Below are 60,948 nucleotides of genomic sequence, written 5' to 3'. Positions count from 1 at the left end.
TGGGCTTTCCTGCCCAGGCTGGCTTTGAACTATGATCCTCAGATCTCAGCCTTCTTAGTGGCTACGATTATAAGCGTGAGCCACCAGCGCCCAGCTCTTTTTCTTTCTCTGTCTCCGCAGTATTAGGATTTGAACTCAGGACCATGCATTTGCTATGCAGGTATTCTACCACTTGAGTGATGCCCCAAGCCAATCACTTCCAGTTTAGATAGATGCATATGTGTGTGAATGTATAATATATTTTTCTTGAGGTAGGCTCTTATATTTCTCAAGCTGGATACAAACTACTAGACTCCACTCACCCTCTCAAATAGCTGAAAAATATTGTGATAGTTCTAGGGCTTGAACTCAAGTCCTCCGTGCTGTCCCTGAGCTGCTTTTTGCTCAAGGCTAATGCTCTTACACTTGAGCCACAGCACTTCTTCCAAGCTTTTTTGAAAAGCTTATTGAAATGATTGATTCTTTCTTTGCCCTCCCTCCCCTCCCCTCCCTCCCCTCCCTCCCCCTCCCCTTCCCCCCTCCCCTTCCTTCTTTCTCCTTATTTCTCTCTGTTTCTCTCTCTCTCTCTCTCTTCCTTCCTCCTTCCTTCCTTCCTTCCTTCCTTCCTTCCTTCCTTCCTTTCTTTCTTTCTTTCTTCCTTTCTTTCTTTCTTTCTTTCCTTCCTTTCTTCCCTTCCTTCCTTCATCGGTCATAGGCCTGAACTCTGGGCCTGGGCTCTGTCCCTCAGCTCTTCAGCTCAAGGCTAGCACTCTATCCCTAGAGCCACAGCGCCATTTCCTGCTTTTTCTGCTTATGTGGTGCTGAGGAATCAAAGCCAGGGCCTCATGTATTCAAGGCAAGCACTCTACCACTGAGTCACCTTCCCAGCCCCCACAGTTTTCTTAACTAAGCTTTTTTTTTTCTTCCAGAAACTTAAGCTCATTTTTAAGTTTGTCTAACAAAAAATTTTCAGAGCCTGGTGCCAGTGGCTCACACCTTAGCTAAGATCTGAGGATCCCAGTTAAAAGTCAGCTCGTGCAGGAAAGCCTGAGCCTGTTTATCTCGAATTAACCACCAGAAAACAGGAAGTGGTACTGTGGCTCAAGTGATAGAGTGCATGCCTTGAGATGAAGAGCTCAGTGACAGCACCTAAGCCCAGGGTTCAAGCCCCATGACCGGAAAACACAAAGTAGAGATGTGGCTCAAGTGGTAGAACACCAGCTTTGAGCAGGAAAAAAAAAAAAACAACCTAACAAACAAACCAAGAATGTGCTCTAGGGCCTAGTTCAATGTGGATCCTGTGTTCAATACACAGTGGGCATATACACACAAAAAATTCTCTTCAAGCCGGTATTGGTGGCTCATGCCTGTAATTCTAGCTACTTCAGGAGTCTGAGATATGACGATTATGGTTCAGAGCCAGCCCCAGCAGGAAAGCCCATGAGACTTCTATCTCCAATAAACCACCAGAAAATGGAAGTGGTGCTGTGGCTCAAATTGTTTGAGCATTAGCCTTAAGTGGAGAATAATACTTCAGTAATTAAGTGGTTAACTTTTTTCCCTTTAAATTTTAGATTTTGGATTTCTGGAGTTGAGCCAGTGTGCAAGAACAAAAATTACTCTTTGGGAAAAGAAAGTATCGTTGTGGCAACATACCCACAATATCTAGCACATAGTAAAAAAAATGGCTAGACTTGTGAAGAAACAGGGGAAAGCCACCTATATCCACCAAAAGCAGTTAGTAGGAACTGACAGGGAGATATCCCCAGTGCTAGATTCAAAATACAAAGCCACATCTGCAGCTGTTAGGAAAAAGTTTAAGGTCTTGGAAGAAATGAGAGATTTGATGATTGAAGACATAAGAAAAAGCCTTAAAAATGACCTAAGGGAAATGTTAGGTAATGAAGTACCTGATCACAAAAGTTCAAAGAATGCTACTAGCAGGACAGAGTATCAAGTAAAAGCTTTAACTTCACAGAAAAAAGAATTAGTGGAGGAAACAGAAGATGAAAACTCTGAAAGTGATGATGATACAGAAGACTTAACATTTCAAAGAAAGAAAGCTAATGTGTTGGACAGAGCTAAAAAGTACAATCGTGAACAAGGTGAGAAGCTATCACACCATCTCAAAGCCACTGAATGTGTGGAAGAAGTCTTATGTAGTAAGGATAAAGGGCATAGAAATCTCAGCATGTATACAGAAGTCACACCAGGAGGGAATAGGAAGAATGAAAAAGACAAAGTGGTCAAACAGTTGGAAGAAGACAAAAATCTTCAAAAGTTAGGGACTAAGGAGAAAGCGCTAATGGCCTCCGAAGAAGAAATGTTGACCCAGGAGGGCGCTGTGCTTACCCTGGCTGCTGACTTTTCATCTGCAACACTGGACATTAGTAAGCAATGGGCTCGCGTCTTTGACATCCTGAGAGAAAATGACTTTGAGCCCAAACTTGAGTGTAGGGTTGAACTGGCCTTTAAATGTGATGGTGAAATCCAGAGATTTTCAGACCTTCAGACCCTCAGGAAATTTGCCAGCCAGAATTTGTTCGTGAAGGGATTGCTGAAAGATGTACTGCCACAAAATCAAAAAGGGAAAAGAGAGGGGATTCAAGAAAAAATGGTAAGCTCATGAGTAAAATAGTTGGTATAGCTTAGTTTGAAGGTTAAATCTTTTTTTAAAATATTTGTGTATTTGTGATGATCCTGGGACTTGAACTATTTGTGATGATCCTGGGACTTGAACTCAAAGCCTAGGCACTATCCCTGGGCTTTTTAAAAATCAAGGCTGGTACTCTACCACTTGAGCCATGGGGTCCACTTCTGGCTTTGTTTGTGCTTAATTGGAGATAAGAGTTTCATGGACTTTCTTGCCTGGGCTAACCTCACATTGCAATCCTCAGGTCTTAGCCACCTGAATAACTTAGATTATATGCATGAGCCACCAATACCCAGCTAAGTCAATTTTTTAAAGTAAATAATCCTTAAAGTTATATATAACTTTATATATATATATAACTTAAAGTTATAACTCTTTTCTCCAATAACCACCAGAAAACCAGAAGTGGTGCTGTGGCTCAAGTGGTAGAGTACTAGCCTTGAGCTGAAGAGCTCAGGGACATGTCCAGGCCCAAGACCTTCCAAATAGAAATTTAATCCCTATGAGTGACAAAAGAAAAAAAAAGTAAACATGCCTTGTGTGTGCCCATAATCCCAGCTATGTAGGAGGCTTGGGTAGGAGGACTGCAGAATGAGTCTAGCCTAGGCAAAAGTAAGGTCCTACCAGAAAAAAGACCAATAGTAATAAAGGGCCAGGGGAGAGAGGGTTTAAGTATGGCAAGGTCCGAGTTCAAACCCAAAGGGGAATCAAGTAATTAATAATTTTCTAGAATTGACTGCATATTGTTAGATGTTAGCCACATTGAATTTATGAAGGGAAATGGAAGTTTTATTCATGTCAAAGATGAATGATTAAAATAATTTGCATAACAAATAATTTGAATAACTTTCAGGGTAAAACAGACTCAAAGCATGAGGCTGGAGGAACAGCAAGTGATGGCTTGAGCTTCCTGTTTGTCAAAGAGGTGAAAGTTGCTAGGTCAAAGGTGAAGAATGTAGGGACACAAAAGTCTTCACAAACCTCCAGGTTGGAGCAAGAGGAAGGAGAGGAAACCTCTGAGACAGAAGAGGAGGGAGAAGAGATTTCATGGACAGAGGAGGAGGAAGAATCCTCGGAGACAGAAGAGGAAGAAGCCTCAGAGATAGAGGAAGAAGAGTTCGGAGAAGAAACCTCAGGACAGGAGGAAAGAGAAGAGGCCTCAGAAATGGAGGAGGGGGAAGAGACAGAAGAGGCCTCTATATTAAGAGAGGAACAGGGTTCTACCTTTCAGAGTCTTTCTGTGGTAAACACAAAGCTTGGAACTGAGAAAATGGCCAGGGATGGCTTGGAGATTAGTCTTGTTGACTTGGTAATGGATCACCAGATGGAGGAGGAAGAGGAAGTAGGGAAAGTGAAAACTACCTCCTGGCCCAAGAAAAAAGAGAACTTTTATGGACTTAAAGAAATTGCTTTTAGTTATTTGGTTTGGGATGCAGAGAAGAAAAAGTTGGTGAAGTGCCGAGAGGTAAACAAAACCCAGGAAGGAGAGGAAAGAGCTACACCTTGCCTGACCTTATATCTGTCCCCTCCCCCACAGCCACTAGAAGTAAGTAGTGGTGATACTGAACAGCATTCACAGACAGACTTGAGTGCTGCACCAGGAATCCTTTCCTTTCCAAGGGAAACAAGGGAAGAGAGACACAAGACCTTCCAAATAGAACGCCTGGCATCTAGAGACGCCAACTTAATCCAGGAAACAGAAGAAAACTTCAGAAGAAGTGTCATCGGTATGTGTAGGGAGGTACAAGAGAAGGTTGAAAACATAAACAGTGGTCATCCAGATGTCTTGGAAATTAAAAACTCAATAGATGATCTCTATAACCTGTTCGGCTTGTTTGAAACTAAAATACACAATCTAGAAGATGAAGTGGAGGAGTTGTCCAAGAATGCAACGCAAATGGCTAAGCACATAATCAGCAAAGAAAGGGTAAGGGATAGAGAGGACAGATTCAGAAGTTCCAACATCCGGTTGATAGGAATCCCAGAAAAAGATACCCAGGAGAATGAAGCAGAAGACATAATAAAGGAAGTTATTGAAGAAAACTTTCCAGAAATGAAGGATTTCGGTCTTGAGATTGTCAGTGCTAACCGAGTACCGAGTTCAGTTGATGAAAGGAGACCTACTCCTAGGCACATCTTGGTGAAGCTGCAGAATTCCAATGATAAACATAGAATTATAAGGGCTTCCAGAGAGAGGAAAGAAGTAACCTATCGAGGAACAAGAATCCGGTTGACAGCAGACTTGTCTGTGGGTACCTTAGATGCTAGAAGTCAGTGGACCAATATCATTAAAGTTCTGCAAGAGGAAGGCTTTGAACCTAGAATTCGGTATCCAGCCAAATTGGTATTTGATTTTGAGGGTAAGACAAAAGTGTTTTTTGATACTGAAGAATTTAGGAGGTTTATTTCTTCTGTGCCCTCTTTGAAAGAATCATTGGAGGATATACTTTAGTCAATCTATGAGTCCTCTCCTCCCATCAAAACACATCCAAAAAAGTCAACAAATCTGGGAAATGAGACCTCAACATTGTGCCCAGAAGGATGGACAGCTAATAGCTTATTTTGGAGTAAGGGGAGGAAATGTTATTAGCTAGATGTTGGACAAGGTAAATGGTAAATGCTAGCCATTTATAAAATTTGATGGTAAAGATCCTAGCTTACACAGGGATAAGCTTTTCTGTTAAATAAAACTTTGTCATTATGTGACTATGAAAGCTGTTTTTGCTTGCTTATGCCTCATTTGCTTATATTAAAAGTTTCTTAACCTTTTCAAATTGCTTCTGTCATTGTTATTGCTTAGACACATCAAAGGATCAAAACTCTCCCCAAACATGTGACTTTTTATCATCAGTCTGTTAGGGCAAGAAATGGACTGAGTCATATAGCTTTTGCTATAAGGACAATTGATCTCTTCCCTGGCCAAATGTTTTTTTAAAAAGTCCTCTGTACATGGCTGAGGAGGTGGCTCAGTGGTAGAGCGCTTGCCTTGCATGCATGAGGCCCTGTGTTCGATTCCTCAGCACCACATAAGCAAAAAGAAAAAAGCCGGAAGTGGCGCTGTGGCTCAAGTGGTAGAGCGCTAGCCTTGAGCTGAAGAGCTGAGGGACAGCGCCCAGGCCCAGAGTTCAGGCCCCACAACCAACAAAAAAAAGTCCTTTGTCCAGTTTCTCCATCTGTCATTTCTGCTAACTCTGTCCTATCTTCCAATGAGCACCTGCCAAGTAATTACCTGCTTTGGCCTCAAAACACCTGGTTGTGAGTCCCAATTCTAGGCAAGTTCCCTATGTTCAGGTTCTGGTTCCTTAGCTTGCCAGTGTTTCTTTCCTGGTGGGCCTTTTTTTTTTTTTGGTCGGACTGGGTGCTGTCCCTAGGTTCTTCTGCTCAAGGCTAGTGCTCTACCACTTGAGAAACTGCCATTTATGGTTTTTGAGTGGTTAATTGGAAATTGGAGATAGTCGTCTTGTGGGTACTTTTCTGCCCTAGGCTGGCTGGCTTTGAACCTTGATCCTCAGATCTCAGTCTCCTGAGTAGCTAATGATTACGGGCTTGCAACAGCACCTGGCCTGGTGGGTTCTTCATGAAGACTGACAGCTGGTTTTTGCAGTATTAGAACAGTACTGGTGACCTATATGGTTTGAACTCAGGGCCTTTCACTGAACCGATAAGTCATTGAAGCTACACCTGAAGCCTGGCTTGAGTTACTTCGGGACTTGGTCAGACAGGCGCACCTGAAGCAAGTTCTACTTGTTATGCCAAGGTCGCAGGACCCCCACCAAGAAGAACACCCAGAGTCAGACTCTACAGCTGTTTTATTTAAACGGGCTGCAGCTCGGGCCTCGTCCTACACTCCGACACAGCGGAGCCTAGGAGGAGACCCCCGCCTAGGAGGAGAGCCCCGAGCTAAGGATTTGCAGGTCTTATATAGGCACACAATCAACCAGGTGTTTTGATTACCATGTGTTGCTTTGCTAGACAGAAACAAGCAACACGTGGTCACTGCCTTAAACTTTAACCTTTCACTACTCACTGTCAGGCTTTCTGCCATCACAGGCTTGGGTTATCCTATGAGAACCAGAGGTGGTCATGCTGTAGTGTGGGCTAAAATGCTCTTTGGGTCTTGTCCTGGCTGACCTTGAGCAAGCACCTTGAATTGGGGCTTAGTATCCCGCCTCAGCCTCTTAATTACTGGGATTATAGTCTTTTGCTGCCTCACCTAGCAACTTTTGCTTGGAGCTTGAACTCAGGGCCTGAGTGTTGTCCCTGACCTTATTGTTCTACCACTTGCCACAGATCCACTTCTGATTTTTGGTGGTTTATTGGAGATAGTTTCATGGGCTTTCCTGACAGGATAGACTTTGAACTGTGATCTTCAGATCTGTTTCTTGAGTAGCTAGGGTTACAGGCATGAACCACCAGCACCCTGTGCAGTTTTAAGCTAACTCTGAGGCTGGAACCCCGTCTGTTGGCTGTGAAGAATTATTGATGAGTTTATTGAGGTCAGGATATGCTGGTCACATGCCAGTAGCAGGGTGTGGGGTACAGTGGAGCGCAGGTACTTCCATGATAACAGGTTCTCAAGCTTAATGTACTGAAGTGGGGGGTTAGGAATGGAAATATTTACACCTTGAGGGTTCTAAGAAAAGGAAGGCTTAGCTAGTGCTCATGCCTGTAGTCAGCCTCTCAGGAGGCTAAGATCTGAGGATCATGGTTCAAAGCCAGCCCAGGCAGGATGCCCTGCAACTCTATTTCCAAAAAACCACCAGAGAAACAAGTGGCACTGTGGGCTCAAGTGTTAGAGCATTGGCCTTGAGCTGAAGAGCTCAGGGACAGGGTCCAGGCCCAGAGTTCAACCCCTACAGTTTACCAAAAAAATAGAAAGGAAGGCTATTAAAGGGGAGACAGACAGGCTTGGAGAGTGTGGGAGATTAGCAGGGCTGAGGGACAAAGCTGCACTAAGCTGGGAAGAAGGGCCAGTCAGAGGTATGTGGAGGAGGAGTCAGAGGTATGTGGAGGAGGAGAGAGGAACTGAACACTGAAGACCGCCTTCCAACACAAAATCACCACAGAAGCTGGGTGCTGGTGGCTCACACCTGTAATCCTAGCTACTCAGGAGGCTGAGATCTGAGGATCTCAGTTCAAAGCCAGTCCGGGCAGGAAAGTCTATGAAGTTCTTAGCTCCAATAAACCACCAGAAAATGGGAAGTGGTGCTGTAGCTCAAGTGGTAGAGTGCTAGCCTTGAGCTGAAGAGCTGAGGGACAGCGCTCAGGCCCAGAGTTCAGGCCCCATGACTGACCAAAAACAAACAAAATCACTAAGGATCTCTGTGCCAACCTTGAAAAATAAAGCTCAAGGAGTGACCAGGCCCTGAGTTGAATCCCCAGGACTGAGAGGAGGGGAAGGGAATGGGGAGGGGTAGGAGTGGCTTGTATCAGTAATCCTAACTATTCAAGCTGAGATCTAAAGGGTTAGTGTTCAAAGCCAGTATGTACATGTCCAATTAATCAGCAAAAAAGTGGACTAGCAGTGTACTTCAAATGGCAGAGGGCCTCAGTGTTACCAATCTGAAGGAATGCAAGTCATTTGTTCAAGCCCTAGTTTATGAATTTTTGTGTTTTTTTTGGTGGGGAAGGGAGAGAGTTGATATGCTGAACTTTTTCATGTAAAGTGCCTTTTAGACTCTTCAGACCACCTGCCTCCTCCCAATAGTTTACCTGGCAACTCAGCCCCTGCTTCCCAACAGAATTACCCTCCATATTGGAAATGCCATCAAGTTTTCTGACCTGGGCCAGACATGTCGGCACCTCTCCCAACTACAGGCTGTGTGTACCTGACCTTTCCAAGCACAGGGGCAATCCCTACCCCCCCCCCCCCCCCCCCCCGCTTAATCCTGCTCAGTTTTTATGCCTTAAGCATATCCCTAATTTTATTTGGATACATTATTATAATACAGTGTTAATATTTAACCACAAATGCTGTTAAACATCTTTCTTTTATACAATCTTCTTTGAGGGTAGATTTTCGTAGAGTTCATCATTCAATATTTATGGAGCACCTGTTACATAAGCCTGCTCATTTTCCAGATGTCTGCAGCAGGAAAACTGTCCTGTTGGGAGCTGTAGAGCAGGGTTCCTGTTTCCAGACTGTACATGGACCAGGAGAGGTACAGGAAAGGCCACCGCTGTCATCTGCTCTAGCACACCAGAAGTCCACCCCAGGTCATGGGCATTTCCCTCTGGCCCAGGTTGTAGTCAAGGCTGATGAAGGAGAGAAAAACAGCTTCCCATGTCATCAGTGATTAATAGTCAATGCCAAGGGCTAGAGGCTTGGCTCAAGTGATGGCCCATCAACTGTGAGCATGCAATTGGAGCTAGATCTCAAGGCTCTGAGTTCAAGTCCCAGAGAGCAGACAAACAGCTACACACGTTCAGAGCATATTCCCCAGAAATGCTGAATATGCAGGCATGCTGGCACCTTCAACTGTTCCGGTCTGTCCCCTCTGTCCTCAGTCTCCTGGATTTTCAGTCTTTCAAACTAAGCTAAATGAACCTGTTTTCCTTCATAAGTAGCCTTCCTCAGGTATTTTGGTATAGCAACAAGAAATGAACTAATACAGATGTGCGCTGCAAATTCCCGAGTCAAGAGCAGAGAAATGCAGACATTTCGATACAGAAGGTGAAGAGGCAGCGTTTTACTTTACAAATAATAAAGACAGGCCAGTGCCTTGCTAAAAAGAGAAGTGTGGTTGTGACCCAACTGCCTTCACCTCCTGGGGACTGGTCACAAGTACAGAACAGGCCTCATCCCAGACCTGACCTGCTGAATGCTGTGGAGACCCTAGGGCATTTGCACAAAGCACTGGGCTGGGACCTTCCTTAATGGAGGGTTTTGCTCGGGTGTGTTTTGAGGTTGAAAGTCCCTGGAAGCATTCTTTAGCTCATCATTTGCTCTTTTACCTCTGAGCAGCAGCAATGCATGTCAACGAGCCTGCTCCGGGACACTGGTTCTTTTAAATTCCAGTGGTGTAAAGACATTTGTTATGCCATTTCTCAAGACAGTCTTTATGCGTGGCAAACTGGATTTCCAAACTCCCATGGACAGTTTCTTGTGCAGCACCCCTGGGAGGTAGGTTGTGTGATCATTTCTGCTTTTAGAAACTATGAAGCTGACATCCAAGGTGTCTTTGTGACCTATCCAAGGGGAACCAGGCAGCGGGCATTGCAGCTCAAATAAGAACTGCTTTGTGTTTTCAGTGTGAGGCTTACCAACTTCCATGTCTTAACCTTTTAACACAAGGGGAATTTTATTCATTTTCATAAAAGACTTTCAAGAACACTTTCACACGCTGGGTGCTGGTGGCTCACACCTGTAATTTTACTTGAGGCTGGCATATCAGGTCCGCAATTTGAAGCCAGCCCAGGCAAGAAAAGTCTGTGAAACTCTTTGTTTCCAATTAGCCACCGAAAAGCTGGAAGTGGCTCAAGTGGTAGAACACCAGCCTTGAGCAAAAAAGGTAAGGGACAGCACCCAGCTTTAAGTGAGAGCCCCAATATCAGGAGAAAAAGGAGAGAAAAACCACATTTCTAGATTGCCATTAGCGAGTTATGAATATAAGCCATGCGTGTGTGAGCCTTAGCAACTATAGAATCTTACGAAAGAGTTGTCCAGTAGAGACATCTGTCAGCCTAGGAGGGCCTTGGCCAGCTCCAGTGCAGCCCAGCAGCTTGGAAGTCAGGAGCCTGGGACACATCAGAGTAGACACCTGCCCATACAGATACAGTACCATGGAGGGAAGGCAGAGGCTTCTTGAAGCCAAGAACTTTAGGAGAAAGCTCCCTCCAAATCATTTCGTTCACACGTGAAGAATAGCTGCAGTGATCAAATGCCGCCAAGATACATGTGCCGTTTGTCATGGGACTGGGTTTCCTGATCAATGCCAATACCCATGGAGTGAAGCAGAGCCAATGGATGGCTCAGAAGTGTTCAAGATTATGTCTGGCATTGACTTCAATACCTTCTTTCTACCGTGTCTGGATTGAAGATGTTTGTGTCAACTCCATCTAAACCAACTCCCCAAGAAGGACTTGGTCATTTCACCTGTCTTTGTGGTGTTTTATTTCCCTAGAGATTTCTTGACAATGATTGCCAGGGTGGCAACGTAAGTCCTCCCCGAATCCTCTCCAGACGTGCATATTCAATGGGACCTATGTGTATACTCTTGATTAAAAATAAAAAGACAGCGCACCTTAAAACTCCGTGTAAAAAGTATTGCTTATCTACTGTGCGCAGATGCGTGTGCTCCTTTCTGCCGGCTGGCTCCACAGCGCTGCAGGGGTAAGCGTCACGAAGAATTCCAGGCTGAGGATGTTTAGGAGTTTGGATGGCACCAGTGACCCAGTGCTCTCTCTCCTACCTTGGACCCTTTCCTGGAACCCATGTGGTTTGGGAACAAGGCCTAAGGCAACAACTACAAGCATCCTAAGGAGCAGAATTACATGACAGGAATGTATGTGCATATTTGACATAGTTTCTTCTGGTGAGGGGCTGCCCTGTGGTTATGACCCCTGCCCTCTCCAAGGCTGAAGGAGAGTCCAGAAAAGGAGACTTTTGTTTCTGGGTGCCAGTTCTTCTGTAGCTCCTACAGCCCCAGGGACCTGCCCCGTTCCGAGTGGGCCTGCAGAAGCTCAGCAATCTCCACATGGGCGGATGAGGTGGGTGATTTCATAGTGATGGACAAAGCTGTGTGGCCAGCCTGCAGAGGAGAAAGCAAAGGAGGAAGAAATCTCATTCTATGTGCCTTCTACCCCAAAGAGAAGAGAATGAGGGGGCATATCAGGGATAGGGGAGTATATTTCAAACATCTAGAGACCCCCAAGAACGGAGGTGATTAAAATGGCATCTGGATAATGAGATGAGGATCAGCTGGGTGCTGGTGGCTTACACCTGTAATTCTAGCTTCTCAGGAGGCTGAGATCTGAGGATGTGGTTTGAAACTAGCCTGGACAGAAAAGTCTGCAACAAGGACAGCTTCTAGGACCAGAGTTCAAGCCCCAGGACCAACAAAAAAAAAAAAAAAAAGAAGAAGAAGAAGAAAGAAGGAGGAGGAGTAGGAGGAGGAAGAGGAGGAAGAGAGGAGAAGGAGAAGGAGAGGAGAAGGAGGAGGAAAAGGAGAAGGAGAAGGAGAAGGAAATAGCACTCCTGGGTGTAGATAGGTGTGAATTCCATGTGGGTACCAGTCTCTTAGAGTGGGCAAATCCTGCATCTAGAATTGTGAAAGCTAAACACATTTCAAAACAAAACAAAACACTTTTTTTTGGTAATTTACTGGGACATAAAATCTGACCTGAGGCTACTTAAGATCATGACATGATTTCTTTTTATTTTTCGTTTAGCTGTATTTGTAGGAAGGGGTTTGCTGGGCAGGGAGGCACCTTGGCCCTACTGCTGCCCTCTACTCTATGTGTGCAGAATTACTTCCTGAAATGCGACATTTTCTTTTTTTTTGGGGGGGGGGGCGGGGGGTCCGGTCATGGGGCCTGATCTGGGCCTGGGCGCTGTCCCTCAGCTTTTCACCTCAAGGCTAGTGCTCTACCACTTGAGCCACAGAGCCACTTCCGGCTTTTTTCTTTTATCTTTTTTTTGTTTTTTTGTTTTTTTTGTCAGTTGTGGGGACTGAACTCTGGGCCTGGGCACTGTTCCTCAGCTCTTCAGCTCAAGGTTAGCACTCTACCACTTGAGCCACAGCGCCACTTCTGGCTTTTTCTGCTTATGTGGTGCTGAAGAATCAAACCCAGGGCCTCATGCATGCAAGGCAAGCACTGTACCACTAAGCCACCTTCCCAGCCCTGCGACAACATTTTCATAGGAGCAGGTAGGACATGTGAACCCCTAGCTTCAAACTCTTTCAGGCTTTTTCCTTGAAATCAGTGTAGAACCTCATTGTCATAGCTGCAGTACAGGGCAAAAAGCTGAGGAAGAGGAGGGGAGGATCAGGGAGGTCACTGGTAAGGGGAAAAAGGGACCAGAATTGGGGGACAGGAAGGAAGTAGAATTTCAGGGGGGACCCTGAAGATGGCACATGGGCTTCACTAAACATAAAGTTCCTTCTCGCTAAACTCCTCTGATTCTCTGGACCTTTCTTTTCTTTTTCTTTTCTCTCTTCTCCATTTTTTCAAAGGCAGGGTCTCACTGTATATTCCAAGCTGGCTTTGAATTACCTGTGTAGTCTTCCCTGGATCTTTCTCCTCCCACCCTTTCCACCTTGCAATTGGTGTGCTTATTGGATAGATTAAAGTCTCCCTCTCTCCCCCCACCCCCCCTCCTCCTCCCACACCTAGCCCCAGCCTGCTCAGGCTGCAGTTCAGATTCTGCGCCCAGGCCTCAGATTGCTCCACATTCAACCATCTATGTTGGAGAATGGGAACAATCGAATCCTAAAGAGAACTTCCCCAGACGGGTCAAGGGTTGCAACAAAGCAACCAGACATGCTGCTAGGCACCGTGTTGGGAGGAGGGGCTTGGACTATTTAAGCCTGTGTTCTTTGCCCTGTGATGGTCAGATGGGCCTTGTCAGCCTGGCGACTCTCCATAAACGCCATGTGCTTACTGTGAACATGAGAAAGAGCCTCAGGGCCAGTCCCAGAAGACATGCATACTCTCACAGAGTGCATCTGGAGATAACAGCCTCTATCTGCACACACAGGGAGCAGGAGAAGCAAGACCACCCAGGAAGGACAAGTGTCCCCCCTCAAATGCCTGTTAGGAAGGAGCCCATGCTGTGAGCAGCAGTGAACCAGGCATGGTAAACCTGCCCAGAAACGCTGTGGGCTAGAGCTGGACCTGAAGAGGTGGAATGAGAGGTTGGCGTGTGTGTGTGTGTGTGTGTGTGTGTGTGTGTGCATATGTACGTACACACACACACACACACACACACACACACACACACACACACACACACACACACACACACACACACACACACACACTGGGATGTAGGTGTCTTTCCATTTGATAAGAATTCATCACAAACCCACTATAGATCAGGCAGAGGTGAGCTAGGCATAATCTGCCTTCTGAAGTTTCCAATTTGAAGATGCTTTGAAGCAGCTGTCCAGAATGCCCTTTTCCCAGGCAAAATCTCAAGGCCAATTTTCAGGCCTCAGTGACATCCCTGTCTCTGTCCCATTGCAGGTCCCCAAAGATAGGGTAATGATTTTTCTGAATCGTCTTTGAAACCTAGCCAAAGGACCTGGAGTTTATGTTGAACTTAAATGGAAAGAGGAAGCAATTTTTGGACATGAACTCTGTTGCAGTCATCCAAGGCAATTCTGTGCTCACACAAGTCACCTCGGGGTCATGTGGCTGTGAACCTTAGTCACGTGTGACCCAGCAAGCAGCGTGTAAGTGGGCCCTGGGTGGGATCACTTTGCCGTGAGCATGCTCTGTGCACTGCTGGCATCATGCTACCCACCTTTCCTAATAATGCATCGTCTAGGCCTGGTTCCTGTCTTGTGTCTTCCTGGCCCTTCCTTTAGTTGAGAGCCTTACCTGCAGCTAGCCTGTGCCTCTGTGCTGCCCTGCCTTCCTCAGCCAGCACTAGACAACCGGCTCTCAGCTCACTTGGAGTTCAGTCCTCATTTTGAACTGGCTTCTCAACTAGGGCACTATTGGTATTTTAGATCAAAGAATACTTATTGTTCCTGTGCACTGTAGATGTTAGGCAGCATCTCTGGTTTCTACCCAGGAGTGACTGTCAAGAGCATCCTCTCCTTCAGTTATGACAAATAAAATGTCCCTAGGCTGGGGGATCATGTCTTAGGCTGGTGGATCATGCCCATAATTCTTGCTACTCAGGAGGCTGAGATCTGTAGATCATATTTCAAAGTCAGCCCAGGCAGAAAAGACCATGGGACTCTGATCTCCAATTAACCACCAAAAACCTGAAGGTAGAGGTGTGGCTCACATTGTACAGCATCATCTTCATCCTCATCAGCCAAGCAAGAGTACAAGGCTTTGAGTTCAAGTCCCAGTACCAGCACATACAAATAAGATAAAATTTAATTCTTTTGGTTGATGATGGGGCTTGAACTCTGGGCCTGGGTGCTGTCCCTCAGCTTTTCAGATCAAGGTGATCACTCTACCACTTGAGCCACAACGCCACTTCCGGCTTTTTTCTTTTTGCTTATGTGGTGCTGGGGAATCGAACCCAGGGCCTCAGGCATGCAAGGCAAGCGCTCTACCACTGAGCCACCTTCCCAGCCCGACTATGAGATTTTCATCTCCAACTAACCACTGGAAAACCTGAAGTGGAGCTGTGGCTCAAAGTGGTAGAGCATTAGCCTTGACTGCAAAAGCTCAGAGGTAGGGCTGGGAAGGTGGCTCAGTGGTAGAGCGCTTGCCTTGCATGCCTGAGGCCCTGAGTTTGATTCCCCAGCACCACATAAGCAAAAAGAAAAAAGCCAGAAGTGGCGCTGTGGCTCAAGTGGTAGAGTGCTAGCCTTGAGCTGAAGAGCTGAGGGACAGCGCCTAGGCCCAGAGTTCAGGCCCCACGACCGGACCCCCCCCAAAAAAAAGCTCAGAGATAGCACCCAAGTTCTGAGTTCAAGACCCAGGACCAAACACACACACACACACACACACACACACACACACACACACACACACACACACACACACACACACACACACACACACACACACACACACACACCAAAAAGTTCTAAGTGTGGGCTTAGGAGTTTGATGAAGCTGGGTTCCATACACTGATGTGGTCTTAGATATGAATCTTAACCATCAGTGACTGTTTCCTCCAGAAAATGGCAGTAGTAATAAAACAAACACCAGTTGTACTGGTGTTTAAAGGATTTGGTCAATGTAGCTGGCATTTGACTGTATTCTCAAAATATGCTAGATATGGGCCTGGGAAGGTGGCTCAGTGGTAGAGTGCTTGCCTTGAATGCATGAAGCCCTGGGTTCGATTCCTCAGCACCACATAAGAAGAAAAAGCTGGAAGTGGTGCTGTGGCTCAAGTGGTAGAGCGCTAGCCTTGAGCTGAAGAGCTGAGGGACAATGCCCAGGCCTAGAGATCAAGCCCCACAACCAACAAAAAAAAAAGAACTAGTTATCATCATCATCATCATCATCACCACCATCACCATCATCAACATTAGAATTATCAGCACCATTATCATCACAACCATCACTATCATCATTATCTTCATCTCCATCACCACCATCACCTTTACCATCAAATCATCACCATCATCATAATAGTCATCACATTATCATCATTACCAGCACCAGCATCACCACCATCATTATCTCGTTACCATCAGTGCCATCTCCATTATTACCATTGTTATCACCATCATCAGCAGGATCATCAACACTATCATCATCATCACCATCATCTTATAAAAATGCTTATTTAAGAGGCATGTGTTGGGGCTGGGAAGGTGGCTCAGTGGTAGAGTGCTTGCATCACATGCATGAGGCCCTGGGTTCGATTCCTCAGCACCATGTAAGCAGAAAAAGCTGGAAGTGGTGTTGTGGCTTAAGTGGTAGAGAGCTATCCTTGAGCTGAAGAGCTGAGGGACAGCACCCAGAGTTCAAGACCCACAATGGACCAAAAAAAAAAAAAAAGAGGCATGTATCTAGCAATATAACTTTAAGAGGCTGCTTTAAGTGGGATAAGCCATCAAGTGGCTCTTTAATCAGTTCAATAATCTGAAAGAATTCTGTACAGTTTTCTCCTTATTTTGGCTGCCCAGATTCTATACTGAGTTTCCCCTCAGAACTGCTACTTCATGCTGTTTTTGCTATGACGAGGTCAGACTCAGGGCCAAGCCAGTCCTAGCCACATTTTCTCTGGGTTTGTGTTATAAAAAGTTAGGGTAGTAGATTTCTCAGCTCTAATGCTCTAAGTGTTTTTACCACATATCACCCCCAATTGAATCCTACAATAGCCTTATGAAGTTGGTTTTTACTTCTTCAGCTATGTAGTTTCTTAAATTCCACAGGACACTTTTGACAACCAGAAGTTAAGCACCTACTTGTTAACTATAACTCTCACCTTGTCAGTTAGGCTGCTGTTGCAGGTTGGGTGTGCTAGCAGCAGTCTCACCAGGTCGGCATTACCGTGGTGACAGGCCACCATGAGGGCTGAGGATCCATCGTGGTCCTGCAGGTTGACATCTGCCTGACAGCTCAGGAGTGCTTGGACCATATCCTCCCGGTCATGGCTGACTCCCAACATCAGAGCAGTCTGGCCTCCCTACACAAAGGGCCACAGGGATTTGGTAAGGTTACTTGCAGCAAAGGATGTACAAGCACATCATTCTAGCAAACTTCTATTCTATCAAGACCCCAGTCAAATACTCTCTCTAAAGCTGTCTCTGAAGTCCAGGCATGGAATCTATCTTGTGACATTTAGTACTGGTATCGCAGCTCGTTAATCTTCCTGTTTCTCAGGAGCTGTGAAATACTGATCTTTTGACCCCAATGCCTAGCACCAAGTACATGTGCATAAATGTTGAGGAAGACAAAGATGGAGGGTTCAGAACCATGCCTTCCTACTGCTCGCCCAGGACAGCTTTTCCTAGCAAGCTTTGGTCTGTTCAGCCTCTGGTATGTTTCATTTAATGATATCTAGGACCCTTTGTGTCCTTATGGCCACTGACACTAATCTTTTATATGCTTGTGATTACAGGTGGATATACCACTGGATTAGAATCAGGAACCAAGTGTAAGTTCTAGTTCTGCTGGTTACCAATCAGTGGCCCTGATCACATCATTTGCCTTCCCTGAAGGCAAATTGCTTAAAAATCAATGTAAGGCTGGGAATGTGGCTTAGTGGTAGAGTGCTTGCCTAGCATGCATGAAGCCCTGGGTTCGATTCCTCAGTACTACATAAACAAAAAAAACCAGAAGTGGCACTGTGGCTCAAGTGATAGAGTGCTACCCTTGAGCCAAAAAGAAGCTCATGGACAGTGCCCAGGCCCTGAGTTCAAGCCCCATGACTAGCAAATATATATATACATATATATATATATATATATGTACATATATATATATATGTATGTATAATTGCCAAACATCAGTGGCTCATGCCTGTAATCCTAGCTATTCAGGAGACTGAGACCTAAGGATTGAGGTTCAAAGCCAGCTCAGGCAGTAAAGTCCACAAGACTTTCTTCAATTAACCACCACCACCACCACCAATAACAACAACAAAACCAGAAGTGAAGTTGTGCCTCAAGTGGTTGAGCGCTAGCCTTGAGTACAAAAGCTCGCGGACAGATTCCAGGCCTCAAGGTCCAGGATCAGCACACAGAAATATAGGACTTATAGAGAAGGTGAACGAGGATGAATATGGTTGAGGTAGTTTATATACATGCATGAAAACAGAACAGTGGAGTTGGAGGCATGGCTAGGTGGTAGAGCGCCAGCCAATGAGTGAAAGCGTCAGGTACCAAGTTCAATTCCGGCTTTTGGACAAAGAAGAAAACAGAAGAGGGAAGTTTGTTGAAAATGCATTAAGAAAGGAAGAGTGGGATAAGAGAGAGTGACCGGGGTGGGGGGGTTGGGGGGGGAAAGGGGAAGGGGGAGGGGGGAGGGGGAGGGGTAAGGTTGATCGGGATACATTGTGCACATGTATGGAAATGCCACAATGAAACTTCTCTTATATAACTAATATATGCTAATCAAGATACATTTAAAAACCTATGTACCTTATAAGACTTTTGTGGGGATCAAATGAAGGGGAAATGTGTAAATACAATCCTGTTTGGAGATAATTTTTCTGACTACAAAGTGACTATTATTTCTTATTTTTCATAGTTTTCTGATAGTATATAGTATATATATATAGTATATAGTATATATATACTATATATATATATATAGTCCTAAGTTTTTCCAATAGTTTTCTCATATGACTCCATCATATTTTACCCTTAGTCCTCTTGGGCTCCAGGCAAGTCTCTCTGATGTGATACCAGACTTCATGAGGTTATAAGTATATGCTTTCTCTTCTTTCAGATCCCCAAGACTCTAAAAAGGTGTCTTGTATGAAAAAGAACACTAAGGCCACGGCTGTCTGTGTGCTGGCTGGCTAAAACTCCCAACTGAATCGTTTCTGGACCACATTTTCCTGCCCAGAAATCTAGGTCTTAGAGAAAAGAAAGAAGGTTTAGAATCAGAAAAATCCTGGCTCTGCTGCTTGGTGCCTATGTGTATGTGTACAAGTGTCCCAGAATAATCAATGGTATTATCAGCTTCTTGGACTTGTGGTAAGACCTAAGTGTTGTGTTTCAAGTATCAGCAACTGTTAGTTGTCATCATCGATAGCAGGGTTATGACAGGTGTTCCGCTCATAAGCATGTCTTGGGTCTCTATTTCTCTGGAATCTAGATGAACCTTTCCAGAAATGTTAGGACATGTGGGTCCACTCAGTCACTGGATTGCCTGTGCCTCAAGGCCACGGCCCTGCTCCTGAGGACATGACATGATTTCTGTGCCCAGACCAATGTCACTGACACTAGTTTGTAGGGAAGTAAGAGAGATGGGTGTTTTTTTATTTGTTTTTTTCAGTTGGTTGTGGGTCTTGAACTCTGGGCCTTGGCGCTGCCCCTCAGCTTTTCAGCTTAAGGCTAGTGCTCTACCACTTGAGTCATAGTGCCACTTCTGGCTTTTTCTGCTTATGTGGTGCTGAGGAATTGAACCCAAGGCCTCATGCATGCAAGGCAAGCGCTCTACCACTGCGCCACTTTCTCAGCCAAATGGGTATGTGTTGAGATGTGGTTTTATTTGAATGACTAAGGAGACACACAAAGCACACTGATTAGTCACCAGAGTGCTGATGGCTCTTGGGCAACTCCCTACACTAAGGTGGGCCTAGGGAAATGGGGGGGGGGGTCCTCATATTCCTGCAGCTGATCAACAACAGCTGCTATCTGCCTGGGCTCTCCATGTTTTCTCTATCAGCTTGATGGACATACTCATGACCTTTTTTTCCTTTGTTTTCTTAATGCTCAAAGACAGAATGATTGCAGGTGAGAACTTCTTTAAAGAACTGGGTTTCTGGGCTGGGAAGGTGGCTCAGTGGAAGAGCGCTTGCCTTGCATGCTTGAGGCCCTGGGTTCGATTCCTCAGCACCACATAAGCAAAAAGAAAAAAGCCGGAAGTGGCTCTGTGGCTCAAGTGGTAGAGTGCTAGCCTTGAGCTGAAGAGCTGAGGGACAGCGCCCAGGTCCAGAGTTCAGGCCCCACAACCGGACCAAAAAAAAAAAGAACTGGGTTTCCTTAGAGTACCTTGCCTGGGTCAAAGTCAAGGATCACCCACGGGGGCTCAGAACTTACTTTGTGTGGGCTTTCTCAAAAGCTTGACTATGTTTGGGAAGATTTGGTTGGTAAAGTTAAGTCCAGTAAAAATGTGCCCAGTTTCAGACTGGGGCATAAATGAACAGTTCACTGGCCCCCATCCAAGGAATCTTTAAAGATGAAATACTCAGGCCTTGGATAAGTCTCATCTGAAGACCTCAGCAATCTGGAATAGAAACCTCTCTGTGCATCTGGCATAGAATTTCTTACTCATTGCAGAAAAATACTAGGGACACCTTCTATTTATCAAAGAAGAGAGAGATGGCATTCACACCACCTACCTGAGTAGCTTGGATATTCACATTTCCTTCTCTTAAGAGCTTCCAGACAACAGCCATGTCTTCATCCGTCTCTGCAGAAGCCAAGGGAGTGATCATCACTGCAGTATAGCCAGCTTTGTTCTGATGGTCCACATTGCAGACACCTGCATGTGAAGCAATGGATGCTGGGCAACTCGCAAGGCCAGCAACCAGACTCTGCTTATGCTTCAACAGGACAATGGGCCGCAGATCAAAGGCCACAGACAGGAGCATCCTTTCCTTAGGGAGTTGGATCACTTCTTCCCCCTTTCTTTCCTTCCTTTCTTCCTTCTTTTTTTTTTTTGGCCAGTCCTGGGGCTTAAACTCAGGGCCTGGGCACTGTCCCTGAACTTTTTTGCTTAAGGCTTCTGCTCTACCACTAGAACCACAGCTCCAATTCTGGCTTTTGTTGTTTTTGGTGGCTAAGCGGAGATAAGAGGCTCATGGACTTTCATTACTGGGCTGGATTTGAACTGCAATTCTCAGATCTCAGCCTCCTGAGTAGCTGAGATTATAGGCATGGACCACTGGCACCCAATTTTCTTTTTCTTTTTTTCTTTCTTTCTCTCTTTCTTTCTCTCTCTCTCTTTCCTTCCTCCTCCCCTCTCTCTCTCATACCATTTTTGGGGCTTGAACTCAGGGCCTAGGTGCTTTCTTTTAGCTTTTCCACTTAAAACTGGTGCTCTACTACTAGAACCTTAGCTCCACCACTGGCTTTTTGGTAGTTAATTGGAAATAAAAGTCTCATGGAGCTGGATGCCAGTGGCATATGCCAGTAATCCTAGCTACTCAGGAGGCTGAGACCTGAGGATCTTCCTGTGAAGCCAACCAAGGCAGAAAAGTCCCCATGAGACTATTTCCAATAAATCACTTAGAGACAGCCAGAAGTGGTGCTGTGGCTCAAGTGATAGAGCGCTAGCCTTGAGCACAAAGAGGTTCAGGGACAGCGCCCAGGTCCTGAGTTCAAGCTCCAGAACCAGGAGAAAAAAAAAAAAAAGGTCTCACGGACTTTCCTGCCTGGTCTGGCTTTGAACCAGGAACCTCAGATCTCAGCCTCTTGAGTAGCTAGGAATACAGGTGTGAGCCATAGGCACCCATCTCTCTCTTTTTTTTTTAAAGTAGCCCTTGAGAGAGGGATGCAGACTCTAGTGAACCACCTCTGACCTGTGTCCAGCAGCAGCTTCACTATAGCGAAGTTGGAGTGCGACACGCTGTAATGAAGGGCCGTGTTCCCGTTGCGATCAGCCAAGTTGACCAGCAGTTTCAGGAGATGTGGGGAGTGAGGCTGGATCCCAAGGAGGTAGGCAGCCACCACAGCAGGGCTAGATGACTTCCGGCTGGACACACGGAACCACTCCTGACTGATGGTGTTCAAGCTTTGCCTCTGAAACCCCCGAATATTCCGTTTCCAAGAGGTTCCCTGCCCTGGGCTGCCCTAGCTGGGGCTTGCACCTCACACCAGGACAGATCTGATTTTTATGTTTCTGCTTTTGTCCCTCCCCAGCCCTGGAGCTCTCTGTGTGATTTATCTGGGGACATGGAAAGGGTGGGAATAAGCAACATACTTCGTACCTGTGGTTACAAGGGAGAAAGGAGCACTAGGCTGGCAATGCCATAGCCAGGAGCAGAACATCACTTTGCCAGATGATAAATCATTATAAGCTTGCATCTTGTATGTACCCCATATCCTATATGTATGAGACCTCTCTCACAGACACAGCCAACCTGTATTGATCTGCTCTAGACACTAATAGAACCCTTGTCTGTTTTTAACTGGGTTTAGCTGAAAACCTGTATCTGCAGCAATAGGAAAGAAACTAAGACCACAGCACACCAGCTTATGCAAGAGTAAAAGCCACATAGGTATGTGTGCCCTACTTCCAGTCTTAAGCTTTGTTAGACTCTTCAGAGTAAAAGATCTAACAGCCTAATCGTAGAACCCAGGACCCTGATATCTGTAGGATTTGTCTCTTTTTGAATTATTTGTGAGAAGTGTGCCAGTACTGGTCATTTTGGTGTATGATGTGATCCAAGTGTAACAAATGATATGTGTTTAAAGATGAGGCTTTTAGGACTGGGAATGTGGCTCAGTGGTAGAGTGCTTGCCTCGCATGCATGAGGCCCTGAGTTCGATTCCTTAGCACCACATAAAAAAAAAAAAGCCAGAAGTGGAACTGTGGCTCAAGTGGTCAGTGCTAGCCTTGAGCTGAAGAACAGCACCCAGGCCTAGAGTTCAAGCCCCATTAAAAAAAAAAAAAAAAAAAAAAAAAGCTAAGGGACAGTGCCCAGGCCCTCAGTTCAAGCCTAGTTCCAGCACACACAAAAAAGATGACACATTTATGACACATTTAGATTATTTACCTTAAAAAGCTATGGCTTAGCCAGGTACTGGTGGCCCATGTCTGCAACCCTTGCCATTCAGGAGGCTGAGATCTGAGGATTGCAGTTCAAAGCCAGTCCGGGAAGAAAAGTCTTGCTGAAACTCTTATCTCCAATTAACCACTCAAAAATTGGCAGTGGAGCTGTGGCTCAAAGTGGTAGAATGCTAGCCTTGAGCAAAAGAATTAAGAGACAGTGCCCAAGGCCTAAGTTCAAGCCCCACAACCAACAACAACAACCAAAAAAGAAGACGAAAGGCATAGATAGCATGATCATGAGTTCAGGGCCAGCCTGCATTCCATAGTTAAGATTGTTTCAAAAAAAGAAAAGGGTGCTGGTGGCTCATGCCTGTAATCCTAGTTACTCAGGAGGTTAAGATCTGAGGATCACAGTCCAGAGCCAGCCTGGGCAGGCTCTTTTCTCCAAATAACCACCAGAAAACTGGAAGTGGCGCTGTGGCTCAAGTGGTAGAATGCTAGCCTTGAGCTGAAGAGCTGAGGGACAGAAAAGAAAGAAAAGAAAAGAAGAGAAGAGAAAAATGGGGGGTGGGAATGTGGCTGAGTGGAATGGTAGAGCACTTGTCTAACATAAGCCTCAGACCCTGGGTTTGATTGCAAACACTCCAGAAAGGGTATATGACTTCCAAAGCCACACAGCTCTGCCAGGGCTTCCACCTGGTCACATGGACTTAAGAGACTCCAAATCCAGTGCTCTTTCCACAACGAGCATGAAATCATTTATAATAACCACTCCAGGTAGCTTCTTTGGTCTGGGTAAATAACCTTGACATATCATCTTAGTGAACTACACAAATGACAGCCCCTCTGCGACCTTGGCCGCCTTCTCATGTACATTGTTCTCTCTCCTTGTTGAGTGCAGTCCTTCACCTAAGGTGGCAGTGTTTGGGGTGGTGACAGAATTCCCGGGGGACTCCTCAGCTAGTGTGGGCACTCCTATGCCTGCCACCGTCACTCTACCAGAGGTCTCTATAGGACAAGAAAAATGAGAATACCAAGAGCTGGTTGGGGGTGGTCCCAGTTTCTGGCAGATGTTGGCTCAATGTTCGACATGCATTAAGAAACTCTTCTGAGGGCTTACATCTAAAAGACAGAAAAACACAAGAGAGAATCACATCTCTGTAAAATGGACAAAATAACTCACTTCCCAGTAGCTCCTATACACAGACTAGATAGACTACCCCCTCCCCAGGGTCAGGAAGATTCCTCAGTAACAGAGGAGGGGGGATTGCTCACAGTTCCCTGGTCTCCTGAACTCTTCTGAAGAGCAAGTTCTCTCTTGCTGTCCCCTCTGCCAGTGACTGGAGCAGATGAACCAAGCACTCTCAGCCAAGAACCCAACAGAGGCCCCGACGCTCTCTCTGCCTTCTTGACTCTGGGTGCCTAGGTAACTAGAAAAATCCAAAGAACTCAACCTATACCAACAAATATCTGCAGGTTAACTGGGTGTTGGTGGCTCATACCTATAATCTGAGCTACTCAGAAGGGTTGAGATCTGAGGGTCAACATTCGAAGTCAGCCTGGGCAGAAAAGTCCATGAGACTCTTACCACAAAATTAGAAGAAGAGCTCTGGTTCAAAGTGGTAGAGCACTAGCTTTGAGGGTAAAAGCTCTGAGACAGCGACCAGGCCCTGAGTTCAAGCCCCACAACTACCCCCACCACCAACAAAATTCTTCGGGTTATTTACTCCTCCATGAAGGATCCCCTAAGTACTAATAGAACCCATCAAATGGGAAGCCTTGAGGCCAGGAGTCATGGGGCAAACACTCTTCCAGGTCCCCTTGAAGGCAGATGTTCAGCATCCAGAGGCCTCAGTAAGACTTAAATGACACTTGCTAATCACAGTCTGATCATGGACCTGCTTGACAGCTTGTGCACACGCCTGCTTGCCCCTCTTCCAGCCTAGCCCCCCAGATGGTGATGATGATGACAGTGGCCCTGACCACCTATGTCTACTTCTTTAGAGAGCCTACCCCCCCGGCAGACATGGTACCAAGCATACTACTGTTTGTTCTTACACCAACTTGAAATCAAAGCTGACAGGTTGCTACTGTCCACATTTTTCAGATGAGGAGCCTGAAGCAACATCAGCTTAAGGACTTGGTCAATGGAAGCATGTCCAACTGAAAAGGCAGTACTCTTTGTCATGTGTATGACTACCTATCACTTTAAAAGATGATGGCAGTGCGGCCAACTGAGGGGAGACAAGTTTCAGTCAGAAGATCCTGGGTCCTCTCTTTGCGGCTGCTGCTCTCTGCCTGCATCTACATCAGTGAAGTAGGGGGCAACAGTCATTGTTTCTTTGCAGGATTGTTAAAAAGATAATATAAATAATACTTTTGCAGCTATGCATGTAGTACATGCCTGTAATTCCAAATTCCAGCACTCAGAAGGTTGAGGAAGAATATCATTAGTTTGAGATCAGCTTCAGCTATATAGGGTCAGAGAGAGACTAGAAGGAAGGAAGAAGGACAGAGAGCGAAGTAAGGAAGGAGGGAGGGGGGAAAGAAAAGGAAGAAGGGAAGGAAGGAAAGAGGGAGAGAAAAAGCAAGCAAGCAAAAGGAAGAGGAACAGAGGGAAAGGAAGGGGAAGGGAGGAAGAAAGAGTCAATATTTAGAAAGTGCCTCACATTTCCAGTACTTTGTAAATACTGAGTTTATAAACAGAACTCTGGGCATGACTGTATTCCATTTAGCTTAACTATTCAGCATAGAACAGAAACTCACTGCTGAATGGAAACAAAACGAAGGACAACAGGACCAAGCAATTGGATAGAAGGATGACAATACATCTTTGCCCCTCGGCAGAAGAACAGGAGCCCACTGTATCCATCTGACTCACCTCTCAGTCTTGGGATGGGAGACTTCTTCTCCAGGCCCATCTTCCTGGGGTGTGCTGAGGATGCCTTGGGAGGCAGCCTGCCCAGGCTCACAGCTGGGGTGGGCATCCCTGCCCTGCCTGGGTTCTGGACCATCGCATTTCTTTTCCACCTCACTCTCAGACAAGTCTTCAGGGGAGCTGTCTTCACCGCTGGTGTCCTCGCTGGAGGTGGTCTCATAGCTAGGAGAGGACACGAAGGTCACTCAGTCTGTCCTTCCTGAGAGGACCCATGTCCACCCCGGTGAAATCAAGGTGAGCCTCAGATACCCCTCCCAGTGTGCTAACCACATTCTCTGTGACCTGCTTCTGTAGGTTGGGGTAAGGGATTCTGAAGAACTCCAGTGTCAGAGAAGCAGGGAGGTTCTGATGCTGGACGTTATTTGGGGAGAAAAAGATAATAAGCTGGCCCAGCGCTGGTGGCTCACGCCTTTAATCCTAACTACTCAGGAGGCTGAGATCTGAGAATCATAGTTCAAAGCTAGCTGGGGCAGGAAAGTCTGTGAGACTCTTATCTCTAATAAACCACTAGAAAACCAGAAGTGGCACTGTAGCTAAAGTGGTAGAGCGTGCTAGCCTTGGCTGAAGAGCTGAGGGATAGCGCCCAAGCCCAGAGTTCAAGCCCTAGGACTAGCAACACACCCATATCCACACCCACATAAAAGATAATAAACTGCACTCAGCTGCAAACACTGAGCAGCCTGCCTTTAATTGGCCATTGCATTCAGACAATCTAGAGAGTCCCAAATGGCCATGGAAGTTTTGCTTCTGGAATCCTAATGTTAGACCCAAATCCATGCAAACATCTCCCTATGTGCTCTGAGTGTCTTGAACTGCCAGATTAAGTCATGACACTGGGTGGTCAGGAGCCCTCCTTTAGTTCTCTTGCTGTGGCCCAGGGTACATTTGGCAAGGAGTGGGTTCTGTGTGGTACACACGTGTGAACACAGCATTGGCCTTTCTCAGATGCACCATTTGAACCTCTGCTTTCAGCGAAAGTGAGATCCTAGTCACTTGACTTGGAACGACCCCCTTCCCCCGAGCAGCGATCTTTACATTCAGCCTGAAGAAACTCCAGTGAGGAATCACACAAGAGGCCAGTGAAGTCCTAGGAGATTTACTGATTCTAATGCTGATGTTCAACAGAAGACCGGAATGGAGAAATGCAGTTCAGATCTGCGTTTGAAGGGCACTGGACACAGCCATGGGGCCCATGGCTTCCTTTCTCCACGTGGGCACCTTCACATAAGGCTTCTGTGCTCACTGGATTTGCACACCCAGCCTTCTCTCCAGTACACTCACATTCCCACCTGCTTCAACATCAGGTGTTTCTGCTTGGAAACTTTTAGAACTTTTGAGCTTGGAACCTTCTGTTTTTGTGATTAAGTAGGGGCATAGTATGTTTACCAAGCACAGCTTATCTTAAAATTGTTTCCATAAAAGCTACCTGGAAGTAAATACATTCATTCAGCAAAAATTTAGTAAGTACCTAGGTACTAGGGAGTGTTCTAAATGTTCTAACAAAGTCCTTGCCCTAAGGGAGCTAATATGCCAGTAGAAAGAGGCAGAAAAATAAACACAGGATCAACTATTATATTCATATAGTGATTAAAACAATGGATAAAATAAATAAGTCATAAGACAGAGTGAACAGTGTTGAGAGGCAGGGTTATTCTCATAAGAATATAGGTTATTTTCTTCTTTCCTTCCTTCCTTTTCTTTTTTTGTGTATGTGTGTATGATATAGGTTATTTTCTTCCCTCCCTTCTGCCTTCCTTCCCTCCCTTCCTTCCTTCCTTCCTTCCTTCCTTACTGTATGTGTGGTACTGGGATTGCACTTTGCTAGGTCAAGTGCTCCACTACTTGGGCCACTCCCAGTTCTTTTGCTTTCTGTTTTTCAGATAGCTTGCCCAGCTTGGACTGTAAACCTCCTATTTTCACCTTCCCAATAGCTGGGATTACAAGCATAAACCACCAAGCCCAGCCCATAACACAAATTCTTTTTTTCTTTTTCTTTTTTTTTTTTTTTGTCAGTTGTGGGGCTTGAACTCTGGGCCTGGGTGCTGTCTTTGAGCTCTTCAGTTCAAGGCAAGCACTCTACCACTTGAGCCACAGGCCACTTCTGATTTTCTGGTGGTTAACTGGAGATAAAGAGCTTCACAGACTTTCCTGCCCAGGCTGAACCTCAATCCTCAAATTCAGCCTCCCGAGTAGCTAAGATTACAGGCGTGAGCCACTGGAGCCCAGCAAAACACAATTAACCTTGACTTCCTATGGGAAGTGTTTGCAGGAGGTGAATCGCACTTGAGGTATACTATGTCAGAGTCTTCAGAGCTGAGAATAAGACTTCAATGCTCCCCTTGTGAGCATTTGAGTACTAGATACTGGCAATGCCCAGAAGAAGCACTAGGGGAAGGGGGGAAATGAATGAATATGAGCTCTGATGGGGGGGGGGCGGGGGCGAGGGGGGGTGGAGTGAGGGAAGGCACAAGCCAGAGGGTGGGTAGATAAGGCAGGCTGAGCAATGACTAGGGCCTTCCACGCCTGGGGACAGTGAACTACATTAGGCTGATTCTCCTCTTTAGAACACTAAGTGGCAAACGATCAAAACATATTACTTTCTTACCAGGCCACTGAAGTGTGAGTTGCCTGTGATACCCCATTTCATGATTTCTGATGCTTTCCTGAATAACCTCAGCAATGATGCCCTTTCAGTGTGACTTGAATTAGGAAGGACTCTCCTTCTTGGCAGCCTTCTGGACCCATTGCCTGCTAGGTTGGGGGAGCTTCCTTTAGGATCCCACAGCACCCTGTACATCCTTACCAGGGAACTTATTTTGGTGTATGAGCAGCTCTTTTTTGTTTCTTTTTTCTTTTTTTCCTTTTTGTTTCTTAACTCATTTGTGAGCTTTATAAAGTAGGGACCAGGATTTATTCCTTAAAAAAAAAAAAAGGTACCACCTAGCAGGTTGCTGGCACTTAATAAAGGTCTTTTGGGTTTTGAACTGAAGGCCCTACACTTGCTAGCCAGATACTCCACTATGTGAATCAGGCCTCTAGCCCTATCCCACTTTTTTGCTGATGTCCCAGGGCTTGAATTTAGGACTTTGCTCTAACTTGGCTTGCTGGGTGAAGGCTAGCTCTTGCTGCTTTAGCCAAGCCTCCAGGCAGTCTTTCACTGACTGTTGATGGAATCTTGCAGCGTTTTCTGCCCAGGCTCCAGATCTCAAATTCCTGAGTAATTAGGATTATAGGTATGAGCCACCAACACCCAGTATTTTAAATGTTAAATTTTAAACGATTAGAATTTACTTAACTTTTAGTATTCCCACAATCTAGCATACTATTGGCATTTAACTACTTTTAATGACAAGTTTAGGAAATATAGCCAGGTATCACTCAATAATGCATCAGTCAATGACAGATTACAATCTATATGTCACAGTGTTCCCATGGGATTATATTGTCCAGTTCCCATCATGGATATCTTAATCTGTGTACATACTATCATGTTCACACAGGGACAAAAATTACTTAATATGCTCTTCTCTTCATGACTATATTCCAGATTGCCTTTGTTTTTAGGGTATTGGGGCTTGAATTCAGGTCTCACTCTTACTTGGCTTCTTGATCAATTGGCGTCTTACCACTTGAGCCACTTCTAGCTCTCTACTACCTTCTAAACCAAATGTTCATTTGTCTCAAGTATGGAAGGTATGATTCATGCTCTACACCAATAGTCTAGTTCTCTGGGATGGGACTTAAGCTAAAGGAAGAAAAAATTAAATGGATTGGGCTGGGGTTCAGTTTAGTGGGAGAGCATTTACCTAGCTTGCTCAAAGCCTTGGGTTTGATACCTAAGATGATAAGTAAGTAAATAAATAAACTGATCCATTTTTTTTCCAGTCATGGGGCTTGAATCCAAGGCTGGTTTGGGGGTAGTTAATTGGAAATAAGAGTCTCATGGACTTTTCTGCCCAGGTTGTCTTCAAACTGCAATCCTTAGATCTCAGCCTCCAGAATAGTTAGGATTACAGGCCTGAGCCACCAGCACCCAACTTAACTGGTAAAACTTAAAGTTCATCTGAGCTTGGGCTAGCTTAAGTGCTGTGGTTCAAGTTAAAGGCCTTCCTCAAAGGGATCAGGTACTCAGGTAAGTTCCTAGAAGTCACTTGGAGTCCTGGCCCTGGGGAAACCATACCCTAGGTATATTAAAAACAGAAGCTCACAGCTGGTAATGAGCCAAACTCCATGTACACCTGACACGAAGTTTTAAATGACCCTGGAGATTAAATCCCTCGTAGAACACAAACCAGATGCTTCCCCCAGGAACAGAGCAGTAAGGACAACAGCAGGAGAGGAAGCAGCAGCAGGCGATGCTTACCCACCGTTAACCCCAACAAACTGAAGGTTCTTTTTGGTCCCATTACCTCCTGCACGGAAGCCATAGTCTTTCTTTTTCATTATGGATTTAAGGCTGGTCGACGGGGAGATCTCTAGGCAGATACAACATCACAGATTAGAATGATCTTGAGGTAGCAAAACGAGGATTCTAGCTGGGTATAGTGGGAGTTCATTCCAGTAATCCTAGCTACTCAAGAGGCTGAGAACTGAGGATCAAGGTTCAAAACCAGCTCTGGTGGGAAAGTCTGTGAGTCAATCTCCAATTAACCATCAAAAAGCTAGAAGTGGAGCTTTAGCTCAAGTGGTAGAGTGCACTAGCCTTGAGTACAAAAGCTCATAGTCACTCTTCAGGCCCTAAAGTCAAGCCCCAGGACCAGCACCAATACAGGGAATACAGGTTGAAGGTATGAAGAAGCAAAGAAGGACAGTGGACCAGATAATGCAAAGCAAAGGTCTTGAGGGCTTTCAAAGGAGGCGCGGCCTTCTGGTCAATGTCCTTAGAAGTATTTGGGTAAGTAATATCTCTCTCTATTGTGGATGATGGACTGCAGTTACTGGAACACTACTCTCTCAGAGAACCATGTGGTAGAGATGCCTCTGCCGTCCTTGTCCTATGGCTGAGAAATCTGAGGCCTAGACTTGCTCAGCAAATAGCAGAGCAGGACAACTCAGGTCTTGACTTGTAGTCCAGAATCCCCCAGGTCTGCTCAAGACCCCTCAGTGGTCCTTTCTGGATCACATGCAAGTCCTTACATGTGATGTGGAGACAGTGATGGCACTGGGCACACAGCGGACACACACAAGCCTCATGCTGTGCTCTGTGCAACAGGAAGCATTTCCCAATGGGCAAGACTAGAACTAGAATCAACACGAGGAAGCAGCCAACTTGTGCCTGTGGCAGGAAGCAGATCTACCCACTGAGCATAAGCACAATATGATTCCATTTTATTCAATAGTGAAGAGGGTGTGACCTGTTAGAAGAAGGGTGTGCGTGTGTGCGCACAAGAGTGTGTGTGTGTGAGAGAGAGACAGAAAGAGAGAGAGAAAGAGAGAAAGAGAGAGAGAGAGAGAGCTTGAGATTTTTTAAAAATACCAGTCCAGGGGCTTGAATTCAGAGCCCAGGCTCTGTCCCTTAGCTTTTTCACTCAAGGCTGGTGCTCTAACACTTGAGCCACAGCTCCACTTCTAGCTTTTTGGTGGTTAATTGGAGATAAGAGTCCTGCACTTGTCTGCCTGGTCTGGCTTCAAACCACAGTCCTCAGATCTCAGCTTTCTGAATAGTTAAGATTACAGGCGTGAGCCATTGGCCCCTGGCTTGTGGAGGATTTCTAATGTGGGAGAGCTGAAAAGGAAGGCAGGAATGCCAGAGCCCGGGAGACCAGGAAGAGACGCTGGCAGAGCACACAGCAGCACCACACTTAGCCCTAGCCCTAGACTTTATGCCATGCAAATGAGACTAAGCACCATCTCTACAGACCAAGAGCTGCAGCTGCACGGCCTGGCAGACAGACTGTGGGCTGAATTTCTACTCGGATCCTGCTAGCGCCTCCATGGCCTGCACTGTCTCATAGCTGTATGTGGTGGCCCTGCAATCAGAGCCTCCCCTACAACAAAGAGTAGAAGTACCAGCCCCCTCCCACTTTTATATAGATCAATTGTTTTCTATCAGATTCCTGGAGGTGATAAAATCATACACACACACACACACACACACACACACACACACACACACAAGTACATGCATATAAAAAAAAACCACACTAATGCAACTAAAACCCTTTCCCCTTCCAACTTGTGCTATAAAGGAGAGACAATTCCTGGTCTGGCACCCCAGTGTTTACCTATTGGCGAGGAGGAAGGAGCTGAGGGATCCTTCTGAGCAGGTTCCTGGGCAGAGTAGGCAGACAGCAGTAGATTGAGGGAGCTGAGCAGCTGGCTCTGGATGCTGCTGAGCTTGGAGGCAGGCTGCTTGATGGCGCTGGCCAGCTCTGGGTACCCATGCTCCAGGCAGTTCCACTGCTCCTGCAGGAGCTCCTGGATCTTCTTCACGTACTGGCCAATCGTGACATCCGTCGGGGAGCTTGCTGGTCGTTCTGGGTGCTCTTTTCCAGGGAGCTCTGCACTGGCCTCCTGCATTGCTGCTGGGGTGGCCTCTCTGTGGCTACTCCATGAAGAGCCGTCTACTGCCCTGGCCGGGCCTTCCACTGCTGCCTGTAGGGATCTATCTGGCTCAGAGACATCTTCTTCGATTCTGAGCTCAGTGGACAGGCAGCTACAAAAAGAAGAGGCAAGGCCCTTCTCTGGTCCCTTGGGCAGTGACAGATGGGGTGGCACACGTTCTTCAGGACTCTGCCCCCCTGCTGTGGGGCTGTTCTGCCCCCGTAAGAGGCCATAGTCCTGTGCCCTGGGTCCCCAGCTTTCAGAGTCTGCGATGCTCAGGTTGACCCCGATGCTCTTGTCACATGACTCCCAGGGGATGAGGCCAAGGATAGGATCTGTGTTAACCATGGCATCAATCTGAACCTGAGCAGCTCTGGCATTCTCTTGGCTAAGCTTTTCTTCTAACTGGGCTAGGGAGGACTCTAGCTCTTGAATTCTCTGCTCTCTGGCCTTGATTTCCTCTTTGTGTTGCTGGAGGGCAGCTCTGACCTGGGCCAGCTCCTCTGTGCTTCCGGATAACTCACCCTCGAGGGCGGAGATCTGCTGCTTTAGACTGGAGATGGCACTGGGATCGAGCCCCACCAGGCCTAGGCTTTCCTCAGTGACCCGGACACCAATGCTTCTCACATCCACCTCCACAGGGGGCGGGGGTGGGATCTCGCTGATGCTGAGCTCGATCTCCTCCAGCAGGAGCTCATTCTCCGGGATGGGTGATGGCAGAGGTGGAGGGCTGGGCGTGGAGGAGTCAGGTGTGAACACCACTTCTGCTCTGCTTCCGTGTTCTCCTTCCCTATCATCTGGAACAATCTTCTGGAATGAGGAAGGAGGGCCTGGGAGGCACAGGTGTTTTGGGGTCTCTACTTCACCCTCTGCAGACTCAGTCCCCTTCTGGACCAGCACTCCATCTTCCAGCTCCCTACTAGTCAGCTGGGCCGATGCTTGAGGGCTGGAGCTATGAAAACCTGCAAATCCTTCCGCGGGGCCAAAGGCACCATCGCAGGCACTGTCTTCTCCCAGAAGTGGAGGCAGGGCTGGAGGCACAGGGAGCCCCGGGCCCACGCTTGCCTCCTCTGAGGCCCTGTTTTGCAGCAGTGTGGTAGGCATGCTGGATGCTCTCAAAAGCTGAGGCCGACTGGTCCCAGAGGCCAGATCAGCATCCTCTGGACCAGGAGCCTCCAACTGTCTGGAGGCCTCTGCCAACAGGGCCTTCCTGTGGTAGCTGTGCTCGTTCCCACTGGCTGGGCCCTGGAGAGGATCACCCAGCCGCAGGGCCTGGCTTTGCTCCGGGGTCCCCAGGGACACCTTGCTCGGTACCACTGGAGACCAGTTTTGCTGAGGAAGAAGAACATGAGGACGAGCCACACTGTCCAGAAGACTGAAGTTTCGGGGGTAAGGTGCTGAACTTGGCCTGTTTGGCTCTTCTGTGGATAGGAATTCTTTTGAGGGTGTTTCCCTTTTCAATGTCATCCACATACTTGAGGAAGTCGAGGTCTAAGTGAAAGCCATATGGTGTCTCCACAGAATAAGGGTGACTCTTTGGAGGGTCTTTCTCTTCAATCCCCTGAGAGATCTGGTCTTTGGCTGGGAGACATAACACATAAAAAGAAAGAAGCCAAAGTTAATAAGAGACTAAGGCCAGGTGCTGATAGCTCATCCCTGTAATCCTAGCTGCTGGGGAAGATGATATCTGAGGATCATGGCTCAAAGCCAGCCTGAGCAGATAAACCTGAAAGACTATGTGGGGGCACCTGTGGCTCACACCTGTAATCCTAGCTACTCAGAAGGCTGAGATCTGAGGATCATGGTTCAAAGCCAGCCCGGGCAGTAAAGTCTATGAGACTCTTATCTCCAATTAACCACCAGAAAACCAGAAGTGGCACTGTGGCTCAAGTGGTAGAGTGCTCGCCTTGAGCTGAAGAGCTCAGAGCCACCAGCACCCAGGCCCAGAGTTCAAGCCCCATGACTGACCCCCCCAAAAAAAAAAAATTGGAGAGACTCTTATCTCCAGTTAACCAGCAAAAAAGCCAGAAGTAAGCTGGGCACAGATGACTCACGCCTATAATCCTAGATACTTAAAAAGTTTGAGATTTGAGGATGACAGTTCAAAGCTAGCCTGGTAGGAAAGTCTATGAGAATCTTATCTACAATTAGTCACAAGAAAAACTAGAAGTGGTCTCAAAGTGGTAGAGCACTAACTTTGAGCAAAAAGAGCTCAGGAACAGCACCCAGGCCTTGAGTTCAAGCTCCATGACGAACAAAAGATAAAGAAGTTTAAAAAGCCAGAGTGGAGGTATGAAATCAAGTGGTAGCAGGACAGCCTTGAGCACAAAAGCTAAGTAAGATCTTGAGACTCAGAGTTCAAGCCCCAGTATCAGCCCAAGAAGGAAAGATAGAGAAAGAGAAGAGAGAGAGAGAGAGAGACAGAGACAGAGACAGACAGACAGAGTCTAATTTAGATTTTAACACTTCCATGTAAGACTTCTAAGTGTTCTGACCTCTAAATTATGCTCTAAGATGCTCACAACCATTTGTGGCTATGTTGGGAAAACAACTTACTAAAGCAATGTGTATTTAGCCAATATCTGAAGGCCATAGAGTGAGAGAATACTTTCTAATTTGCACTGTCATCTTAGTTAGTAATGTGGAATCTTTCTTTAAGCCAGCAAGCCAGAATTGTCTCATGCTGGTTTTCTAGGTTTGAGACATACAACTGCTGAATTAAAGTGGACCAAACTTTACTACATCAGGGGACTCATTGACAATTTAGATACAGAAGGTTTTGAAGAATATGATACAGGATTCTTATTAGCATTAAAAAAAAAAGCCAGCTGGATGCTGATGGCTCATGCCTATAATCCTAGCTACTCAAGAGACTGAGATCTGAGGATTGCTTTGGGAAGCCAGACTCTTATCTCAAATAAAATACCAAAAAGGCAGAAAGTAGAACTGTGGCTCAAGTGGTAGAATGCTAGCTTTGAACAAAAGAAGCTCAAAGACAGCTGCCCAAGGCCTGAGTTCAAAATCCCAGGATTGCACACCCCTCTGCCAAATAAATAAATGAAAAATAAAAGCCAGGCACAGGTGGCTCATGCCTGTAATCATAGTTACTCAGGAGGCTGAGATCTGAGGATCATGGTTCAAAGCCAAGCCCAGGCAAGAAAGTCCATGAGACTCTTTTTTTTTTTGGTCCAGTCGTGGGGCCTGAACTCTGGGCCTGGGCACTGTCCTTCAGCTCTTCAGCTCAAGGCTAGCACTCTACCACTTGAGCTACGGCGCCACTTCTGGTTTTTTTCTTTTTGCATATGTGGTGCTGAGGAATCGAACCCAGGGCCTCATACATGCAAGGCAAGCGCTCTACCACTGAGCCACCTTCCCAGCCCTCCATGAGACTCTTATCTCCAATTACCCACCAGAAAAGCTGGAAGTAACACTGTGACTCAAGTAATAAAGTGCTAACCTTAAGCAAAAAGATTCAGAGACAGTGCCAAGGCCCTGAGTTCAAACCCCAGTACTGACAAAATAAATAAATAACAACTTTCATTCCTCAAGTAGGTAATAGTAAATTGCAAAAGCCAGAGGTATTAATGAATTGTGGCTTCCACATTAGCTAAGCTTCTCAGCTGTCCCAGCCTCCAGGTACATGAAGATATGGAAGGACTGGCACAGATGATCAAGCATAGCCAGCATTCTTTCCTTCTGAAAACTTGCCTAACAAACATGAATTCCACTTTCAAAATCCCATGGCAAGCTGTGGTTCAAGTGGTAGAGCGCTCGCCTTGAGCTGAAGAGCGCAGGGGGTGGGTACCCAGGCCCAGAGTTCAAGCCCAAGACTGACAAAAAAACAAAAAACATGCCAAGTAAGGAAATACCACATTTCATGTACTGGAAAAAAGGTCATAATGGAGAAGGGCCAATGAATAGCAAAAGGACCACAGGCAGTCAGGCCCCAGTGGCTCACTATAATCCTAGCTATAATCCTAGCTACTCAGGAGGCTAAGATTTGAGTATCTCTGTTCGAAGACAGCCTGGGCAGGAAAGTCTGTGAGACTCTTATTTCCAATTAAACACTAGAAAACTGGAAGTGGCGCTGTGGCTCTAATGGTAGAGTGCTCACCCTGAACTGAAGAGCTAGGGGACAGCGTCCAGGCCCAGAGTTAAAGCCCTAGGACCGACCAAAAAAAAAAAAAGGGCCACCACAGTTATACACCTTTTGAGGGGCATGGACCCCATGACTTTCCAGGGCACCCTGAAGTATGAGGGGACATGGTGGTAAGATCAGTCTCCAGTGCATTGTTACTATGGATGTCCTCACAGTGTCCACCTGCTGATCCCACACAAGACACTGAGGACACAGTAGACCTTTTTCTTCCAGCATTCCTGTGTGACACCCTCATTACCTCTGTGATACTCTGCTGACCTGCTCTGAAAAAGCTGTGTTCGGGATAAGATTTAAATACAGATTATAATCCATACTGGTAGTGCATACTTCTAATACCAACTCTTGGGAAACTGAGGCAGGAGGCTCATGAGTTCAAGTGAGACCCTGTTTCCAAAAATAATAATAATAAAGGGCACTGTGGATCACACCTATAACTCACTACTCAAGAGGCTGAGATCTAAAGAGCACAGTTCAAAACCTGCTAGGCAGGAATGTCTAGGAATCGCTTATCTCCAAAAAGCCAAAAATAGAGACATGGCTCAAATGGTAGAGTGAAGGCCTTGAGAAAAAAAAGCTAAGTGACAGTGCCCAGGCTCTGAGTCCAAGCCCAGTACCAATGCAAAAGTAAATATATAAATAGTACAGATTCTAAACATGAGTCTATAGCACTGTTATGTGGCCTTGAGGAGCTTACTTAGTCTTTCAACATCTTTAATACATAAGATCATCGTGGGGCCTAATTAATTAAATAATGAATACAAGGTGCTTGGTACAGTGCTACTTCATAATGAACATTTTTATTTGCTACATGCTCAATATTTTGGTTATTATCTTTGTAGAAGCCTGAAAATACAGACAAAAGGTTTTAGAATGAAAATCAACTTCTAAGATTTACTTCCAGATGCTCCAGAAGTTCTTTGATTGACTGATAGCTTGAGTCTAAGGGATTGGCTCTATCTTGCCAAATTATAAAATAGCAGTAATTCAGCAATTAATCATAGCTACTCAGGAGGCTGAGATTTAAGGATCCAAGTTCAAAGCCATCCCAGGCAAGAAAGTCTTTGAGGTTCTTATCTCCAATTAATCACAAAAAACCTGAACTACAGCTGTGGCTCAAGTGGGAAACCACTAGCCTTGAGCAAAAAAGAAGCTCAGGGACAGTACCCAGGCCCCCAGAGTTCAAGCCCCAGGACTGGCTAAAGAAGAAGGGGAAGAAGAAGGAGGAGGAGGAGGAGGAGGAGAAGGAGGAGGAGGAGGAGAAGAAGAAGAAGGAGGAGGAGGAGGAGGAGGAGGAGGAGAGGAGAGAAGAGGAGGTGGTGGTGGTGGAAAAGGAAGAGGTGGAGGAGGAAGAGAGGAGGAGGAGGAGGAGGAAGAAGAAGAAGAAGAAGAAAAGAAGAAGAAGAAGAAGAAGAAGAAGAAGAAGAAGAAGAAGAAGAAGAAGAAGAAGAAGAAGAAGAAGAAGAGGAGAGAGGAGGAGGAGGAGGAGGAGGAGGGAGGAGGAGGAGGAGAGAGGAGGAGGAGGAGGAGGAGGAGGAGAAGGAGGAGGAAGAGAAGAAGAAGAAGGAAGAAGAAGAAGAAGAAGAGAAGGAGAGAGGAGGAGGAGGAGGAGGAGGAGGAGGAGGAGGGAGGAGGAGGAGGAGGAGGAGGAGTGGAGGAGGAGGAGGAGGAGGGGAGGAGGAGGAGGAGGAGGAGGAGGAGGAGGAGGAGGAGGAGGAGAAGAAGAAGAAGAAGAAGAAGAAGAAGAAGAAGAAGAGAAGGAAGAAGAAAGAAGAAGAGGAGGAGGAGGAGGAGGAGGAGGGAGGCACATACCAGTGGGAGCGACCTGCCAGTATAAATCCAACTTCCTTGAGACTACCACACTGACAACAGCCCCAAGACAGGAGGTATAGAGAAAGGGAGAAAGATGCTTAGCCAGGCTCCAGCTTTCTGGCCATCTTACCCAAGATGCATGTGTGAATATAAGTCACCAGCCAGTATCTGACTGCAACTACAAGAGACACCCCACCCCCATGTAGGCTACTCCAATGGATCTGCATCCATAATTTTTGTGGTAGGCCACAAAGTTTCAAGGTGGGATATTACACAAATAACCAGAACAGATACTGTAGATGATGTTAGAGAAATGTGCAGACTCCGAGGTATAAAATTGATAGGATTCCAGGATTCTATAAATACGGTTGATCAGACAGAAATTAAAGTGTGATACACAAGGGTGAAGAGTAGAGAATGATAAAATTGGGAAGGTTAGGACCGGGAATGTGGCTTAGTTGTAGAGTGCTTGCCTAGCATGCATGACGCCCTGGGTTCGATTCCACAGTACCATATAACCAGAAAAAGCTAGAAGTAGCTGGGTGCCGGTGGCTCACACCTGTAATACTAGCTACTCAGGAGGCTGAGATCTGAGGATTATGATTCAAAGCCAGCCCGGGCAGAAAAGTCCATGAGACTCTGATCTCCAATAAACCACTAGAAAACCAGAAGTGGTGCTGTGGCTCAAGAGGTAGAGCTCTCGCCTTTTGCTGAAGAGAGCAGGGACAGCACCCAGGCCCAGAGTTCAAGCCCCGCGACCGACCAAAAGAAAAAAAAAAAAAGAAAAGAAAAAGCCAGAAGTGGTGCTATGGCTCCAGTGGTAGGTAGAGGGCTAGCCTTGAGCAAAAAGCTCAGGGACAGTACCCAGGCCCTGAATCCAAGCCCATGACTGGCAAAAAAGGAGGAAAAGTTAACCTGCATCAAATCCAGAAGTCATTTATATGCATCTTAAAGAGAGCTTTAACTTTATTCTCTAGGTAGTAGGAGCCATGGAAAGGTTTTAAACAAGGGTGTGTCTTGATTAAATGGGATCTCAAATTGAGCATTCTTTTGTTGCTGTTCTGTTTTGAGACAGGATCTCACTAAGTCCCTCATGCCAGCCCTAAACTTGAGATCCTTCTGCTCTGTCTCCTGAGTTCTGAGATTATAGGGATATGACACCATATCCAGTTCAAAAAGAACATTCTTGCAAAGGATTAGAAGAATAAACCAGAGGCAGGGTACCAGTTGGGAGACTGCTGACTTGGCTAGGTGAGAGAAACTAAAGGCAATGAAGGGAACAGGATCAGTTTTATGTATGTATGTATGTATGTATGTATGAATGTTATCTATCTACCTACCTATCTCCCTCTCTCCCTCCCTCTCTCTCTCTGTCTCTCTGTACACACACACACACACACACACACACACACACACACACATAAAATCATACTGGGGCTTCAACTCAGGGCCTGTGTGCACTGTTCCTCAAGCTGGTACTCTACCATGACCACAGCTTCCCTTCTGGTTTTTTGGTAGTCAACTGGACAGTCTCAAAGACATTTCTACTTGTGCTGGTTTTAAACCTCCATTCTCAAATCTCAGCCTCCTGAGTAGCTAGGATTGCAAGTGTGTGCCACACGCATAAGCCTATGGGCTCACTAAGAAGCCTCCTGCATCAAAGGACAGGCAAACTGAGAGAGAGGGGGAGGAGGGAGAAAGAGAGAGAGAGAGAACTGTTTATTAAATAGAGAGATTTATATATGACTCACAAGGCAAGGACAAGGCTACATTATTTATCTGCTTACTGCTCTGTTCAGGAGAAATACACCAATTTGCCTGGTTGCTTCTGGGAGAAAGTCTAGAGCACAAACACAATAATAGTTTCAAATAAGAGAGGGCAGATTTAGAGCTAGATGTGGTGTTTCACGCCTGCCATTCCAGCTACTGGGGGGAGGTAGGATAACTGTCTTTGTTGGAAATGAAATTCCAATAAGATAAGCCAACACACACTTGGTCAGGCTGGCTAGATTTGATTCCTACCTGTCATCTTCTACTTGTGTGCCTTGGTTTCTCCTTCTGTAAGGTGGCGATAATAACAAGCTAACTCACAGAGTGACTGTTACTGTCAGGGAACAGGGCATGGAGTAGATGCATGCTACACCTTGGCAGGTTGATTCTGCATGGGGCAGGCGAGGACTCACTCAGGACTTTCTCCTTGAAACACCAAATCTATGAAGACCACAGTCTCCAGGGGGAATGAGAGCCCAAGAAATAACAGGAGAGACAGAGAAGAAAAAAGTAAGGTAGCTCATAGCTACTAGAAACTTCTTGAAGGCACAGCTGATCTGTGGGCCTTTGAGAAAGACCTACAAACACAGAGATCAGCCTAAATACTACTCACAGCCCCTAAGAAGGAAGAAGGCTAGTCATCCTGAAGGGCAAAAATGAAGTGCAGCAGGTGAAAACATCCATTAGGGACATTTCTAGAGAGAAAGAGAATTGCAGCTATTTACATTCAAGTTTCCGAAGGAGATGGGAAACACGGAATAAGAGAAAAAAATGACCCCACAAAAGCCAGGAAGAATAGGAATTAGATGAACGCCTTCAAAAAGCCAAAATGTGAAAAAAAGCATTGCCTTTTCTTCTCTATCTCAGTCTGCAAACCGCCTGGCTGAAGGGTGTCTTTTTCCAGCTATTGTAGGTAGCCACTCGGACGGCAGCAATCTTGAGGATGCTGAGTGAGGACTAGTGAAGGGAGATGGCAGAATGACAGCCCCTCCCTCTCCTCCCCACCCCCAGGGCACTGGTGCTCTGTGGGAACTTCCAGAAATGCACCGCAAAGGCAGCTCTCTAGGGAGAAAGGCAGGCTCTTGAAATATGTGGCAATACATTTGGAAAAAAGCAAGAGGCAGAGCTGTAGCCGGTGTCTGCTCCCTGGGTCCTGTGCCAGTCAGGGCCATATAACACAAGAGGGATAAGGGGCTCTCCTGATTCCTGACCATGGGTGATCCTGAACAAGCATTGATCAGACGTCAAGAAATCGGGGTCTGACCTTCAGCAGATTTCCTGGAATGGATGAGGGAAGATTCACGGAGACATGTGCTAAACTAAACAGTTATTACTTGATAAATTTATGTGCAATGTCTTCTTAGTTCTGTTTTTTTTTTTTTGGGGGGGGGGCTGGTCATAGGGCTTGAACTCTGGGCCTGGCACTGTCCCTGAGCTTCTTTTGCTCAAGGCTAGCGCTCTACCACTTGAGCCACAGCACCACTTTTGGCTTTTTTTTTTTAATCTTTCTGGAAAATGTGGGTCATCCTTAAGGACAGTACTTAACAAATGGCTTTCTTTCTTTCTTTCTTTCTTTCTTTCTTTCTTTCTTTCTTCCTTTCTTTCTTTCTTTCTTTCTTTCTTTCATCCCTGAGAGAATGAGGAGGCAGGGGAAACAACCACTGAATATTTAGTGAACATTAAGGGGACTTTAGGCCTATAGAGGAATTTGAGTCAGATAATCTAGAGACTTATCTCTGTGGTAATGAATAAATGACTGGCTGTCCTTAGAGGAGTAAGAGGAGTTAGAACTGAAGACTAAGGGCTCTCATGGTACTGGGATTCATCTCCTGTTATTCTTCCCTTATGATGCCCAGGGACCAAGATGGAGACCAGGCCTGGAGCCTACAACTGTGGGGCCACATTCCATCACAGAACCCATGGCAGGGTGTGATTGGGGATAGCCAACAGACGTAACCTTGGCTCAGGGGTGGGATACTCAAGGGCTCTTTAGCAATGACAAAAATGTGTCCAGAGCCAAAGTTCCATCACATGTATGTGTGTGGAGGGGATAAGGGTTAGCTGGAGCTTGAACACAGGACTTTGCATTCTTGCTCAGTGTTTTCCTGTTCATGGCTGGCACTCTTAGCACTTGAGCCACACTTCCCCTTCCATTCATCACTTGTCTTCATAAGTTATCCTTGAGAATCTTTCAATACTTCCATTCTTTTATATCCTATGGGCTGGTATAAGCCCACACTGTTAGATTGGCCATTCTTCAAGGATACGCATGTTGGTCTTAATTCTGTGACAGGTAAGAAACAGTGTTTGGCTTGATATTTGTTGAAGGGGTGGCTCATGAAAAGATGAGTGGGTCTGCGAGCTCTAGTTTGTTGGGGGCTGAGTCTCAATGCTGTGGTATCTGTGATGGTTATGTTAGTCATGCTAAACCATGCAAAGTTGTCATTCCTCTCAGTGGGGCCTTGGCCCAGCCCCTCTCTGAAACAAACAAGGGTGAATGACTTCCAGCACTTAGTAATGTAAAATAATAAGGGAACATCCTTGGATATTATTGCTTTTTTAATCTATAATGGATGAAGCAAGGACTCTGCGGAAATGGTTGATTTGTGTAGGACAGGAGTTGTGAGCTTGCTTGGATGACTTCACCCAGTTTACCCTTTAACAGGTAGGAGGGCTGATGACCAGATGATAGCCCACATCCCACCTTGTGAATCCTCCTCCACCCTTCTCCATCTTCCTCCTTTTCCTCTACTTCTTTTTTGTTTTGTTTGGCTTTTTTGTTTTTCTGTGCTGGCACTAGGGCTTGGACGTAAGGGTGTGGTCACTGTCCCTTAGCTTTGTCACTCAAGGCTAGTGCTCTACCACTTGCGCCTCAGCTCTATTTCTGGCTTTTTTTTTGGGGGGGGGGGATAATTCATAAATGGAGATAAGAGTCTCATGGACTTTCTTGCCCAGGCTGGCTTTCCAAACCAAGTGCTCCTTTAGACCTTGATCCTGAGATCTGAGTAGCTATATTACAGGCATGAGCAACCAATGCCTGGCTCCTTAGTTCTTTTTTAATTTTTCTATTGTTATTGTAAAGGTATAATTATGTAAGTCAGGTACAGAGTACAATGTCACTCCTTCCCTCTGGTATTCCTATACTACCTTATCCATGGGACTGGCCTTGTGATCAGCTTTGCCCAGAGGGGAACAGCAAATGTGGCACATGCAGGCATTTGAACACTGGTTGCCCAATGAGATTGTTTCTGCGGTGCCTGAATCCTTCTGCCACCATGGGTGAACAAGCCCCTGGATGAAAGGTGCCATTTAGCCAAGCCTGACACTGCTGGGCCAGTTAGCATAGGAGTGAGGCCATTCCAAACCATTCAGCCCTAGCCAAGCCACCCAGAAGATCATAGGAATAGACCCAAAACAGAACAGCCGAGCTAGCCTAAGCTAGAATACTGACCCTGCCACTCCACATAACCCTTTAAGAAATAATAAACGGGAAATGGTGCTGTGGCTCAAGTGGTAGAGCACTTGTCTTGAACTGAAGAGCTCAGGGACAGTGCCCAGGCCCGGAGTTCAAGGAAAGAGCACCCTGTTCCTTTCTTGCTGCTTGGATGAAATGAGAAAAACAAAATGTCTGAAGACTACACAAGTCCAGGATTTTGTATTTCATAAAATATAAAAATATTTTATAATGTAGGGTTTGGGCCTCCTGGCATTGCCGCCATGGAGAAAGCCCCCTCCCCCACCCACAGCCCTTTCCATGGCTATTTCAATGGTTTGCAGTAACCCTCCCTTTCCAAAGTGCCCCGTCAAACCAGGGCATAGAAAGCAGCCTGCCTGCCAGGCGCTGGTGGTTCACACCTGTAATCCTAGCTACTCAAGAGGCTGAGATCTGAGGATTACAGTTCAAAGCCAGCCTGGGTAGGAAAGTCTCTGAGAATCTTACCTCCAATAAACCATTCAAAAAACGGGAAGTGGCGTTATGGCTCAAGTGTCTAGTAGAGCGCTAGCCTTGAGCTAAAGAGCTCAGGGACAGCACCCAGGCCCCGAGTTCAAGTCCCACAACTGACAAAAAGAAAAAAGAAAAGAAAAGAAAGCAGCCTGCCTACCATCTGTCTTCTCCATCTTTAAGAACACAACTTCAGTTTCTCAGGCAGTCTTCATCCACAAAGTCTGGAAAAATATTTGGAGAGTTCTGAAAGAAAGAAGAGAGAAACAGAGAGACTCATGAGAACTAGAGTAAGTCAGCCTTGAGGAAACAACACTGAAGAAAGTGACATCCGCCCCTGCTTCTCACCCATGGGCTCCTGAGCTCTCCAAGGAAGGAGATGAACAGCATGACCTTAGAGCCCACCTCTGGGTATGTCTTTAGGAGATGTTGAATGAAAAGAAGGCACCTGGAGCTGGGTGCCTGTGGCTCATGCCTGTAATCTTAGCTACTCAAGAAGCTGAGATAAGCAGCAGCCTAGACAGGGAAAGTCCACGGACTCTTCTCCAATTAACCACCAAAGAGCCGGGTGCTAGTGGCTCACTCGTGTAATCCTAGCTATGCAGGAGGCTGACATCTGAGGATTATGGTTTCAAGCCAGCCCAAGCAGGAAAGCCTAGAGATTCTTATCTTTTTTTTTTTTTTTTTGGTCAGTTGTAGGGCTTGAACTCTGGGCTTGGGCACTATCCCTCAGCTCTTCAGCTCAAGGCAAGCCCTCTACCACTTGACCCACAGTGCCACTTTTGATTTTCTAGTGGTTTTATTGGAGGTAAGAGTCTCTGGGGCTGGGAAGATGGCTCAGTGGTAGAGCGCTTGCCTTGCATGCATGAGGCCCTGGGTTCAATTCCTCAGCACCACATAAGCAAAAAAAGAAAAAAGCCAGAAGTGGCTCTGTGGCTTAAGTGGTAGAGTGCTAGCCTTGAGCTGAAGAGCTGAGGGACAACACCCAGGCCCAGAGTTCAGGCCCCATGACCGGACTCCCCCGACCCCCCAATAAAAAGCTGGAAGTGGAGCTGTGGCTCAAGTGGTAGGGCACTAGCCTTGAGCCAAAAGGTTCAGGGATAGAACCCAGAGCCCACCCTGAGTTCAAGCTCCAGGATCAGCACTACCGCCACCCCCATCCCCCCCACCAAAAAAGGGCCAGAAGTGGAGCTGTGCCTCAAGGGTCAGAGCGCTAGCCTTGAGCCAAAATGCTAAAGGACCGAAGCCCCCAGTTGAAGCCCCAATACTAACAGAGAGGAAGGAAAGCAAAGGCAGGGGAAGGGAAAAGGGAAGGGGAAGGTATCTCATCCAACTTCCTCACTTGGAGATGAGGCAACTGAGGCTGTAAAGTACTCTGCCCAAGGTCTCATTACATTAGTGATGGGGCTAGAATCAGACCCAGGGTTTCTGACAACCAGCACCAGCTCTTTCACATCATTCACTCCATCCCCACCCCAAAACCTGGTAGGTAATTATAATCCCATGTATGTAAAAGCTAGAATAGAGTAGCCATTGGTGATCTGTAGCTTCCTGATCAAACACCAGGCACAAGCTACTGCAAGGACTGACAAGGCCCTGTTATTTATTTATTTTTGTCAGTTGTGGGGCTTGAACTCTAGGGTGCTGTCCCTGAGCTCTTCAGCTCAATGGCCCTGTTATTTACTGGTGACTTCAGATCGTTATTTTGTAGCACTGGCGTCTGAACTCAGGGCCTTGCACTTGCAAGGCCATTCTTCCAGCCCATTACTGAAAGGAAGTGCAGGTGGCCAGACGGTAGCAGTGTCCATCCATACAGGAGGCTGCCTCCACTCCAAGTTAGTAGATCTTAAGGTGTGACCAAACATTCTCCCCAAATTTTAACCCATTCTTGAGACTCCCTTCAAATGGCAAACCACCTAGCTCCTGCCGCCATTCAGTACCCCACCCACATCAGAATAATGAATCCTATGCGGCCACCCCAGCAGCAGAAGCAGGGTCACCTCAGGAATCCCAACATGCTGGACACTGAATTCCAAACCAGAGACGTAGACCAGGCATGAGGGATGGATTGAGAAAATAGGGAAGGAAGGTGAGGAGTGACCCTTGCAATTTTGAGTAGGGAGCAGGGGGGCAAAGCAAGTAACCAGAGAAGAAAACTATTAAGCCTGCCAAGTGAGAGAGAGACATTCTAAGGTTCCCTCAACAGAAAGTTGGGTCTAAGCTGGGTCTGCCTCCAGAGCTGAAGCCCTTCTCCCCGCCTTGGCCTCTCCAAATCCTTTCCCCACACAGTGGCCATAGAGCCTATCCCTGTGAAGACCTAATGGAGGCCCAGAAAGAGAGGCACATCTGCAACACGAATGCCAACATCGAGGATCTCACTTAGGTAGCAACAAGTACTTAACCACCAAGTACTCAAGTTTGTCGGGCACAGAGCTGAAGCAGAGAGGACACTGGGAGATGAAGATGCAAGTGTTGGTGGGTGGCCTTGGTATTGAGTATGGCCACAAAGTCAGCAGATGTGGGAGAAGCATGGGGTGAGGGAGGATGGCTCTGTGGTAAACAGGGGTCTCTCCGAAGCAGGGGATTTGGCAGTCTCTCTCCAGGCTCCCACATCTGCAGCTGTGATGGGTGACTCTGGTAGACAGGGCAAGGTTGACAGCCTCAAGCAAGCCTTAGAAAAGGGTGCACTGAAGCCTGGCACTGGTGGCTCATGTCTGTAATCCTAGCTGCTCAGGAGGCTGAGATCTGAGGATCACAGTTCAAAGCCAGCCCCGGCAGGAAAGTCCATGAAACTGATCTCCAATAAAGCACTAGAAAACCAGAAGTGGTGCTGTGGCTCAAGTGGTAGGGTGATTGCCTTGAGCTGAAGAGCTGAGGGACAGTGCCCAGACCCAGAGTTCAAGCCCCACGACTGACAAAAAAAAGAAAAGAAAGAAAGAAAGGAAAAAGAAAAGAGTGAACTGTGAAATAAGCCAGACCTAAAGAAACAAATGTCCCATGGTTTCCCTTATTTGCAATAACTAGTATATGTCCAGGATAATTTTACCAGACAAGCAGAAAAAGTCAAAATCCATGGATATATGACCATATAAGATGATGCTAAGCAAAATGAACCCCAAGATAGGGACACAAGAGGTTTTTTCTTTGTTGTTGTTGTTTTTAATGTACTATGTGTTTGTTTTGTTCCTTTTTTTAGTATTTTACTACTAATTTAATTTAAGGAAAAGAAAATAGGAAAATAGTTTATTATAACATTTTCTTCCTTTTTTCCCCCCCTTCTATCCCTTACGTACTTCCCCATATGGTATAACCCCTGTTTTCACTGTATTTGATTCCGGTGCCCTGCATCTTGTATATATATTTTTCTAATTTGGGGAGGAGAAGGAAAATAACAAAATACTGATACGGGTTGACCTATTGTAGCAATGAGACTTACAAGAACACTATCTTGAAAGCCAACTTTACAACTTGGGGGGGGAGGAGTTGGGGAGTTGGGGAGGGAAGGGATATCAGGGGAAAAAACAAAGGAGGGGGTAACAATGCTCAATAGGAAATATACTTATTACCTTACTCATGTAACTATAACCCCTCTGTACAGTATCTTTATTAAAAAAAAAAAAAGAAAAGAAAAGGGTGCACTGGGCACTAGTGACTCATGCCCGTAATCCTGTAACTCATTTCTGTAAGCTCAGGAGGCTGAGATCCCTCAGTTTGAAGCCAGCTGGGGCAGGAAAGTCCATAAAGAGACTCATTTCCAGTTAGCCACTAGGAAACCAGAAAGGATACTGTGGCCCTGAGTTTAAGCCCCCAAACCAAAAACAGCTAAGTAAGAGCATGAAGTCCTGAGTTTAAGACCCACTACCAACACTCCAAATAATAAAATAAAATTAAACATGTTAGACATGCAGTTCATGGGGGTTTTGTTGTTGTTGTTTTTACCTGTCCTAGGGCTTGAACTCATCGCTTGGGTGTTGTCCCTGAGCTTTTTGCTCAAGGATAGTGCCCTACCACTTCCAGCTTTTTTTTTTTTTGTAGTAGTCTCACAGACTTTCCTGTCCAGGTTGGCTTTGAACTGTGACCCTCAGATCTCAGCCTCCAGAGTAGCTAGGTTTACAGGTCAGAGCCACTAGCACCTAACTCAGTTTATGATTCTTAAATGAAGAAAGGAAGAAAAGAAAATGGTCCATCTTTAGATGGTGCTCCTAACTTACTCTGGGAACCACGTACTGGATATCACTTCGCTCTCACTTAAAGAAACTTGGACAAGTCACAAATGAGAAAACTAAGGCACAAAGAGATTATGCAGTCAATCCAAAGTTTCCTAGTTAATAAGGGGCAGGATGCTTGCATTTCCCAAGTTCTTTCCAACGGTAGGGCCCCAGGTGCCCATCAAATCCCCCAAGGCAATGAATTCGTATGTGTTGGCAGCGGAGTGTCTGTATGGAATTACCACATCCAGGAGCACGGATTTCCCCAGGTCAGCCCACACACTCCCGCTCTCCACGCTTACTCCCTTTGTAATGCTATTTTCAACCTCATCTAACCTCAAATTCAAGTATAAAGAAGTATACTTTCCTTCCTTTATCCTGAAACTAAAACCTGGTTCTGCATTTTTGTTCTCTTCAAACCCTTCTTTATTCTGCAATAATAAAATGCCATATTTCATCTCAGAACAGGCTGCATGCCAAAATAAATAGCACCTTGGATTTCCTTGAAAAAAGAGAGCTTGGCTCAATGCACCGTTTCATTGCCATGAGCATTCTTAGAGAATTCAACCTCACAAAGTCAAATATTTAGCCAGGTAGCATACCAAACAGCAGCCCTTGCCAATACCTGCAGGATCCCTTGCTGAGACAAAGCGCTCTTTCCTAAAGAGAGAGAGAGAAAAAAAAATCACCCATACCTGGGACGGATCCTGATGAGATGAGGAGAGCTTCCGTTCCCATCCCAGGACCTCAAGCTTCCAAGTGGAAATGTTTTCCCTGCTAAGCAGCAGAAGGCATCTGACAGCCACTGCTTAGCAGGGGGAGGGAGGGAGCTGGAGCTCAGCCACCAGAGGAGAGATGAACTCCTAACTGGGTTCTGTCAAGGATTTCTCCAGTGGGCTCACCTCCAGCTCAAGAGCTAGCTCCATAAAGAATGCACTCGCACAGTCTCCTCAACTCCACTGCCATGTTTCCCTGCAAGTGTCGCTGGTGTTGGCCTGCATTAGAGCAGCTGGATCAGAGCTTCAGGAGACAGCAGCTGGCAAACAAGCTGGGTGCTCGGTACCTTCCTAGGCATCCTTCTGGGCCCAGCTCCCTCCACAAAGCCAGCTTTGGGCTGCTGGAATGGAGCTGATTCCTGTGAATTCAGTACAGCCTTGTCAGCTTTCCAGCTGTTAGAGGACTTGGTCAGGTGATCTGTGACCTTGCTGGAAAAGCAAACACTCACTTCCTTTTTGCCCTGGGAAATAGGAGGTGAGTGGAGTCAGAAAGGAATTTAGTACTTATAGAAAGAGGGGAGAAGGCTGAGATCCTTTCACTGGAAAGCTAGTTCCCAGAGCTGCCATTGTTTTAAAGGGACACATCTAGAGACAACAAAACAACACCCCAACACGCAGCACTACTTCCTGATGCTTCCCAATCTGGGAGCTCACCTAGGGGTTGTATTTAAGCAAGCTTCCCCTCCTTCTCCCTGCAGCTGAGGTGGCACATTAATGAAATTGATCCTAATGAGCATGCAGCCCTTTTAGTTGGAGTTGAAACCCTTCAGGGGTGCATGGTTTTTTCCAAGCTCTGCTTTACAAACAGCCTTCCTCTCCCATCTGCCTGGAGTCCCAGAACTATACAAAGCCTCTGATCTTTAAGTGAATGGAAGGCTGACTGGCAGGGCTAAGTGGAGACAGGAACAATGACCAGTGAATTCCCCGGGCCAGACTGGCAGCTCCTGGCTTCCTGCTACCACGGATCGGATCGCCAAAACGCACCAGATTCTAACAGGAAGAGAAAAGCAAGAAAGTGCCAACTGTGCCCATCAAACTACTGACCAGTGGTTCCAGCACCAGGCAGGGTTTCTCACTGTAGCTAGGACCAGGGACTTGTGGGGGAGGTGGGGAGACAAGCAGAAGGCAGTTGCAGGTGGAAGGCATCAGAATGTTCCAGAAACACAGTGCGGAGTCAGCCCAAAGATGCCCAGCTCTCTAGAGCAGGAGCAGACTTAAGGCCCTAGCCTCACCAAACCTTGCATGGCTCCTGGACCTAAAGGAGAAAGATGAGAAATCTCGCCCTAACAGGGACCCAGAGAGTCTTGGGGTCCTTTCCACAAGTTCAGTCACAGCACTGGAGGGCTCTGACCCCTGCTATAGGCTGACTTGGCTGATGTAAAACATGTCAGAGGCAGATCTGCCCATGGGAGACATTGTCCACTGGGGGTTGTCTTTCCAAGGGCAGGATCCTGTCTATAACCTATGTTGAAACTGATGCTGCCACCCTGTCACCTAGAGAGCTCCCCAGACTACACCCAGAACCACTGGAAAGCAACTGCCTTCCACTTTTTGTTGGCAATCAGGGGATTGAACCCAAAGTCTTAATTAGGATTCTCAGACCCCTTGAGTCAAACCCCCATCCATTTTCACTTTTGCTATTTTTTTTCTAATAGGGCTCCTCTTTTTGCTCGAGCCAGCCTGGAATTAAATCCCTGAGTTTAACATTCCTACGTAGCTGGGATGATGAGCAGGCCACCACCAGACCCTGCTTTTTATTGGCTGAGATGGAATCTCACAAACTTTTTCTCTCATACTGGCCTCTAACAGTCATCTCTCAAGTTCGGCCTTCCAAGTGGCTAGGATTACAGAAGAGAGCCACCATACCAGCTCCATGTCCTGTCTGTTTTGCCAGTACCGGGGTTTGAACTCAGGGCCTTCCACTTACTTGGCTGATGTTCTACCACTTTTTTTTTTCTGGTTTCTACCTACTTTTTGCTGGTTATTTTGGAGAAGGAGTCTAGTAAATTTTCTGCCTGGGCTGATTTTGATTCATGGTCCCAAAGATTTCAGCCTTATTTTAAGCAGCTAGGATTACAGGCATGTGCCACTGGCTCCCAGCTTTCCATGTCCATTTTACCACCAGGAACAAGTATCCCCATTGTCTAGGTAAAGAAAATACAACAGTCTAAATCCCCCTAGGATTCACCATCACTAAAGACTCTTATGTTCTTCTTACTTTCTTTGGAAGACTTAGAGCATTTTGCTTCATTTAAAGATGATATTTTCCAAAGACAGGATATTATTATGGACCCATCATACCCTAATACTTTTTCTATTCTTTTCTTTTTGTTGGTTGTGGGGTTTGAGCTCTGGTCTTGGGCACTGTCCCTCAGCTCTTCAGCTCAAGGTGAGCACTCTACCACTTGAGCCACCGCGCCACTTCTGTTTTTCTGGTGGTTAATTGGAGATAAGTCTCATAGACTTTCTTGCCTGGGCTGGCTTTGACTTAGGATCCTCAGATCTCAGCCTCCTGAGTAGCTAGGATTACAGGCATGAGCCACAGGCACCCAGCTCCTAATATTTTTTCTCAACTGTTAAAGGTATCTCTATCTGTTAACTAAGTCTGTAGGCAAAGCCATAAGAATTAAAAAAAAAAAAAAAAAAAAAAAGAATCAGCAACTTAGCTTGAACGCTAAGGTCATATGAAAAATATCCTGAGGGCAAACTGCCTCTATGATATGTTTAAAATGACCACCAAGCATCCACTCTACATTAGCTACAGAATAGCTAGAGACATAAGAGATTTCTCAGGGGACTGGGAAGGTGGCTCAGTGGTAGAGCGCTTGCCTTGCATGCATGAGGCTCTGGGTTCGATTCCTCAGTACCACATAAGCAAAAAGAAAAAAGCTGGAAGTGGCACTGTGGCTCAAGTGGTAGAGTGCTAGCCTTGAGCTGAAGAGCTGAGGGACAGCGCCCAGGCCCAGAGTTCAGGCCCCACGACCAGACCCCCCCCCCCCCAAAAAAAAAAAAAAAAAGATTTCTCAGAAGCCAGGTGCCTGTGGTTCATGTCTATAATCCTAGCTGCCCAGGAGGCTGAGATCTGAGGATCACAGTGTAAAGCCAGCAGGGGCAGAAAAATATGAGGACTCTTTATTTCCAATTAACCACCAAAAAGTCAGAAGTGGAGCAGTGGCTCAAGTAGTAGAGGGCCAGCCTTGAGCAAAAATAAGTCCAAGGACAGTTGCCCACGCCCTGAGTCCAAGCCCTAGATCTGGCACACACACAATTTTTTTTCTCTCAAAAACAGAGAATTTTTAACCATTTTACCAGTCCCAAGCTTCCCAGCTACTATCTTCCTCACTGCTCTATCTGTGTGACTAAGACAGGCACCATTCTGCCCTCTCCAAGACAGATTCTTCCTTATCAAGACAAGAGCAGCAGGGGTCTACTCCTAAAGCTACTCCTGTCCTGCAGACCCAACCATCTACCCAGGCTGCTGTTCCTCTTGGTCACTTGGGCTGTTCCTGCCTGTGTCACTCTCTAAGAGGCCCTTCCATCTTTCACCCTTTTTCACAGGAGGACCAACTATCTGATGAGCTGGGCAGTAACACAGGACTGAGGAGAGGTACATGTATCATGCAGACCTGTCACAGCCACGGTCCCTTCTCACAGAAAGCAACTATACTGGCAGAGAAAGATAGCTTCAGTTTGAAGTTAGTTAGCTATCCAGGGGGAGCCAGCTCTTCTAAAACCTGCCATCTTAAAGCAGATGAGATTTTCTTAAGGCAATGAAGAAGATGGGGGAAAATGGAAGTCCACACTGACCAGAGGCAACTACTCCTTGCACAAGAAGAAAAGCACCATCAGAGTCACAGGGAAAAAGTCTCCACTCTGCAGTTCCCCTTCATTGAGACCCTTCCAAAACATTCTTAGCCTTTGGCTATAACATGCTGTAAAATCAAGATGGCCAATAAAGAAATGAGGAAAGGACATGAACAGGCATTTCATCCAAGAAATAATAACAAAGCAGCCAGGTAAACATAGAAATGTTACACTCTTTATTTACCCGACAATGTGACAGGTACTCCAGAGTCAATCCAAACACTGTCTGACATTTCCTACAATGATTTTCTCCAGTGGTGCTGTTACTGCTATTATTCAAGGTCAAAGCTGAGGCTCGGAGTAGTTATCTGTGTCAAAGTGTGGATTCCCATTTGTCTTATGCTAATATTAAACTATTCTTAATAACATTTCAACAAGCTGTCTCATACACTAAACTTGTTCATTTTTTTCCTGGGCATAGTGGTTTGCACTATATAATCTCAGCACGTGGGAGGCTGGGATAGGAGGACTGCCAGGTCAAGGCAAGCGTGGGATACATAGTACCTTCCAGGGGTCAGGGCTACTCCTGTGTGCTCAATGGCACCGTTTAACCAATGCAAGTGCATTGAGGACACAGGGAAATTCCAAATCAAATATAGCAAAACAAAATTATGGTAAGTTAGGAAGGCAGGATCACAGTCAAGTGTGATTTTCTTTGCTTGCTTTCAAATTAATCACTATTAAAATGTATTCCTAGAAAATAACAAGTCATTATTTGGGAATAAAAGGAATGGGAAGTTGTCATAATCCTATCATCTGGATACAACTATTTTCCTGTCCACTTATTTTACATACTGAAGGGCAAGTTCTAAAGCAGTTAAGAACCTGGGCTCCAAGTCAAATGGTTGTGGCTGAAATCCTAACTCTGTCACTAACTGAATAACTTTGGACAACTTACTTAACCTCTCCCAGTCTTGGCTGTCCTGCTTACAGAATAGGCCTTCATAATATTTCCTGCTCTAGGAACTGGGCTTTCTCGAAGATTAGATAAGAAGGCAATTCATGTATATAGTGAGAAATAAGTCTGGCATATGGCTTGTGATCGAGAAGTACATATCCAAGCTATTAGGGTAATAATAACATAAATTCAAGTAAGAATTCAATTCTGTGGGACTGGGAAGGTGGCTCAGTGGTAGAGTGCTTGCCTTGCATGCATGAGGCCCTGGCTTTGATTCCTCAGTACCACATAAGCAGAAAAAGCCTGAAGTGGTGCTGTGGCTCAAGTGGTAGAGCGCTAGCCTTGAGCTGAAGGACAGCGCCCAGGCCCAGAGTTCAGACCCCATGACTAACAAAAAAAAAAAAAAAGAAAAGAAAAAATTCAATTTTGTATTTGCAATTCTATCACATAACCAATTCAAGAATAATGATGATGCTTTCTTCCTAGTAATTACTGTCAGTGATTACACAACATTCCACCAATTAATCTGTGTTTGTTTTCCAAAAACACCTCAAATTTTACTCTCCCTTCAATACTATCACATCAGCCAGCTCCATGGGCAATCATCGGAACTGGTATCCAAGGAAGACCCCAATTTCAGGGGCGGCAATCCAACTTCATGGGCTTTGAAAGAAACAGATGAGGCCCCAATCCTGACTGTGCGAACTTGTTTGAAAGAAGTTCCAACATCAAGCCTGTTAGACTCTTATTTCCAATTTACCACCAGAGAGCTGAAAGTGGAGCTGGGGCTCAAGTGGTAGAGTGTGAATCTTGAGCAAAAAAGCTAAGGGATAATGCTTAGGCCTTTAGTTCAAGTCCTAGTACTAATACACACACAGACACACAGACACACAGATACACACACACACACACACACACACACTACAAATCTTAAATCTCAAACCAGAGGTAACACCTTGGAAAGACTCTAGAAATTTTCAGTTTATTTGACATATCTGGATACATTTTGCATCATTGCTTATATACAAGGAAGCTAATTGATCAAAGACTTCTCAGCTTTCTGGACAGAGGAGTAGCAAAAAGTCAGCTTTGGAATTTAACAGCCATGGTTCAAATGTTGCCTTTCTTACTTTTTGAGACCTTGAACAAGTTAGTTAACCTGCTTCATGGTATCTGTGTTAGTTGCTTTTTGTCACTCTAACAACATCTGAGATAATTAGCCTATAAAAAGAAAAGGGTTGCTGGGCACTGGTTGCTCACATGTGTAATCCTAGCTACTCAGGAGGCTGAGATCTGAGGATCACGGTTCAAAGCTAGCCCAGGCAGAGAAGTTCCCATCAGACTCTTGTCGCCAATTAACCACCCGAAAACCCAAAGTGGAGCTGTGGCTCAAAGTGGGAGAGTTCTAGCTTTGAGCTGAAGAGCTCAGGGACAGCACCCAGGCCCTGAGTTCAAGCCCCATGACCAACAAAAAAAGAGTGAGAGAAAAGGGTCATTTGCCTATTGCTTTTAGAGGTTCCAGTCTATGATCTAGTGGATTCACTACTTTTAAACCTCTGGTAGAGGTTCAGATAACCACCCACCTCATAGCCAGGAAGCAGAAGAAAGAAACCAAGATCCCTTAAAAAGTACAACTCTAGTGACCTAACTTCCTCCTGCCAGGCTCCATCTCCTAAGGGTTCGGGTTCTACCACTTCCCAATGACTCGGTCCTAGGAGCCAAGCCTTTAACATAAGGGTCTCTGGGGGAATGTAAGATCCACACTAAAGCTCTGCCTTGGCTCACATCTTTCCTTGTTACTGACTGTATAGTTACCTAATGTCTCTTGCTGGGCCAGGGCCTCCTGACTTTCGAGTCCTTAGATGTCCACAGGTCTCTCAACAGTACCCTGGAAATGTCCCTACTTTTATTTGCTCAGTTCTTTTTTTTTTTGGTCGGTCGTGGGGCTTGAACTCTGGGCCTGGGCGTTGTCCCTCAGCTCTTCAGCTCAAGGCGAGTGCTCTACCACTTGAGCTACAGCGCCACTTCCGTTTTTTTTGGTGGTTTATTGGAGATAGGAGTCTCACAGTCTCTCCTGCCCGGGCTGGCTTTGAACCGCGATCCTCAGATCTCAGCCTCCTGAGTAGCTAAGATTACAGGTGTGAGCCACCAGCGCCTGGCTTTGCTCAGTTCTTTAAATCTGTATTTCTCACAGAAAAGTCTCTGTCCCAGTGGAAGAGGGGAAGAATTTCCAAACGTGCCATAAATGGATGCCAAATACACGTTTTCTTTGGTTTTGATAATTGCGTAAGATTTCATTTTTCCAAAAAACAAGGAATAAAGTTAGTTATTTGGGGCTAATACATTTGGCACTGATAAGCAAAAAATGGTCTTGTACAAGAGTCCATTGAAAATGTTAATTCTCTATTCTGCACAGAAGGGTGATGGCTATCATCACTAAACAATACTGCAAAAGTCCCCGGTATGTGCCAGGCCAAGATCTGGAATTCCTGCAATTCTCAGGAAGGGCGTTTTTCTGTTAGCACTGAAGATATTTGTTGTGCTTTTCTGAGCACCCTGTGAACACCCTTCCTATACTGGGTTTCTTTCCACCTAAGGAGTCCCACCTTCCCAATACAGAAACTGGATTCCCCGTGCTGGTCCTCCTCACAGCTAGGACCCGGTCACAGGTCAGCAGGCAGAGACACTCAAGCCAGACTCCAAACTGGAAGAAAATGCTCTGCACAAGGGAAGGCTGCAGGCAAGCAGTTCTGGAGAGGGCAGTGAGTGACATCCTGTTACTTGATATCTTTTCATAAATTCCTCTTGTGTAAGCTTGCTAGAAGCCAGTTCTGTTGTTTGCAACAGAGACTCCTGCAAGCTACGTGCAGCAGTAGTGCTTTAAAAAAAAAAAACATTATTATTGTTATCTTTAAATAGTTGTACTCTGAACATCAGCTTCCTGATATTCATTTTGCTAAACTATGGGCTAGCTGTTTAAAAGAGTTACACCATTGGAATCATCCCCTGCGTATACCATACTTTAGTCAGTGCTTGTGTATATCTGCGTATGACCATGTAAATGTATTATAGATCTATAATTTAGATCTAACTTCTACACAAGAGAGATATCCTGTTCTTAATTGCTTCTATGTTGCTAACTTACTTATAAAATTACTTTTAGGAGTTGTTTTTTTTTTTTGGTCCAGTTGTGGGGCCTGAACTCTGGGCCTGGGCGCTGTCCCTCAGCTCTTCAGCTCAAGGCTAGCGCTCTACCACTTGAGCCACAGTGCCACTTCCAGCTTTTTTCTTTTTGCTTATGTGGTGCTGAGGAATTGAACCCAGGGCCTCATTCATACAAGGCAAGCGCTCTACCACTAAGCCACCTTCCCAGCCCCTTTTAGGAGTTTTTATTTGCTTTTCAGAAGCTTTTGCTCATGGTTGGCCTGTGTATTTGCTGCATTACAACTTTATCATTCTCTGCCTCTTTAGCCCTTTATTATCACTGGAGGTGGGCATGGTGGACTCTGCAGACCACATGGTGTTGCCAAAGCAGGCCACAGTCAAGACAGCCTGAGAATCACAACTTGAACTAAGCGCTCCCCAGGAATTCAGCTGACTCCTCCCTCCAGGTCACGCAGGGAAAGCATCTCAAGGGCAGGGACAAATACCCTCTGCGATGGGCCTCCCTGCACCTCTTTGGGCAGCTTCAGTCCCCATCATGAACCCTGGTCAGGATCCAGCAGAAGCCTTCTCAGGCCTCAGTGTAGATGCCTCACCCCAGTCGCAGGTGCAGATGGTTTAGAGCTTGCGTGGGGGCCGTGGCATCTGCCTCTAGGTTGGGAGAAAGGTTTTTCTTGGCTCAACTACACACAGCCTGCACATTCAGGAAAGACAGTTTATACCAAACCAGGCCTGAGAAATGATCCCCAGATACCTGGGTTGAGCCAGGGATGGTGCCAGATTGTTTTCAGGCTAGTTGGAAGATTTGTATCATTCTTTCACAACTCCCCACTTCAACCTCTACAAATTCCGTCTGCAGAGGTGTAGGCGTAGGGGATATGGATGCTCAGCTTCACTGTGAAGGCCAGTGACAGCAGAGACAAAGCAGATAGGCAGCAAGAGAGCAAAGCTCACTCTAGAAAGATACAGTTTTCCTGGGTGGGGATGGAATCATTTCAGTGTGGCATCGGGCAATATAGAAGGTTATATTCGGGCTGGGAAGGTGGCTCAGTGGTAGAGTGGCCTTGCATGCATGAGGCCCTGGGTTTAATTGCTCAGCACCACATAAGCAGAAAAAGCTAGAAGTGTGCTGTGGCTCAAATGGTAGAGCAATAGCTTTGAGCTGAAGAGCTCAGGGATAAAGCCCAGGCCCAGAGTTCAGGCCCCATAACTGCCAAAAAAAAGATAAATAAATAAAAATAAATAAAAGGTTATATGCTTCTGTGATCTAGTTTTGTTTTGTTTTTCCAATCAGTCGTGGGGCTTTAACTAGGGGCCTGACGCTGTCCCGCAGCTCTTCAACTCAAGGTGAGCACTCTACCACTTGAGCCATAGGGCCACTTCTGGTTTTCTGGTGGTTTATTGGAGATAAGAGTCTCATAGACTTTCCTGCCTAGGCTTGGTTTTGACTTGCGATCTTCAGATCTCAGCCTCCTGAGTAGCTAGGATTACAGGTATAGGTCACCAATGCTTGGCTGTGATCTGGTTTTTGTTTCCGTGTAGGTGGATACTTGAATGTATTTTTCAGTTTATGTGTTAGAAACTTAATCACATGTGCAACAGTGTTGGGAGGTCGGATCCTACTAAGAGGTCATGAGGTCACAAGGGCTCTGCCCTCATGGATGGATAAATGTCATAATCACAGGAGTGAGTTATCAAGGGAGGGAGTTGTTGCAAAAATACTGTCCAGAGAGTTAACAGTTACATGAGTAGGGTAATGAGTACATTTCCTATCCAGCACTGTTACTTCCTCCCATCCCCAGCTCCCCAACTTCTCCCTCCCCCCACACCTCCAAATTGTAAAGTTCGTTTTCAACATAGTGTCTTGTACATCTCATTGTTACAATAGGTCAACCTATATCCTTATTTAGGTATTTTGTTATATCCCTTCCACTCCCCAAATTATAAAAATGTATATACAAGATGCAGGACACAGGAATCAGATACAGTGAAAACTGGGGTTATACCATGGGGAAGAACATACAAAAGAAACAAGAGAATCACATAGTGCATTATAAGTACATTAAAAACAATAGCAAGAAAGAAAAAGACACTTCTGTCCCTGTCTTGGGGTTCATTTCACTTAACATCATCTTATCTGGTCATATGTACATAGCTTTTGACTTTTTTGCTTGTCCTAGACATGTACTAGTTATTGCAAATAAGGGAAACCATGGGACCTATGTTTCTTTGGGCCTGGCTTACTTCACTTAGTATATAATTTTTTGCAAGTCTTTCCATTTTCTAATAATGGGGTGATGCCATTCTTTCTGATGGAAGCATAGAATTCCATTGTACATATAGGGAGTGAGTTGTTATAAAATTCAGCCTGAGTAGGGCACTGGAGGCTCACACCTGTAATCCTAGCTACTAAGGAGGCTGAGATCTGAGGATCACGGTTTGCAGCCAGCCCAGGCAGAAAAGTCCCCGTTAAGACTCTTCTCTCCAGGGGGCTGGTAAGGTGGCTCAGTGGTAGAGCACTTGCCTTGCATGCCTAAGGCCCTGGGTTTGATTCCTCAGCACCACATAAGCAAAAAGAAAAAAGCCAGAAGTGGTGCTATGGCTCAAGTGGTAGAGCGCTAGCCTTGAGCTGAAGAGGTGAGGGACAGTGCCCAGGCCCAGAGTTCAGGCCCCATGACCGGACCCAAAAAAAAAAAAAGACTCTTCTCTCCAATTAATCACTCAAAAACTAGAAGTGGTGCTGTGGTACAAGTGGGGGAGTGCTAACCTGGAGCACAAAGAGGCTGAGGGACAGTGCCCATGCCCTGAGTTCGAGCCCTGAAAAAGAAAACAGAAACCCTGAGTCGAGCTCTCTCTTGCCCTTCTGCCATGGAACAAGGGCAGCACAAAGGCTCACATCTAGTGCCAGCACCACATTTAGTCTTTCCAGCCTTCAGAACTATGTGTCAAATGAATTATCAACTACCCAGACTCAGATATTCTGTAATCTAGGAATAACTTTAAAAATGACTCACACTTGTCATTCTAGCCACACAAGGCTGAGATCCAGAGATCTCTTTTCAAAGTCAGCCTGAGCAGAAAAGTCTGAGACTCCATCTCCAAAATAACCAATAACCTAGGCTCATAACTAGAATTTCAGCTATACAAAAGGCTGAGATCTGAGGATTGCACTTCAAAGCCAGCCCGGGCAGGAAAGTCCATGAGACTCTTACCTCCAGTTAACCACAAAAATCCAGAAGTAGGACTGTGGCTCAAGTGGTAGAGGACTGGCCTTGAGCAAAAACACTCAGAAACAGTGTCCAGGTCTTGCATTCAAGCCCCAAGATCACCACACACATTAATAATAGTAGTAGTAGTAGTAGCAGCAGTAATAATAATAATAATCTGAGTTCCGTAGCTCACTCCTGTAAGCCTAACTCCTCAGGAGACTGAAGTCTGAGGATCACGATTTGAAGTCAGGCTGGATAGGAAAGCCTATTAAGCTCTCATCTCCCATTAACCACCAAAAGACCCACAAGTAGAGCTATGGCCCAAGTGGTAAGGTGTTAGCCTTGAGCATAAAAGCTCAGGGATAATGCCCAGATCCTGATTTCAAGCCCCAGGACTGGCCCCAAGATAATAATAATGATAATATCTAGCAAAAATGGAGCTGGAAACATGGTTAAGGTGGTAGAGTACTATGCCCAGCAAGCAAGTTGAGCAAGCATAAGGTCCTGAGTTCAAACCTTGATACCAGCACAAATAAATAAATGAATGAATAAACAAATGCAAAACAGCAGATAAAGCCACAAAGAATAAGTGATATTGGAATTTATGCCTTAGGTTGACATCATCCACAGTGATTCAGGTGTCCCACAACTGGGGCGCCTGGAACCCAGATACAGGCACTTTTATGAGGCAATTGCTCACATCCCCTCTTTTAGCAGACTAGAGGCTCTTTCAACTCAAGGCCTCTGCAAGGCTTTTCAGGTCTTCTACAGCAGAAACCCTGGGCTGGGAGCAAGCACGCAGGGCCCAGTTCTGCTCATCCTACTATTGGGAGGAGAGAATGTGCAGCAGGACCTTGGACATCCATCATTTTCTTTTGATAAGAGGGATACTGAGGTCCCCGGCTTAGCCACACCATGTATCACAGCCATGGTCAGACTCTGCCTTCTAGACTCCTGACCTAAAACTTTGCTTTATGAGCCTCATGCTGAAGGCACTTATCTACAG

The 60,948-nt window shown here is 45.9% G+C and overlaps 2 protein-coding genes across 2 annotated transcripts; one reads left to right on the top strand and one right to left on the bottom strand.

Moving 5' to 3' along the window:
* Window positions 1–1,639: 1,639 nt before the first annotated feature.
* L1td1 (LINE1 type transposase domain containing 1) lies at window positions 1,640–8,464 on the top strand. Its single transcript, XM_042674385.1, has 4 exons — window positions 1,640–2,596; window positions 3,486–4,097; window positions 4,170–4,992; window positions 8,340–8,464. Exons 1-4 carry the CDS (start codon window positions 1,664–1,666, stop codon window positions 8,462–8,464), a joined length of 2,493 nt encoding a protein of 830 aa, XP_042530319.1. The 5' UTR covers window positions 1,640–1,663.
* Window positions 8,465–10,162: 1,698 nt separating this feature from the next.
* Kank4 (KN motif and ankyrin repeat domains 4) lies at window positions 10,163–48,765 on the bottom strand. The gene is given in 11 exon segments (XM_042680140.1): window positions 10,163–11,382; window positions 16,701–16,901; window positions 20,289–20,431; window positions 21,471–21,690; window positions 23,698–23,785; window positions 25,545–25,763; window positions 29,965–30,076; window positions 31,826–33,533; window positions 33,535–33,725; window positions 43,986–44,071; window positions 48,729–48,765. Coding segments are annotated over 10 exon segments (3,012 nt in total). The 5' UTR covers window positions 44,002–44,071; window positions 48,729–48,765; the 3' UTR covers window positions 10,163–11,268.
* Window positions 48,766–60,948: the final 12,183 nt, after the last annotated feature.

Source organism: Dipodomys spectabilis, unplaced genomic scaffold (genome assembly GCF_019054845.1).
Source record: "Dipodomys spectabilis isolate Male_0828 unplaced genomic scaffold, ASM1905484v1 ptg000002l, whole genome shotgun sequence".
In the NCBI taxonomy this organism is placed as follows: Eukaryota; Metazoa; Chordata; class Mammalia; order Rodentia; family Heteromyidae; genus Dipodomys; species Dipodomys spectabilis.
Note: the sequence above shows the minus strand (reverse complement) of the source record. Positions and strands in the feature narration are given on the sequence as shown.

Bases quoted from the DNA above. Each gene is read 5' to 3' on its own strand.
- L1td1 (XM_042674385.1), top strand. From the start codon at position 1,664: ATGGCTAGACTTGTGAAGAAACAGGGGAAAGCCACCTATATCCACCAA. The intron at 2,597-3,485 runs GTAAGCTCATGA...AATAACTTTCAG, and splicing joins AGGGGATTCAAGAAAAAATG to GGTAAAACAGACTCAAAGCA. The intron at 4,993-8,339 runs GTAAGACAAAAG...TCCTCCCAATAG, and splicing joins ATTGGTATTTGATTTTGAGG to TTTACCTGGCAACTCAGCCC.